The sequence below is a fragment of the Nicotiana tomentosiformis genome, chromosome 3 (assembly GCF_000390325.3).
Source record: "Nicotiana tomentosiformis chromosome 3, ASM39032v3, whole genome shotgun sequence".
Lineage (NCBI taxonomy): Eukaryota > Viridiplantae > Streptophyta > Magnoliopsida > Solanales > Solanaceae > Nicotiana > Nicotiana tomentosiformis.
The window spans coordinates 136,564,600-136,616,832 of record NC_090814.1 but is presented as its reverse complement, the minus strand read 5'-3'; the positions used below and the strand labels follow the sequence as shown (position 1 = coordinate 136,616,832).

Genomic DNA, 52,233 nt, shown 5'->3' with positions numbered 1-52,233 from the left:
TTCGTTAATATGTTGATTTCGTTAATTAGATGAGTCTATTATTGTTGTAATTATGATATGCAACTGTGTTTGGTTAGATTTGGACCATTTGGATTTGAATAATTGAGGGAAAGGCATTCTTACGGACTGTTTGAGCTTGGTTCGAGGTAAGTATCTGGCCTAACCTTGTGTGGGGAAATTTCCCCTTAGGATTTGAGTCTTCTATGTTGATTGTAGTCCACGCACGCGAGGTGACGAGAGCATGCTCGGACTTATTTGTGAAAAGTTGGCCTTTTAGGACTCTTAGGTCCTTATATTCACTGAGTATGATGTTATTCTTGATATGATTAAGTTCCTATTTATTAGTTTTTCCTCTACATACTTTAATTAAAATTAATTGCTTTCAGGATTTACTCTTATTGCCTATTTGACTCTTAATTGACTTAACTGAAGATTTTACCTCCTCTATTGTCATGCTATCTTTTCATAACTGCTTATCTTTATTTGAAATTATTATTGTATCATATTATAATTTGTTCAGTCTTAATTGAGGTTATGATTATCTTTCCGTTGCTTATCCTTAATCTAATTATTGAAAATCCTTAGTAATTTCTCAACCTTAAAAGAAGTTTTAGATATCATATTTCTTAGTCGACTTGTTTTATTTGGAATTATTTGACTCGTATTAGTTTCCCTGTTGTTGAAATGTATATTGTGGGATCGTTGATACACATTAGTTTCCTCTTTGTTGAGTTGTTCTCTTTACGCCTATCATTCTTTACTGTGGTTGTTCCTTGTGATTTGGTCCCATATCTTTCCTGTGATTTAAAAGTTCTTGAGTTGATTTACTTGTCGTACTTTGTATTATTGCCATTGTTGTTATTGTATTTGTTGTAGTGATGCACGAAATTTCTGCCGTGCGGTTGTTATTATTGTGATGCACGAGGTTTCTGTCGTGCGGTTGTTGTTATGGGGTTGCACAAGGTTTCTGTCGTGCTATTGTTACTATTGTTATGTGTGGGTTGCGCATGTGGCGAGACAAGGTGGGAACATTATTATGCATATATGGCGAGACAAGGCGACAATTATGTTACTATTGCACACATGGAGAGATAAGGTGGGCCGTGTCAGGGATTGATTTGTGATGATTTATGGCCTGGGGACATTCTTGTTGTTGATATTTGTGTAGTGGTATACGTATATGTGAGAGCTTTTATCTTGTGAAAGCTGTGAGAAAATATTCTACGTGTTGTCTGTTCTTCTTCTTTCTTATGCTTATTTGCTGGTATGGACTATGTTAGGACACTTGCACAAGCATACACATAGTTAAGCACTCTCATCGGATAAGAGGTGTTCTTGATATTGTTGAGCATAGATTCTCACCCTTGTTTACTTGCTTTCTATGTGAGAATGGCTCTATTGGCACGTGAGTCGTCAGTGTGGTTATGAGGTGTTATGAGGGCACAGGATGCCAAGTGTTAGTGTTCAGGTATTGAGACCCGTGAGTTGTGAATTGTCCGAGGTTCGGTACCTCGTGGAGTTGTTGACTAAAACCTGATATAAAAGCGGTTGTAATTACTGAGTTATTACTTGTCCTTATTGTACTCGTGATTCCGGATTTAGGTTGTGTTCCATTCACTTTGTCTGCATCATTTTCATGATATTCCGTTGATACTTGTTGTTTCTTGCTTTAATGCCATTACTGTATTGTGAGTCATATTGCATAGTCTTTATGTAGACATCATACTTCTGTTATTCATGTACTTATATCTGTTCAGTTTATTAGACCAGTGGGTGTCTTGACTATTCCACATCACTACTCCACCGAGGTTAGTCTTGATACTTACTGGGAACAGCTGTGATGTGCTCATGCTACTCTTCTGCACATTTTTTTTGTGCAGATCCAGGTACTTGTTCGTTAGCTAGCTGTGTGGACTGTTGCTGTGGAGACTCAAGGTAAACTTGTTGCTGCGTTCGCAGGCTTCAGAGTCACCTTCCAGTTTTCGTTTGTACTGTTTATACTTATTTCTGGGCAGTTGTATTTAGAAGTTTTCTAGCAAATACTCTGTAGAGCTTATGACTTGTACTACCGGTTTTGGGAATTTTAAGAGATTCTATTTAATTAATGTTGTTGTTTTAATTATTGTTAAGCTTACCTAGTCCCTAAGACTAGGTTCCATCACGATACCCAACGGAGGGAAAATTGGGTCGTGACGAGGGGCCAACCAGTTGAGAAAGCGACTTGGGAGGCCGAGGAGGACATGCGGAGCAAATATCCACACTTATTTAGCACTCCAGGTATTATTCTAAACACGTTCAAGGACGAACGTTTGTTTAAGAGGTGGAGAATGTAATGACCCAACCGGTCATTTTAACTTTTAGAACCCCGTTTCCTAAAATATAATTTTCCGTATGTGCTTTTAATGATTTTTGACTTTCGGGGATGGTTGGTTCGGGATTTGGAAGCGTTTGGGTTGAAATTGGAACACTTGGTTTCTTAAGTTAGCCTTAAAAGGCCAAGTTTGACTTCGGTCAATATTTTGAGGAAACGACCCCGGAATCGGGATTTGACGGTTCCAGTAGGTTCGTATGATGATTTTGGACTTGTGCGTATGTCCGAAACGGGTTTTGGATAACCCGGAAGCGTTTTGACGCTTAATAGTAAAAATCAACTATTTGAAGGTTTAAAATTCTTAAAATTTGGTTTGGAGTAGGATTTTGAGTAATTGAAGTCCGTTTGGAATTCCGAGTTTGGGAATAGTTCTGTATAGTGATTTAAGACTTGTTCGCAAATTTTTGTATCATTCCGAGTAGTATAAGTATATTTCGGCGCATTGGAAGTAAATTGAAGAACTTGAAATTCTTAAGTTTGAATTAATTTGGTTTGGGGTATGATTCTTAGATTTGATGTTGTTTTACACGTTCCGTGAGTTCGAGCGAGTCCGTTTTATGATTTCAAACCTGTTGGTATGATCGGACGGGGTCCGGGGCCCCCGAGTGTTAATCGGACGGGGCTCGGATCAATTTTGGAATTTTGAAGAAGAGCTGAAGCTTCCAACTTCTGGTATGATCGCACATGCGCATGGTCAGCCGCAGATGCAAAGAGGAGGATCTACCCGGCCATCGCAGATGCGAAGAATTGGGCGCAGAAGCGGACGCGCAGGTGCGGTCCTTTGGGCGCAAGTTCGGAGCCAGTCCAAGAGGAAAAATCTCGCACCAGCGAGGCTTTTCCGCAGGTGCGAAAAATCTGTCTGGGCAGAAGCTTAAAAACAGACGAAGCTCAGTCCATTTTTGTTCGTTTTTCTTCCATGTTTGGGCAATTTCAGAGCTTTTTTAGAGGAGATTTCAACTAGCAATTTGGAGGTAAGTTAATTCTACACTCCTTGAGTTAAATACATAGATTATAAGTAGATTATAACTAGTAAATCTTAGAAATAAAAGGTTTAGGTTAAAAACCTAGATTTTTATAAAAATGAGATTTTAACCACGAAACTAGTTATGGAATTGGGTAGAAATTATATATTTGAGTTCTTGAGACTATGGGTAACGTTTTTATCCGAAAATTTTCAGAATCCGGGCACGTGGGCCCGGGATGAATTTTAGGATTTTACCATTTTGGATAGGGTAATTTATTTAATAGATGAATTTCGAATTATTGAACATATATTAATTATTTTATATAACTTTTGGATAGTTTCGGATTTTTCGGCATCGAATCGAGAATTTTACGCGACGCGATATTCGGAAAGTGGACTTTGAGACGAGGTAAGTCTCTTGTCTAATCTTGTGAGGGAAAAATTACCCCATAGGGATTAAATTGAATAATTATTGCTAATTGCAGGGGCTACGTACGCACTAGGTGACGAGAGTCCGTACGTAGCTACTATTAATACTAAAGTCCAGATAATTTAGGACTCAAAGCATGAATTACTTGTGTAAATTATATTCTTTGTTTAATTAACATTAATTGATATATATGAATATATTGTGAATTATTAGATAAAGATATTAAAGGATGAAAATCTCATATGCTTGATTTTCTGTTTAAATTAATTAATTGTTAAAAAAAATTGTTCTTCCTCCCGAATTTATCTTATAATAAAAATACTCTCCTTCCGGAGGTACATAATAAAATGTCCTCCTTTCTTGTGGAGCGGGCCGAACGCCTCGGCAGGATAGATGCATCTATGGATCGCGTCGCACGTCCCTCGGCAGTGTACACCACACTCTGGATCGGGTCGTACGTCCTTGGCAGAAATCGTGCTTAATAATAATAATTACACGATACTTTAATAATTTATTTCAGCTTGCGAAGCTAATTGATAAATTGAAAAATCTTTAAAATTTAATGAATTATTATTCTTGCTTGTTAAAGAATTAATTGTTATTCCTGTAAATGATATTTAATTGATAAATTGAAAATTATTTGAATTGGCAGGATTTAATTTACATGAGAATTGTTGCATTTGAAGGAATTTGATTATTTCCGCTAATTAAATAAATTATTTTAAATTCTGTAAATCATGTTGATTTAAATATCCTAGTTGTATTTCAATTATTATTATTGACCCATAGTAAGTGTCAAAGTCGGCCATCTCGTCTCTACCACTTCGAGATTAGGCTTGATACTTACTAGGTATACGTTGTTTACGTACTCATACTACACTTGCTGCACTTTTTGTGCATGAACTGAGACAAGTAATAGTGGGGGACCTATCGTCTTACACCCACGTTATCCAGGGGCATAGTGGTGAGATATTTCTCTGATCCGTTCTGCGGCTACTAGTGTCTCTCTTTGTATTGTTTTTTCATTCTGTCTATTTTTATTTCAGACAGTATTTGAGGTTTTGTATAATCTACTAGATGCTCATACACTTATGACACCAGGTCTTGGCACACACATTGGTAGAATTTGAATTTTTTTATTTCTCTTGGTTTTAAATTTTGTCAATGAATGCTTAATTTATTAAGTTGGCTTGCCTAGCCGTAGTGTTGGGCGCCATCACGACCTATAAGTGAAATTGGATCGTGACAATTAGTTATTCCTAAATTATGTAATAAATGATAAATTGTTATTTCAGTAAAGGCACTAATTGTTCCTTATATTCTTTCCGTTTCAGTTTTCGTGGTAGTGTTTCCTTATTATTCCGTTCAAAAATGATACATTTTTGCATTTGAAACTATCATTCTTGCACTTTCCACTTTACCCCTAAACTTTCATATTTACACAAATATTATAACATGTCCAACACCAAAAGTTTCAAACAATTTATAACTCAAACTATTTGAGATATGTACGGAAGGAATATGCTTTTTGCTATTTGCAAAATCACAATATATTGTAATAATAGGTGGTCAATTATTAGCTTCCTATTTTTTGATAAATAAATGTACCTCAAAAGATAAATAAAATGATATTTCTATCTTTACCCATCATATTTTTTTATTTATGTGGTTTCTTGTTAGCATTAGAAAATGTACTACTCTTTCCATTTCAATTTATGTGAACTTATTTTTTTTTTAGTCTGTGCCAAAAAGAATGACCAATTTCCATATTTGGAACAATTTACCTCTATGCAATAATTTATAGTATGTGCCTCATTTTACACCACAAATTCAAAAGTCTTCTTTTTTTCCTTAAACTCCGTATCCAGTTAAATAGGTTCACATCAATTGAAACGGAAGGAGTATTATGGTTGTCAATTTACAAAGTGAATTTCATAAATACAACTTATAAAATTGCATTTTAGACATAAACATCATATATATATATATATATATATATATATATATATATATATAAGTGGGCAATAGGAAAGTGAGGTAGCACCTCTCTTAGGCCAAGAAACACATTTATCTTTTTTCTCCTTTTTTGAGATTTTTAATCATTATTTTATCTTCATAACTCTCCGCTCATTATTTTCGTAACCTATAATTTTAATAATCTCAATAACTCTCATGTCTTTTATATCCATAACTCCAAATATTTAATATGTAAATTTATGATAATTTGTATTTATCTCACGCCTCTTTAACTTCCACTCTTAATAATATCCATAACTCCTATGCTTTTCATAACCCCCAAATATTTAATTTAAAAATTTAAGATACCTTATGGTATTCCTCTACTTTTGTCTATATAAATTCATAACTTTTGTTTCATGAGATCCCTACCCAGGTTAACCATTTTCATTCCATATCTAAATAGTAACAATGTCGTATTTACCGCAGTATTAGATTCATGTTTTAGTTTCGCTCGAGGAAGAAGGCTCTTAAATGATAATCAGTTTGCGAGAGAGGATATCAACAACAACTCGGGAAACTATGTGTTGATTCTAATTTTTCTTTTTCTTTTTTCTTCTTATGATTAAGGTTCCAAACGAGATGTGCGTTGTATTTCTTCTTTTTCTTCTACTTTCTCTTTGACTTTGAGAAATGGTGTATCTATGTAATTTACTTTAAGATCAGTGTAAGATTCATGAATCAATAACATGTTCTAATGTATTTTTGATGTATATTGTCACGACCCAAAATTTCCACTTTTGGGATCATGATGGCGCCTAACATTTTACTTGCTAGGCAAGCCAACGTTAGAATAATATTATCTATTTTAAAATAATTTTAAATTAATTAATAGCAAAGAAACAAATGCGAAAGTAAAGTGTGAAGTGTAATGAATAATCCATAATAATAGCGATGTCTAAATACCATTCCAGAACTGGAGTCACAAGTGCACGAGCTTCTATAATGATACAAATAAGGGTCTGAATAAAATAAAGCTGTCTGAAAGCAAACACACAGCTAAAGTAAAGTAGACGGGGACTTTAGAACTGCGGACGTTGTGCAGTTATACCTCAAATCTCCTATGGGTAGCTGAAATCCGAGTAAGTCTATGGTACGCCGCTGGGACCAACTTCAAAATCTGCACAAGAAGTGCAGAGTGTAGTATCAGTACAACCGACCACATGTACTGGTAAGTGCCGAGCCTAACCTCGACGAAGTAGTGACAAGGCTAAGGCAGGTCGCTTACATTAACCTGTACGCAACAACAACAACAACAACAACAACAACAACAATAATAATAATAATAATAATAATAATAATAATAATAATAATAATAATAATAATAATAATAATAATAATAATAATAATAATAATAATAATAATCGCGAACAGTAGTAAGACCAGTAAATAATTTTAATAATTGAAATCAATTCGGCAGTCACAATCCCTCAACTTGTTTCCATTGCGGCGTGCAACCCGTTCCCCCAAGATAAACTTTAAATAAGTCTGTTGCGGCGTGCATCCCGATCCCCCAATATAGACTTTTAAATAAGTATGTTGCGACGTGCAACCCGATCCCCCAATATATTTACTTTCATTTCTGTTGCGGCGTGCAACCCGATCCCCCAATATATTTGAACAACTCATAAATGTAATAGAAATTACTCCAATAAATATCACGTTCAATGAGAAACTATTAAGCATTAAGGCACACAATAATTATAATTTATTTATGAACAAACAATGATAATTAGCAATTAATTATAGAAATCATGGAGAAAATAAGCAGTTTAGTATTTAGTATGCTACATGTCAAATAGCAATTAAGACACATAAGTCAAATAAGCATGTGACAATTATTGTAGGAATTCAAGAATTAATATTTGACAAGGAAGATGAGTGAAATAATTAATATAATAATTAATTCATGATTTAAAACGATTTATGATTTTTCAAGTAATTATGCAAACAATTAATTTGACGACGTATAGACACTCGTCACCTTGCCTATACGTCATACACATGCATCTCACATAACAAATAATTTAAGGGTTATATTCCCTCAAGTCAAGGTTAACCACGACACTTACCTCGCTTTGTAACCAAATTTCAAGAATTCAATAAACCTTTGCCTCGCGAATTCGTGTCCGAAATTCTCAAATCTAGTCATAAACAATTCAATATACTCAATACCGATCGTAGGAATTAATTCTATATGAATTTACAAATTTTTCGGATAAAAATCCAAAATTCATTTTAAAAATCAACATTGGGACCCACGTATCGAATTCCGAAAAAACTCGCAAAATCCGAACACCCGTTCTGATAAGAGTTCAATCACATAAAAATTATCAAATTCCGACATCGGATTGGCCTTCATATCTACATTTTATATTTTTGGAAGATTTTATAAAAATATGATTTTTCTTCCATAAATTCACGGATTCATGATGTAATTGAGTATGGAATCATGAAATATAATCAATATAGGATAAAGAACACTTACCCCAATGTTTTCCCGTAAAAATCGCCCAAAACTCGTCTTACCCGAGCTCAAAATCAAAAATAGTGGAAAATGGGTCGAAATCCCATTTCCAAAACTTAAGTTCTATTTGCCCAGATGTTTACTCATCGCGATCGCAGAAATTCGTTCGCGATCGCATAGAACAACTTTTTGCCCAGGTCCATTTTACTCTTCGCGATTGCGGGAATGGCTTCGCGATCGCGAAGCACAATTTGCACACGCTGCCAATTTGCACTACGCGAACGCGACATCCCATATGCGAACCCAAAATATAACCCCGTAGACCTACGCGATCGCGGACCGTTTCATGCGAATGCGAAGAACAAATTTGAGTGTCCCAGCTTCTGCCTCATTTCCACTTCGCGAACGCAAGGCTTCGATCGCGAATGCGAAGCTTTGCACTTCAACCCTTCGCGAACGCATGCACTCGGTCGTGAACGCAAAGCACAAAATGTGTCAGTCCAACTTTCCTCTTTGTGATCGCAGGAATGGCTTCGCGATCGTGAAGCACAATGCACCACATGACAACAAAAGCTAAAAACCATATTTTTCTCAAAGTTCAAATGGTTCGTAGGCTATCTGAAACTCACCCGAGCCCTCGGGGCTCCAAATCAAACATGACACAAGTCCAAAAACCTCATACTAACTCGCTCGCTCGCGCGATCAAAACACCAATTTAACACCTAGAATTACGAATCGGATACCAAATCAAATGAAATTTTTAAGAAAACTTTAAAACTTTTATTTTCACAACCGAACGTCCGAATCACGTCAAATCAACTCCGTTTCTTACCAAATTCGACAGACAAGTCATAAATGACATAATGGAGCTATACAAATTTTCAGAACTCGAATCCAACCCCGATATCAATAAAAGTTAATTTGTAGTCAAACTTTGAAATCTTTAAGCCTTTAGGCTTCTAGTTTTCGCCAACTGGCGATAATTCAAGCTAGGGACCTCCAAGTTAAATTTCGGACATACGCCCAAGTCCCAAATCATGATACGGACCTACCGGAACTATCAGAACACTAATATGAGTCTGTTTGCTCAGAATGTTGACCAAAGTCAACTCAGTTGAGTTTTAAGGCTCTATTTCATATTTTAATCAATTTTTCTTATAAAATATTCTGAAAAATTATACGGACTGCGCACGCAAGTCGAGGAATAATAAATAGTGCTTTTCGAGGTCTTAGATCACAGAAATAATTATTAAATTTAAACATGACCTTTTGGGTCATCACATTCTCCACCTCTAAAACAAACGTTCGTTCTCGAACGGAGTTAGAAAAAGTTCCTAAGCTGGTAAAAAGGTGTGGATATTTACTCCGCATGTCCGACTCGGACTGCCAAGTAGATGCTTCTTCCAGCTGACCTCTATATTGCACCCGAACTGAAGGGTAACTCTTAGACCTCAACTGTCGGATCTGCCGAGCTAGAATAGCTACTGGCTCCTCTTCATAAGTCAAATCTTTGTCCAATTGGACTGAGCTGAAATCTAACACATGGGACGAATCACCATGATATTTCCGAAGCATAGACACATGGAACACCAGATGAATCGCTGATAAACTAGGTGGTAATGCAAGCCTGTAGGCTACTTCACCCACCCTTTCAAGAATTTCAAAGGGTCTAATATACCTAGGGCTCAACTTACCCGTCTTTCCGAACCTCATTACACCTTTCATAGGTGAAACCCGGAGCAGTATTCTTTCTCCAACCATGAATGCAATATCACGAACCTTACGGTCAGCATAACTCTTTTGCCTAGACTGATCTGTGCGAAGTCGATCCTGAATAACTTTGACCTTATCCAAGTCATCCTGTACCAAATCGGTACCCAAAAATCGAGCCTCTCCTGGTTCAAACCATCCAACTGGCAAACGACATCGCCTTCCGTATAATGCCTCATATGAAGCCATCTGAATGCTCGACTGGTAGCTATTATTATAAGAAAACTCCCCAAGTGGAAAGAGTTGATCCCAAGAACCTCCAAAGTCTATAACACAAGCGCATAGCATATCTTCTAATATCTGAATAGTGCGCTTTGATTGTCCGTCTGTTTGTGGATGAAATGTTGTACTCAACTCAACCCGCATGCCTAACTCACACTATACAGCTGCGTACCTCAATCTAAAATAATAGATACGGGCATACCGCGAAGGCGGACAATTTCGCGAATGTAAATTTTAGCTAACCGCTCTGAAGAATAGGTAACTGCCACCGAAATGAAATGTGCTGACTTGGTCAACCTATCCACAATGACCCAAACTGCGTCAAATTTTCTCTGAGTCTGTGGGAGCCCAACAACAAAATCCATAGTGATACGCTCCTACTTCCACTCAGGAATTTCTAATTTCTGAAGCAAACCACTAGGTCTCTGATGCTCGTACTTAACTTGCTGACAATTCAGACACCGAGCTACATATGCAACTATATCCTTCTTCATTCTCCTCCACCAATAATGTTGCCGCAAATCTTGATACATTTTGGCGGCACCTGGATGAATAGAATACCTGGAACTGTGGGCCTCTTCCAAAATTAATTCACGAAGCCCATCCACATTAGGGACACAAATACGACCCTGCATTCGCAGAACTCCATCTTCCCCCACAACAACCTGTTTGGCATCATCGTGCCGCACCGTATCCTTGAGGATAAGTAAATGAGGATCATCATGTTGTCGCCCTCTGATGCGCTCATTAAAAGAAGATCGAGCGACTGTGCAAGCTAAAACCCGACCGAGTTCCGAAACATCTAACCTCACGAACTGATTAGCCAAAGTCTGGACATCTACAGCTAACGGTCTCTCACCAACCGGAATATAAGCAAGGCTGCCCATACTCACAGCCTTTCTACCCAAAGCATCGGCCACCATATTAGCCTTTCCAGGGTGATACAAAATGATGATATCATAGTCTTTCAACAACTCCTGCCATCTTTTCTGCCTCAAATTGAGATCATTTTGTTTGAACAGATAATGAAGGCTACGATGATCAGTAAATACCTCATACGAGACACCGTAGAGGTAATGCCTCCAAATCTTCAGCGCATGAACAATGGCTGCCAATTCTAAGTCACGAACAAGATAATTCTTCTCGTGAACTTTTAACTGCCGCGACGCATATGCAATCATCTTGCCATCTTGCATCAATACTGCACCAAGCCCAACGCGAGATGCATCACAATACACCATATAAGATCATGTACCTGTGGGTAATACCAACACTGGCACCGTAGTTAAAGCAGTCTTGAGCTTATGAAAGCTCAACTCACACTCATCTGACCATCTGAATGGGACACCTTTCTGGGTCAGTCTGGTCAATGGGCTTGCTATAGATGAAAACCCTTCCACGAACCGACGATAATAACCTGCCAAATCCAGGAAACTCCGAATCTCTGTAACTAAAGTAGGTCTAGGCCAATTCTGAACAGCCTCAATCTTCTTAGGATCCACCTTTATGCCTTTTTGTCGATATAACATGCCCCAAAAAGGTAATTGAGTTTAACCAAAACTCGCATTTTGAAAATTTAGCATATAACTGATTATTTTTCAAAGTCTGGAGCATACTCCGAAGATGCTGCTCATGCTCCTCTCGACTGCTGGAGTAAATCAAGATATCAACAATGAACACAACCACAAAGGAATCCAAATAAGGCTTGAACACCTGATTTATCAAATCCATAAATGTTGTTGGGGCATTTGTCAACCCAAATGATATCACTAGGAATTCGTAATGCCCATACCGAGTCCGAAAAGCTATCTTAGGGATATCAGATGCCCTAATCTTTAATTGATGGTAACCAAACCTCAAGTCGATCTTTGAAAACACCTTGACACCCTGAAGTTGATCAAATAAGTCATCAATTCTTGGCAGTGGATACTTGTTCTTGATAGTAGCCTTGTTCAACTGCCGATAATCTATACACATTCACATTGAACCATATTTCTTCTTTACAAATAATACTGGTGCATCCCAGGGCAAGACAACAGGTCTAATGAATCCCTGATCGAGCAAGTCTTGTAATTGTTCCTTTAATTCTTTCAACTCTGACGGGGACATACAGTATGGTGGGATAGAAATGGGCTGCGTGCCCGGAACTAAATCAATACAGAAATCAATATCTCTGTCGAGTGGCATCCCCAGCAAATCTGCAGGAAATACTTCTGGAAATTCACGAACAACTAGTACTGAGTTCATAGAAGGAACATCCGCACTGGAATCGCGAATATAAGCCAAATAGGCTAGACACCCTTTCTCGACCATACGCCGAGCCTTCGTATAAGAAATAACCATGCTGGTAGAATGACCAGGAGTTCTTTTACATTCTAACCGAGGTAACCCCGACATGGCTAGGGTCACCGTCTTGGCATTACAATCCAATATAGCATGATAAGGTGACAGCCAATCCATACCCAAGATGACATCAAAATCTACCATATCAAGAAGTAGAAGATCCACAATAGTATCAAGACTACCAATAATAACCACACACAAATGATAGACATGGTCTACTATAACAGAGTCTCCCACCGGTGTAGATACACATACAGAAGCACTCATAGAATCACGAGGCACAACCAAATATGAAGCAAAATAGGAGGACACATAGGAATAAGTAGATCTTGGATCAAATAGAATTGAAGCATCTCTATGACAAACTGGAATAATAACTGTGATCACAGCATCAGATGACTCGCCCTCAGGCCTAGCTGGAAAAGCATAAAATCGGGGCTGGGCCCCATTACTCTGAATTGTGTCTCTGGGACGGCCTCTAAATTGCTTGCCTCCACCTCTAACGGTCTGACCTCCACCTCTAATGGCTTGACCTCCACCTCTAGCTGCCTGACCCCTACCTCTAGCCGGTTGAGCAGGCGGTGAAATAACCGGTGCCGATATGATGGCACGAGAATCCTGCCGAGATCTGTTACTCAACAACCTAGGGCAATATCTCCTGATGTGACCAATGTTCCCATACTCATAACACCCATTCTGATGACGTGGTTGCTGAAGCCAAAGCTGACCCGAACGGGCCAAATAACCGTCGTAGTGACTCTGGAGTGGTGGTTTACTGATAGGAGCTGAATGTACACTAAATGTTGGCTACCCAGAGTAAGGCATAATAGGACCATGACTCCCTGAAGCACCGAGAGATGCCTGAAGTGCTGAATGAAATGGTCTGGGAGGATGACCCCTACCAAAATTACCCCTGCCTCCAGACGAGACACCACTGAAACCACCGAACTGACGAGGCTTCTTGTCAGACCTCTGCCCTCTCTCCTGTGCAAGAACCATCTCGATCTTCCTCGCGACATTAGCAGCCGTATGAAAGGAAATCTCACTTCTGGTCTTCTTGGCCATCTGAAGCCTAATAGGGTGAGTGAGTCCCTCAATAAACCTCCTCACTCTCTCTCTCCCTCAGTAGGTAATCAAAGGAGAGCATGACAGGCTAAATCCATAAAACGGGACTCATACTGAGTAACCATCATACTGACCTGCTATAGAAGCTCAAATTGCTTACGGTAATCCTCTCTTAGTGTGATAGGAAGGAATTTCTCCAGAAATAGCTGCGAGAACTGCTCCCAGGTAAGTGCATGCGATCCAACTGGTCTGGTCAATGTATAATCTCTTAACCACCTCTTGGCGGATCCCTTCATCTGAAATACGGTAAAATCAACCCCATTGGTCTCAACTATACCCATGTATCGCAACACCTCATATGGTCAAGATAATCATGTGGGTCCTCAGAAGGTGTACCACTGAAGTGAACTGGAAAGAGCTTAGTAAACTTATCTAGTCTCAATAAGGCCTCAAAAGACATGGCGGGCCTATCATCGATCTGTACCGCAACAACTGGCTGAACTACCCCAACTGGCGGGGTTACGGGAGGCTGATTTTGGGGAGCCATCTGCTCTGGAGCGGGAGTAGTGGGAGTTTGTGCTCCTCTCCCAGCTTGTGAGACGGTCGGTGCCACTGGAAATATACCATTCTGGGCCACGCCCTCCATAAGACTGACCAAACAGACTAGAGCGTCCTGAAGCACTGGAGTAGCTATGAATCCTTGCGGGACCTGAACTAGTCCAACTGGTACAGTCTATACTAGAACCTCCTCCTGAAGATCCACCTGAGGTTCTACAACATATGTGGTTGCTCAAGCTCTAGACTGAGCCCTACCTCTGCCTCGGCCTCTAGCACGACCTCGGCCTCGACCTCTACCCCTGGCTATAGTTACCATCGGGGGCTCTGGTCCCTGTCCGTCTGTAGATGTATTACGTATTCTCGCCATCTGCAAGAGAATAAGAATAGAATGGTTCAATTATCGATGATAGAATAAAATCGCACGACGGGATAAGAAAGAAGTGATATTGTTTCTAAACTTCATAGCCTCTGAAAGATAAGTACAGACGTCTCCGTACCGATCCTTCAGACTCTACTAAGTTTGCTCGTGACTCGTGAGACCTATGTAAAGTAGTGCTCTGATACCAAATATCACGACCCAAAATTCCCACCTTCGGGACCATGATGACGCCTAACATTTCACTTGCGAGGCAAGCCAACATTAGAATAATATTAGCCATTTTTAAAATAATTTTAAATTAATTAATAACAAAGAAACAAATGCAGAAGTAAAGTTTGAAATGTAGTGAATAATCCATAATAACAGCGATGTCTAAATACCATCCCAGAACTGGAGTCACAAGTGCATGAGCTTCTAGAATGATACAAATAAGGGTCTGAATAAAATAAAGTTTTCTGAAAGCAAACACATAGCTAAAATAAAGTAGATGGGGACTTTAGAACTGTGGACGTTGTGCAGTTATACCTCAAGCCTCCTATGGGTAGCTGAAATCCGAAATCTGCACAAGAAGTGCAGAGTGTAGTATCAGTACAACCGACCCCATGTACTGGTAAGTGCCGAGCCTAACCTCGACGAAGTAGTGGCGAGGCTAAGGCAGGTCGCTTACATTAACATGTACGCAATAATAATAATAATAATAATAATAATAATAATAATAATAATAATAATAATAATAATAATAATAATAATAATAATAATAATAATAATAATAATAATAATAATAATAATAATAATAATAATAATAATAATAATAACGGGAATAGCAGTAAGACCAGTAAATAATTTTAATAATTGAAATCAATTCGGCAGTCACAATCCCTCAACTTGTTTCCATTGCGGCGTGCAACCCGTTCCCCCAAGATAAACTTTAAATAAGTCTGTTGCGGCGTACATCCCGATCCCCCAATATAGACTTTTAAATAAGTTCGTTGCGGCGTGCAACCCGATCCTCCAATATATTTACTTTCATTTTCGTTGTGGCGTGCAACCCGATCCTCCAATATATTTGAACAACTCATAAATGTAATAGAAATTACTCCAATAAATACCACGTTTAATGAGAAACTATTAAGCATTAAGGAACGCAATAATTATAATTTATTTATGAACAAACAATGACAATTAGCAATTAATTATAGAAATCATGGAGAAAATAGGCAGTTTAATATTTAGTATGCTACATGTCAAATATCAATTAAGACACATAAGTCAAATAAGCATGTGGAGGTTAGCATCTGGAGTCTTGTGTGATAAGAGAGTGCAACCGATACTCAAAGGTAAGTTTTATAAAGCGGTAGTTAGACCGTCCATGATGTATGAAGTTGAGTGTTGGCCTGTTAAGAAATCACATATCCAAAAGATGAGAGTAGCAGAAATGAGATTGTTGAGGTGGATATGCGGACACACTTTGATGGATAAGATTAGGAATAAAGATATTCGGGAGAAGGTGGGCGTGGCTCCCATTGATGACAAGATGCGGGAAGCGCGACTCAGATGGTTCGGACACATACAAAGGAGAATCCCAGATGCCCTAGTAAGGAGGTGTGAGCGGCTGGCTTTGGAGGGAACGAGAAGAGGTAGAGGACGGCCTAAGAAGTATTGGGGAGAGGAGATCAGGCAGGACATGGCGAGGCTTCAGATTTTCGAGGACATGGCTCTTGATAGGAAGTTGTGGAGGTCGAGTATTAGAGTTGTATGTTAGGAGGTATATAGTTGAGTCTCCCTTACTTCGTACCTTTGTGAAGCTAGTCTGGTAGGGTTTTTGTCGATGTCAACTAGTGGCAAGGTTGTGTCTTACTACTCTTTTGTTTTCCATAGTGTCGGGTCTATGAATTATCTATCGCGTTTGCTTTGCATCTACTTTCTCATTTTCATGATGTTATTTTTCCTATGGTTACTATTGGTGATACTGATATTGTCTCTTTTCGTCTTCTTGAGCCGAGGGTCTTTCGGAAACAGCCTCTCTACTCCCTCGGGATAGGGGTAAGGTCTGCGTACATACTACCCTCCCCAGACCCCACTAGTGGGATTTCACTGGGTCGTTGTTGTTGTGAAGTCAAATAAGCATATGACAATTATTGCAGGAATTCAAGAATTAATATTTGACAAGGAATATGAGTGAAACAACAAATATAATAATTAATTCATGATTTAAAACGATTTATGAGTTTTCAAGTAATTATGCAAACAATTAATTTGACGACATATAGACACTCATCACCTTGCCTATACATCATACACATGCATCTCACATAACAAATAATTTAAGGGTTCTATTCCCTTCAGTCAAGGTTAACCACGACACTTACCTCGCTTCGCAACCAAATTTCAAGAATCCAATAAACCTTTGCCTCGCGAATTTATGTCCGAAATCCTCAAATCTAGTCATAAACAATTCAATGTACTCAATACAAATTCGTAGGAATTAAATCCATATGAATTTATAAATTTTTCGGATAAAATTCCGAAATTCATTTTAAAAATCAACAGTGGGACCCACGTCTCGAATCCTGAAAAAACTCGTGAAATTCGAACACCCGTTCCGATAAGAGTTCAACCATATAAAAATTATCGAATTCCGACATCGGATTGGCTTTCAAATCTTCATTTTACATTTTTGGAAGATTTTATAAAAATCTGATTTTTCTTCCATAAATTCACGGATTCATGATGTAAATGAGTATGAAATCATGAAATATAATCAATATAGGATAAGGAATACTTACCCTAATATTTTTCCGTGAAAATCACCCAAAAATCGTCTTACCCGAGCTCAAAATCTAAAATAGTGGAAAATGGGTCGAAATCCCATTTCTCGAACTTAAGTTCTGTTTGCCCAGATTTTTACTTATCGCGATTGCGAAAATTCGTTCGCGATCGCGTAGAACAACTTTTGCCCAGGTCCATTTCACCCTTCGCGATCGCGAAGCACAATTTGCGCAGGCTGCCAATTTGTACTACGCGAACGCGACATCCCATACGCGAACGCGAAGCATAACCCAGTAGACCTACGCAATCGCTAACCGTTTCATGCGAACGCGAAGAACAAATTTGAGTGCCCCAGCTTCTGCCTCATTTCCTCTTCGTGAACGCGAGGCGTCGATCGCGAACGCAAAGCTTTGCACTTCGACCCTTCGCGAATGCGTGCCCTCGGTCCCGAGCGCGAAGCACAAAATGTGCCAATCCAACTTTCCTCTTCGCGATCGTAGAAATGGCTTCGCGATCACGAAGCACAATGCCAGATGACAGGAGAAGCTAAAAACCAGATTTTTCTCAACGTTCAAATGGTCCGTAGGCTATCCGAAACTCACCCGAGCCCTCGGGACTCCAAACCAAACATGCACACAAGTCCAAAAACCTCATACGAACTCGCTCGCGCGATCAAAATATCAAATTAATACCTAAAATTACGAATCGGACACCAAATCAAATGAAATTTTAAAGAAAACTTTAAAACTTCTATTTTCACAACCGAACGTCCGAATCACATCAAATCAACTCCGTTTCTCACCAAATTCGACAGACAAGTCATAAATGACATAACAGACCTATAAAAAATTTTAGAACTCAAATCCGACCCCGATATCAATAAAATCCAATTTGTAGTTAAACTTTGAAATCTTTAAGCCTTTAGGCTTCTAGTTTTCGCCAACTGGCGATAATTCAAGCTAGAAACCTCCAAATTAAATTTCGGGCATACGCCCAAGTCCTAAATCATAATACGGACCTACTGGAACTGTCAAAATACTGATCCGAGTCCGTTTGCTCAGAATATTGACCAAAGTCAACTCATTTGAGTTTTAAGGCTCTATTTCATATTTTAATCAATTTTTCATATAAAACTTTCCGAAAAATTATACGGATTGCGCACGCAAGTCGAAGAATGATAAATAGTGCTTTTCGAGGTCTTAGATCACCGAAATAATTATTAAATTTAAAGATGACCTTTTGAGTCATCACATATATGTACTTTGTCAAAACACATATAAATACATATATCGTTGAATAGTTCTAAAAGAGTTTTAAGGAATATGCCAACTTGGAACACTCAACGTATAATATTACTAAAAATAAAACTTGGTAGTTGATTTCCACTAAAGGAAGTGACAAAAGCAAGAACCGTAAAAATATCATGCAGGAATTCATACCAATACGTAAGATCGGATCCTCTTTTTTTTCTGTTTTCTTTTAAATATATTAAGCAAAACCATTTTCAAGCGACTACGAAGGACAAGAATTGAGTTTAAAAGTCTCTTAAAACAGATGATTGATGGTAGGCTAGAAATCCGTATTTTAGCCGTAGTATTACACTTTAATTAATGTATTTTGCGTGTGTTTGAGCTTAAATGATAGTGAATTACACTTATTACGTGTTTTATACCTTGCAGGAAACGATTCTGAGCTATTCGGGTAATTTAGAGCTAAATGCTTTGAAGTTTGAGTAGAAACCTAAGAAATTAAGCCGGAATCACGTTCGGGGATCGAGCACCAAGTCTGGATGTCAAAAATTGAATGAGAGAATTTACTCTGAGAAAAAGGCACAGCCGCGCCGCATGGGGCGACGCCAAGCGCGCCGCGGCAGTGCAAATTTGGTATGATAGATTTTTTTGGCGAGCTCTCTAGATTTCCTCACAAGCGCACCGCATGGCGCGACGCGGGTGTACAAAAATCACAGAGTAGTTTCCTACTTCGGTTCGGCTAGGAAAGGGTAGCTTCGTCCAGGTTTGTTTCTATATAGTATAAATACACCAAAAATACGATTTTGGGTGGACTTTTGACTTACGAAAGATTGGAGAACCAACCAATGCAAGAAGACTCAAGAATTCATCAATATTTCAACCTGCAATTGGTGTAATATGGGAGTTTGTATTGAATCATTAGAATTGATGTTTTCTTTATTTTTGAACCTTATTGAGATATCTTACTCTATTGCTATGGAGTAATTTCCATTAGGGTATTGACAGATACGATATTTCGATAACTTGATTAGGGATTCAATTCTTGATAATTGTTAGAATTAATTGATAGAGTTTTAATTTGTATTGTGGAGTTATTTCTTATTTTGCTTTATCGAAAGAGGAGTTTCATATTGAATTTCTTTACATCTTATGCTCTAGTTTAAATTCATGATTCAAATACGCAATCGAAAGAGCTTCTTGAATTGTTAATCGAACTAGAAAATAGAAAAATATTCGTGAGAAGTTATCCTTTATATCATAACCATCATTTTATTGTTGCAATTGTTTACCGTGCTTCAATTGGAGTAATACTGAAATTAACACTTAATTGATTAAGAAACATTAACTTTAAGTGTAACCTGATTATCGGTTGAATTGAATCAACCGTATTATAGAGTGAATTAACTCAAGAATTGGATCCCCAGTCAATTATCTTGCACCTATCTAGTCAATTACCCTTATTTCCCTCATTGATATTTCTTCGTTGCTCATATGTTGTCTTTTGTGATCAATTGTTATTTGCTAAATTTTTATTAGTTAATCGTAGTAATAGTCATCAAATCAAGTATTAATTTTTCTGGATAGTAATCAACTGGAGATTATTCGAACATTATTTAAATATAATCCCTGTGGAGACGATAATTAATCTATACTATCTTTGACTAGCTAGCAATAATTTTATGTTGTGTTTTGCGCTCGTCAATGATCTATCACGACCCCAAACTGGAGGGTTATGACTGGTAACTGGCCATACTTGTCGAGCACCGACGTACATTTTATCTTACCTTTCTTATTATCTGTAAGGTCCAACAAGGTCAACATAAATGGTAGACATGAATCACAAACAGCCAACTATGATAGATACCGCCATAAACACATATATCATGGGCCGACAAGGATATCGTAAAGCTATATACAACAAAACCGACTGACAAGGCTATCCAAAACTATACATGAGACGACATATGTCTATGAGCCTCTAAAGAAACACAAGTGCTGGACTATTGTCGAAACAAGGACTCGACCTACCCATAACGTCTATAACAAAAATGCATACCAAGACCATGGCAAGTCCAGAGAAGGGGTCTCGCCAATAAGCTGAACTGAGCAGTCTACTGTGGTGGGGGAGCTTCATCTACTTTTCTATCAGGACCTGCAGCATGACATGCAACGTCCACAAATAAAAAAGACATCAGTACGAACACAGTACTGAGTATGTAAGGCAAGATAACATAATTAAGAATAGTAATGTAAAGAGAGATAGAGAAAATACCACCCGTAACATATGAGTGCCTCTGAGGGCGACTGACATGGTACACCTTTGTGGGAATTATCATCATATCGTACCCAGCCGTAATAGGCTCGGTAAAAATATACCGGCTATCATAGGGCTCGGTAAAACCCAACTTATCAGTGGTTGCACAATAGGTACCATACCCGACCGACTAGCGCAGATCAGTATAGTAAAATAGGTACATACATATAATGCATGTTGGACTTATGGAATCACATTATGAACCTTTCGGAGTGACGTAAGGTCGGTAACCTTCGTATACGTTATTAGAGGATCTAACTCCACATCATACATATTATAGGATTTGGGGAATACTAACAACATTTGGTACATAAAAATAAGCGAAGCAACATCAACATGAATCTTTCCATAAGAAGGGAAACAATGTAAGTACTGCTAGCTTCTATGAGTAGAGTATCTTTGGAAGCTCGTCCGTCTATGTTACATATAATCGGAGTCGTGCAAAAGAAAGAAAGGGATATGCAAAGGTCACGACTCCTTAGTCTACAATAAGAGAAACGATACTATCGTTATCTTTTAAGCGTCGTAACTATTATATGTCGACCACGACCTATTTTATAATAAAACGGGCAACACCTCCCCTATTTTTATGACTTACCACAAGTTATTATATCCAACAACAACCAATATACGCTCGTATATAATATCTTTATACACTTTCTTCTTTTGAATTCACAAAGCATAATAATAATAACACAACCCCAACATCAACTAAAAACTACTGATATGACAACACTATCATCAAGAAATCAAAGAGCGACAAGCTCTCGAGGCTCTATACAATGGTGTACTCCACACGCAGCCTTCTTTTAACAATAACCAAGCTCTACACGAGCTACCACACCACCACCAATCTACATACCATACGAAAGGAGCCGATAACCTATTTATACAATTACTATGACTTGAACTCACGGCTTTCGATCACCGTCCCGTGAGTTCTCAATAATTACATGCCTTAAAATAAAACTTACCTTAACTAGATGTATGAAAATATGGAGAAGCTGTACGTAGAAGGAAACTTTGAGCACTTCACTGCTTTTGGAAAAAAGGAATGATCAAGATAGAGTTTCTCCCCACGTAGTTGCTGGAGTGTAAATATATGTATCTAACGATTCCCCCTTTCCCAATGATAAAGTGTCTTAAACACTATGTATATAGAGGATATGTTCGGCTGAAATACATCCCATCACCAAACTATTGCAAAAGTCTATTTCGTAGTATAGAAGAAGTCAAAGTATTTGGAATATATATATATATATTGAAATGATTTGTCCTACCAACTCCAATACTTTCTAATTGAGTAAAATATCATCACATGTCACGTAGCACTAGGAAGTCTCTTAAAGAGATTACTATAACTACTTTGATAAAATACTTTATTCCAAAAAAGTTAATACTTATCTAGTAAAATAAATAACTAATGTTATTTACAAACTTCTCTATTAATTGGTAATTATTATACTTGGTAGCAAAATAAATATGTTAATATTTTATAAAGGTTAGGACATTTATTAAAAAAAAATATATCATATCAAATTCTAATTTTTCCCAACATAATATCAAAATACAAAATTTTCTACTATAAGTTCTTAAAACGATAAAACAATAACTTCCCGATTTATGAGAAAATAATTTCTATTTTTCTAATAAAGAAAAATCTCATTTATAAACTTCCGCATATCATGTACTTAATTTAATGCACATCCGAAAAGTAAAAATAACAATAACTATATAAAACAAACATATTAAATCTTTACTAAAAGGTTGTCAAAATTACGGGGTCTTTGTTAACACAGTCAAAAATCCCCTATAACCACATGAGTAACCTTAATACCTTTAAGTTTATATGGATTTACTACGACGTATCCTAATGCCAGGTGCGGTATGTTACATCCTCCCCCCCCCCCCCCCCAGGAACATTCGTCCTCGAATGTAAGAGTTTATGGGGAGTCTAGCTCATATAAAATAGACGCTAGCCAAACCTGTAAGCAGTTAAACCCGACATGCAGCCTCACAAGGCTATACAGAGCATTATAGATATGTACATTAGTTGTGTATCACCATTTGGTGTTAAGGAAGAGTATTCTCAGGCTATTGTTTACCTCATAGAGTCGTTTCAATTTCCGTTGCATTTTGCGTTCTCCCAGCATCCTCGTTATCTAAGGACAAACAGAAAATGCTTTAGGATACACGTACGATGTGAAGAGTATATGTAAGGGTCAGCTATTAAGAACCTTTCATCTGGAACATGCAAGGGTATCCAGACTTCATCTCTTCTTCTGCTTCCCATGTCATTTCTTCCTTATTCTTGTTCCTCCACAATACTTTGACGGAGGCTATATCCTTTGTTCTCAGCTTGCGGACTTGTCGATCTAATATAGCCACTGGCACTTCTTCATATGATAGATCCTCCTTAACTTGTACATCTTTGATAGGGACGACCCGAGAAAGGTTTCCAATACATTTCCTCAACATAGATACATGGAATACCGGGTGGACAAATTCCAATTCGGATGGCAATTCTAACTCATAAGCAACCTGTCCAATTCGTCGAAGAATTTTATATAGCCTGATATACCGCGGACTCAGCTTACCTTTCTTCCCAAAACGCATAATACCTTTCATCGATAAGATCCTCAGGAAAACCCAATCACTAACCTCAAACTCCAGATCACGACATCGGACATCGGAATAAGACTTTTGCCTACTTTGTGCCGTCCTCAGTTGCTCTTGTATCACTTTCACCTTCTCAATGGCTTGGCGAATCAAATCTGGCCCATATAATTCTGTTTCACCGACTTCGAACCATTCAACTGGTGATCTACATCTCCTCCCGTACAGTTGCTCGTACGGGGCCATTTTAATACTGGAATAGTAGCTATTATTGTAGGCTAATTCTATGAGTGGAAGATGGTAATCCCAATTCCCCTTGAAATCTAGAACACATGCTTGTAGCATATCTTCAAGTGTCTGAATGGTACGTTTATCCTGTCCGTCAGTCTGCGGATGGAATGCAGTGCTGAGATTCACTTGTGTGCCTAAACCCTTCTGAAAAGACCTCCAAAAGTTAGCTATAAATTGAGCTCCTCGGTTTGATATAATAGATACCGGCACACCATGAAGCCTAGCAATCTCCTTGATATACAACTTTGCATAATCTTCAGCCTTGTAAGTTGTCTTAACTGGCAGAAAATGGGCAGATTTTGTAAGTCGATCAACTATCACCCAGATGGAGTCAAACTTATGATAAGAGTGATGTAATCCAATAATGAAGTCCATATTTATCACCTCCCATTTCCAGGTCGGAATCTCTATATTTTGAATCAATCCACCAGGTTTCTGATGCTCGATCTTTACTTGTTGACAATTAGGACACTAGGCTACAAATTCTGCAATAGACTTCTTCATGGTATCCCACTAATACTACTCCTTAACGTTATGATACATCTTTGTCAAGCCGGGATGGATGGAATATCGGGACTGATGAATCTCAATCATAATCTTCTCTCGTAACCCTGCCATATTAGGCACACATAATCGGCCCTGGTATCTCAGTTCCTCGTCTCCTCCAATCTCGAAAGCCGTAATCTTACGATGTTGAATGCCCTCTCTCAATCGTACTAAGGTAGGATCTTCATATTGGTGTGCTTTTACCTCGGCTACCAAAGATGATTCCGATGTATTCTGTACAGTAACACCTCCGTCATCAGAGTCTAATAATCCGATTCTCATATTGTCCAGCTGATGAAGCTCTTTAGTCAACCCATGTCTACCTGCCTCAATGTGTACTAAGCTTCCCATTGACTTACGACTGAGAGTGTCTGCCATAACATTGGCTTTACCGGGGTGATACAATATCTCGACATCATAGTCTTTCAGTAATTCAAGCCACCTACGATGTCTCAAATTCAACTCCTTCTGCTTGAAGATGTATTGTAAACTCTTGTGATCTGTGTAGATTTCAACATGGACATTATATAAGTAGTGTCGCTATATCTTCAAAGCATATATTACTGCATCCAATTCCAAGTCATGAGTCGGGTAATTCTTTTCATGTTTTTTCAGTTGTCTCGATGCATAAGCAATCACCTTCCCACATTGCATCAATACGCACCCCAAACCTATACCTGAGGGATCACAATATACTACATAACTTTCTATTCCTTCTGGGAGAGTGAACACTGGCGCGGATGTCAATCGATTCTTTAGATCCTGAAAACTACGTTCACAAACGTCAGACCACTGGAACTTAGTAGCTTTCTGTGTTAACTTTGTCAATGGTGCTGATATAGAGGAAAACCCTTCTACAAACCGCCTATAATATCCTGCTAGCCCCAGGAAGCTGCAGAATTCTGACGGTGTTGTAGGTCTCGGCCAATTCTTCACTGCATCGATCTTCTGAGTGTCGACACTAATACCCCCGTCAGATATCACATGGCCAAGGAATGCTACTGAGTTCAGTCAGAATTCACATTTGGAGAGCTTAGCATATAAATTACGATCCTGAAGGGTTTGTAATACTATCCGTAAGTGGCCCGCATGTTCCGCCTCCGAACGAGAATACACTAGAATATCATCAATGAATACGATCACGAACACGTCAAGATAGGGTCTGAATACACTATTCATGAGATCCATAAAAGTTGTTGGGGCATTTGTTAGCCTGAATGACATCACCAAGAACTCAAAGTGCCCATATCTTGTTCGAAAGTTCGTCTTCGGAATATCTTTCTCCTTAACCCTCACCTGATGATACCCTGAACGTAAGTCAATCTTGGAGAAATACTTAACACCCTGGAGTTGGTCAAACATGTCGTCAATCCTTGGAAGTATATACTTGTTCTTTATAGTAACCTTATTCAACTGTCGATAATCGATACACATCCTTAACGTCCCATCTTTCTTCCGCACAAACAAGACCGACGCACCCCAAGGTGAAGTGTTAGGCCTAGTGAAGCCCTTATCCAGCAAGTCCTTCAATTGTGTCTTCAACTCTCACAACTCAGCTGGGGCCATCCTGTACGGAGGGATAGAGATCGGCTGAGTGTCAGGTAACACATCAATGTTAAACTCAATCTCCATTTTACAAGGAAGGCCTGGGAGTTCATCTGGGAAAACTTCTAGAAATTCATTAACCACGAGGATTGATTGTAGTGTAGGCGGCTTCTCCTCCACATCTCTAACACGAATGAGATGATAAATGTAACATTTTGAGATCATCCTCCTTGCCTTTAGATATGAAATAAACCTACCTTTCGGTGTAGCAATGTTCCCCTTCCATTTAATAATGGGTTCACCGGGAAACTGAAACCTAGCCATCTTTGTACGACAATCAACGTTTGCATAACATGATGCCAACCAGTCCATTCCCATTATCACATCAAAATCAACCATTTCTAATTCAAATAGGTTCGCCGAGGTTTGACGACTACAAATTATCATTGTGCAACCTCTATATATCCTTCTAGAAATCACAGAATCTCCTATTGGAGTGGATACCGCAAGTGGTTTATTTATTAATTCAGGTTCAATGCCAAACTTATTAGCCACAAATGGTGTAACATATGATAATGTAGATCCCGGATCAATCAGCGCATATACGTCATAAGAAAACACAGACAATATACCTTTGACAACATCAGGAGATGACTCGATATCCTGTCGACCTGCTAGAGCATACATTCGATTTTGTGTATCGCTCGAACTTGGCACTGCACCTCTACCTCTACCACAACATGTCGACTGTTGAAAACCCCGTGTTGGAGGTCGAACTGATGAGGAAGAACCAGAGACAGATCCAGTTGGTTGCACCATACCACCACCTCCTTTGTTAGGACAATCCCACATCATATGGCCAGGCTGTCCGCAAGAATAGCACGCATCGAAACCTCGATGGCACAGTCCAAAGTGGGCCTTGCCGCACTGATCACAACGGGGTATTGGGGGTCTCGTCTGACTATTATCCCTATGATCTTGAGAGCCAGATGCCCGCGAACTTTGACCTGAACCAGAATAGCTAAATCGATCGTACCGAGGCCTTTGAAACTATTTAGGAGTACTAGCTACGGGTGGCGCTGAACGCCTCGAAGATTGGAGCCTAAAGTCACCAGAATACCTTGCGGACCTTGCCCTCTTATGTTGGCCCCTATCTTGCTCCCTATCTGCCATCTGCTCGCGCTTACGATCCTCCAGTGTCTGGGCATAAGCCTGAATAGGGGAAATATCCATGCCCTCCATCAAGGAGGCTGTCGTGCACTCATTTATCAGATGTGGTCCCAACCCGTTCACGAACAGGTGCACCCTATCGCTCATCTCGGCCACCATATGGGGAGCATACCTTGCTAAGGAATCAAACTGCATACTATACTCTCGCACACTCATATTACCTTGCCGAAGGTTCAAGAACTTATCAGCTCTAGCTCGTCGTATCTCAACTGGCAAGTAGTGACGAAGAAAGGCCTCAGAAAAGTCCTTCCACATATCTGGAGGGGCATTCGAACCCCTGGATCTCTCCCAATTATCATACCAGAAAACCGCTAAATCCCGTAATCGATAAGAAGACAACTCTACTGCCTCAGTATCACTAGCGTGCATAACCCATAGTGTACGATGAAATTGATCAATAAAAGTCTGCAGGTCCTCCTTGGGGTCTGATCCGATAAATACTGGAGGGTCTAGATTAATAAAATCACGAACTCTCGCACTAACGGGTCTGTTAGCAACACCGGAATTCTGCATCTGAGCATGAGCAGCTACTAATTTAGTCAATAACTGCATCGCACTCCGCATATCTTGGTCTGTAGTGCCAGACGAAGGAACTGAAGGTGCTGGATCTATCCTAATCTCATCTCGAGGGGGCTAAGTACATGAGGTCTGAGACGACATCTCGCTCTGAGCCTCATTCTGGCCCACTCTAGAAAGAGGAAACTGACTGGTACCCTATCCTGCAGCTGTATCAATCCGTATACGATCCGTCTGCTTTCCAGTCGAAGGCATCGCAGAAAGAAAACAAGGTGAATATTAGAGATGAACACTTATGACTCCGCTCTAACGCACTATCTAGATTCAGAAGGAAGGTAACAACCCTAAATTTCATGTAGCCTCCTGATTATAAATGTGGCGCAGTACACATCCATAATCAAGCATCTACTAGACACGGCTAATAGACAACCCCTAGGACAGACTTGCTCTGATACCAAGTTTGTCACGACCCCAAACTGGAGGGTCATGACTGGTAACACCGGCCATACTTGTCGAGCACCGACGTACATTTTATCTAACCTTTCTTATTATGTGTAAGGTCCAACGAGGTCAACATAAATGATAGACATGAATCACAAACAGCCAACAATGATAGATAACGACATAAACATATATAACATGGGCCGATAAGGCTATCCAAAACTATACATGAGACGACATTTGTCTATGAGCCTCTAAAGAAACATAAGTGCTAGACTATTGTCGGAACAAGGCCCCGACCTACCCATAACGTCTATAACAAAAATGCATATCAAGACCACGGCAAGTCCAGAGAAGGGGTCTCGCCAATAACGTTGAACTGAGCAGTCTACCGTGGTGGGGAAGCTTCATCTACTTTTCTATCAGGACCTGCAACACGACGTGCATCGTCCACAAATAAAAGAGACGTTAGTATGAACAAAGTACTAAGTATGTAAGGCAGGATAACATAATTAAGAACAGTAATGTAAAGAGAGATAGAGAAAATACCACCTGTAACATCTGAGTGCCTCTGAGGGCGACTGACATGAAATGCATGATTTTATATATATATATATATATATATATATATATATATATATATATATATATATATATATGTATATATATGTACCCCTTTGTAGGCATCATCATCATCATATCGTACCCGGCCGTAATAGGCTCGGTAAAAACGTACCCGGCCATCATAAGGCTCGGTAAAACCTAACTGATCAGTGGTTGCACAATAGGTGTCATACCCGACCGACTATAGCGCAAATCGGTAGAGTAAAATAGGTACATACATATAATGTATGCTAGACTTATGGAATCACATTATGATCCTTTCGGAGTGACGTAAGGTCGGCAACCTTCGTATACGTTATTAAAGGATCTAACTTGCCATCATACATATTATAGGATTCAGGGAATACTAACAATATTTGGTACATAAAAATAAGAGAAGCAACATCAATATGAATCTTTCCATAAGAAGGGAAACAGTGTAAGTACTGCTAGCTTCTATGAGTAGAGTATCTTTGGAAGCTCGTCCGTTTATGTTACGCACAATCGGAGCCATGCAAAAGAAAGAAAGGGATAGCCTCACATACCTTGTATATACTGCCCAACCTCAAGCTATGCAAAGGTCACGACTCCTTAGTCTACAATAAGAGAAACGATACTATCGTTATCTTTTAAGCGTCGTAACTATTATATGTCGACCACGACCTATTTTATAATAAAACGGGCAGCACCTCCCCTATTTATATGACTTCCCACAAGTTATTATAGCTAACAACAACCAATATACGCTCGTATATAATAGCTTTATACACTTTCTTCTTTCAAATTCACAAAGTATAATACTAACAACACAACTCCACCATCAACTAAAAACTACCGCTATGCCAACACTATCGCCAAGCAATCAAAGAGCGACAAGCTCCCGAGGCTCTATACAATGGTGTACTCTACACCCGACCTTCTTTTAACAACAACCAAGCTCTACACGAGCTACCACACCACCACCAATTTCCATACCATATGAAAGGAGCCCATAACCTATTTATACAATTATTATGACTTGAACTCACGGCTTTCGATCACCGTCCCGCGGGTTCTCAATAATTATATGCCTTAAAATAAAACTTACCTTAACCAAATGTATGAAAATATAGAGAAGCTGTACGTAGAAGGAAACTTTGAGCACTTCACTGCTTTAGGGAAAAAGGGATGAGCAAGATAGAGTTTCTCTCACGTAGTTGCTGGAGTGTAAATATATGTATCTAACGATTCCCCCTTTTCCAATGATAAAGTGTCTTAAACACTATGTACATAGAGGATATGTTCGGCTGAAATACATCCCATCACCAAACTATTATAAAAGTCTATTTCTTAGTGTAGAAGAAGTCAAAGTATATATATATATATATAGAAGAAGTGTATTTATATATATATATATATTGAAATGATTTGTCCTACCAACTCCACTACTTTCTAATTGAGTAAAATATCATCACCTGTCACGTAGCACTAGGAAGTCTCTTAAACAGATTACTATAACTACTTTGATAAAATACTTTATTCCAAAAAAAGTTAGTACCTATCTAGTAAAATAAGTAGCTAATGTTATTTACAAACTTATCTATTAATTGGTAATTATTATATTTGGTAATAAAATAAATATGTTAATATTTTATAAAGGTTAGGACATTGATTAAAAAAAATATATCATATCAAATTCTAATTTTTCCCAACATAATATCAAAATACAAATTTTTCTACTATAAGTTCTTAAAACGATAAAAAAATAACTTTCTCACTTTATGAGAAAATAATTTCTATTTTTCTAATAAAGAAAAATCTCATTTATAAACTTCCGCATATCATGTACTTAATTTAATGCATATGAGAAAAGTAAAAATAACAATAACTACATAAAAACAAACTTATCAAATCTTTACTAAAATGTTGTCAAAATTACGAGATCTTTATTAATACTGTCATAAATTTTCTATAACCACATTAGAAACCTTAATCCCTTCAAGTTTATATGGATTTACTACGACGTATCCTAACGCCCAAATGCAGTATGTTACATGATCACATCTAAAAAATCATCTTTTCCTCTATGAAATCGTTGTGTTTTTCAAGAGAAACGGCCAACGGCCTAAGTGGGTGCAACTTCCTTTTTTTTTAAATTATTGTTTCATCATGTGCAAATTTCTTTGTTCGTATTTTAATTTTTCTTATCTGTATTATAATTTTACATTCTTTTTTTATATAAGGAGAAACATCCGAACAAGATTTAAATAAAAACATACTTAGATATGCATATATTAAATAAAGACATTTATTATTCTGTTAAAAAGAACACAAATTTCTTAAACTTCTTAAGCTTTTTAGAAAATCAAAGAGATAATTGATTAAGAAATACATATCAACTTTACATATACAAATTAATCACTTTGTAGATGTAGGGACAATTATCCTTCCATGACAAACTTGTAACATACATAGTGTTGAAGGTATGAAAATTAGTGTCATTAAAAATGCTTAATATTTCTGATTTTATTCATTTTTTACAAATATATTTTTAGTGGTCGCGCCAAGCACGGACAAATAAACTAGTTTGATCATAAACGGCACATACCTGATTTAGCAGTTATAAATGCAACATATAAATTGCATTTGTAATGCCACTAATAACACAGAAGGCGAGATTCGTCTAATGCGAGTTATAAGTCGCATTCTGGGATGCAATTTATAATCGCTGACCAAATCGCATTTCTGCAGAGCTCAATAAAAATGCTCCACCGGCCTGGACTCGAACTTGAAATGTGTTCGTTGAGATGAAGGCCTAACATTGTGGCGGGTATTTGCAAACCAACACCGGCGACAACTCCGGTGACAAGTGCCGGGTTTTTTTTGCTCTCAGCAGCTTTGTTCCTCGTCGTCGTTTTTTGTCGTCATGTCAGTAGAAATCAAACTTTCCCGATCCAGTCGCATCTATCGCCCTAATGTACACGAAATTATGCAAATTATAAATAAGAAAAGTAAGTATTTTTCTTGTACTTCAGTTATTGTTAACGAAATAAACTGCAATTTTCAGGAAGCAGTGGAAGGCAAAATCGTAACGAAGCTCTCTTCTTCGATTTCTCACCAAGGCATTCGACTCAATGTCAACCCTTCAGTCAACTTGCAGGTTCTTATTCCTCATATACTTTTTTGATTTCGGTACAATACATATTGAAAGAAATTCAGTCTTATGCTTTAGCTTATTCATATGTTAAAATTAAAAAGTTGACATTCAGGTTAGAGGAGGATCAGCGGGAGTTATTGAATCTATTTATGGCGTTATTAAGCCTATTCCAATACTGTAAGCATGCTTGCTTAATCTGTGCTCTAGAAAGTTTTATTTGGGTTTTTCTAATTGGTTGACCATTTCCTGTTCTTTCGGGGGAATTGTAGGAATAAGACTGTTGAGGTCCTAAAATCTGGTAAGATCAGCTCAGGTACTACAGAGGTATGTTTTTGCTGTCTTATGCTCTCCCCCTCCCCCCCCCCCCCCCCGCGCGCGCAAAAATAGGTGCTTCCTATCTGGTAGCACATGCCAAGGTTTGAGTTTTCCCCTCAAAGAAAATTGCTGATATGAGAACTAGAAGAAGAAGGGAGTTATGCAAAAAAAAATAGAAAACTCAGCATTCGCACATGGTTAAGTGAAAATGCTTGTGTGGTACTTGGTTGTGGTCTAACACTCTATGACGCGTTTTCTATCTCTCAAGTAGTTCACCTTTTTAAGAATAAACTGCTGATATCTGGGTCAACTGGACGATAAAGGTTCCTCTATTCGTCCCTTACCCCCAATATTTTGTCCAAAAAAGAAACAAGAATCCCCTTAATTGTTCCTTATCAAAAAAAGAATCACCTTAAATTGTTCCGGTGGTCGGTGATGTCAGAAAAGAAGTAGTTATAAACAGCAGTAGAGAAACAAAAATCCCCCAGGAATCAGGGGAAATCAAATCAATTCCTCGTCTACCAGCTAAACAAGGCAGTAGTATTACGCGTCATTGCTGATACTTATCAGCAAACGTACAGTCTTAGGGAGATTTGGGCTTTGAAAGTGACATAATGATTCAAGGAAGTCTGTGAAAGCGAAGGAGGAATCTTCAGAATATTACACTTGAGGCACAAATTTAAAAGATTAGGTCCAGTGAAAAAATGCTCGATCAGTGAAATGCAACTCTTTCATTGCTATGTTCTATATGACTCTATATTTAGTTATAAACTATTCTTCTTGAGCCATTCATTGTGGTTGTTTTTTCCTTTTGCTTACTACTTTCGAGTCCCTGATTATTCTTTTTGTTGCCTCCGCAGATTCCATTTTCTTTCATGTTGAAAGATCCAGGAGAAGAACCTTTGGAAAAACTTTATGAAACATATCATGGTGGGGACATTAGCATTCAGGTAAATTTTGACAGGAATTTGCTGTGTCCTATAACAATCTGTTTCAGCTTTCTTGTTTTGATGTTTATTTTATACCAATGTAGTATCTGGCATCTGTAGACATTTCGAGAGGATACTTACACAAGTCTCTATCTGCCACAGTGGAGTTCATAATTGAAAGTGAAAAGGGTCTGGACCTGATCTCTCTTTCTTCCTTGTCTTTTGTATGGTTTGTCTATATGTTCTCATGTACATGAACAGCACTAAATCGACCTTCCTATAATGTCTAATTCAGAGAATCTTCCAGAGAAACCTATTTCTCCTGAAGTGGTCATGTTTTATATCACCCAAGACACACAGAGGCATTCACTACTTCCAGAGCTAAAATCAGGTCACACTTGTTTCTTTTCTTCTTCTATTTTGGATAAGTAATCAGGTTCACTTGGGCAAAATACATAGTTTACCCATCAAACTTCCACCGAAATCCCTGTTACACACATTTTTTTCACGGGTAATCTTTTACACACCCAACCTTTTAAAAATGTGTCGAAAATACACCTCTTCAGTACTTGACCACTTTTTTCTCATCAAGTGTATTCACGCACCAATAGTAACGTGACACGTGTTATTGACTTCAAAAAACTTGAATTTACAATTATATCCATCTTCTTCATCTTCCCCAAGCTGTACCACCATGGCTGCCCCCCCTCCCCCACCACCCAAAGTGAGTAATTTTGTACTAGCAACCATGAACCTTTATTTTTAATTTTAATTTTCAAATTATTAGGATAACATTGAATTTCTGTCAACACTACCAATTAAATATTTTCCCTAAAATTCCTTGTATTTGTATCTTCCCTCTTTCAAATTAACCAACAGATTATATAGTTTGGGTACCAAAATTGCTTACACCAACAACAGTAAAAACAAAAAAGAACCAAGAACCCAAAATTCCCAACCCATCAATGGCTGAAATGGAAGAAACTCCACAGACCCAATTAGAACCCACAAATTCTCACGAAACACATATGAAGAACTTCACGAATTTTCCCTTCAGCATTTGGCCACCCAGGTAGCTCAACCGTGACACCGTTATTCAGCGATTCCTATGTTGAATATGAAACTCTGATTTCTTTTTTATCCTCCTTTAAATCTTGGCAAAAATATTTGGTGGTATGGTGGTAGAAGAAGGCAATGGTGCAGTAATGGAAAAAGATGGAAAAGAATGGTGGACTTTTTATTCTAAAAAATGAAGAAAAAGATTTAGAAACATGAAAATATGAAAAGGCTGGACAAGTGCCGTCAAAATGAGCCTTTAGACACAGAATTTGAATTGTCCACTCGCCTCTTATGTGTGAAAAACACGCGAGTGACACGTAATCAAAAAGGTGTGTTTTCGACACACTTTTAAAAGGTTGGGTGTGTAAAAGATTACCCGTGAAAAAAAAGTGTGTAACAGGAATTTCGGTGCAAGTTTGATGGGTAAACTATGTATTTTGCCGGTTCACTTGTTATAGATCAGCAAATTCATTTCCGAACAGGCAAACAGATTCTTATTAAATTGCACATTTGCATTTATATCTAAACCTGGATACAATTAGGAGAGTAGGTTTGTATAACCTCTTGCTCATCCCAAAAGTTGGCAGAAACATAAAAAAGAAGAAAACATCTTTTAACAAAGTTTGTCGTAATGCCCAAACCTAAGGAAACTTGGTGGATTATGATATGGATAACTACATAGTAAGGTGTTGTTTGATTTCCCATTTAAAATCGTATTTAATGAGTGTTTGTTGGAGGACAAGAAAATGCCTGTTAAGCTCTGAACTGTATTTGGGCATTCGGTTCCAAAATGGGATGGCCGTATTGAACTCCATGTTATACTCACCATTTTCTATCCACTTATATAGGTTCCGTAGGAGGAGGATAACTAGAACCATTGTATGAATCAGATGAATGATGCGCCCAAAAAGTATTTTGCAGTGAATATCCTAGAAATCTGTGTGCTTTTTGGAATTGGGAAATGTGGATTTTCAAGAAAAGAATCATAAGATATGACTTGACATAATGTTCAATAGGACTTTTATCGTTCTTAATCTTAGTTAACCTGTGGAATAGTAAAATCCCATGATAATTTATAAATCAATCCCGGAAGAACACCCTTGTTGATTTTATGCTTCGCGTCCATTATCATGCCTTGATATGTGGCACATTAATAGAAGACAGACTAACAGTTGGATGGTTGCAACTTTTATTGTGAATAGGGGGATTCAGGGTAAGCGGTAAAATATGCACATTATGTTCTTTGTCGGATCCTATTGAAGGTGAGCTAACTGTTGAAGCATCTGCTGTTCCTATCCAATCCATTGACATGCACTTGCTGCGAGTGGAGTCAATTTTGGTCGGGGAAAAGATAGCAACTGAATCTTCTCTGATACAGACAACTCAGGTATGGACTGCTCCTGTGTTTCCAAGAAATTCTTTATACCATGTTATTTTACTGATATTGTACAGGAAACTTGTCTTGTTTATTAGATAGCTGATGGGGATGTATGTCGAGGCTTGGCTCTTCCCATCTACAGTATTCTTCCCCGCCTTTTGACTTGTCCGTCAATCTTTGCTGGGTATGTGTTTGATCGAACTTACATCTTTCTTGTTTACAAATTCCCAAGATTCTTGTCTGCTAGGACCTTTGTGGCCTTTCAAAAGTATCATCTCGTTGGTACATAGTACATAAATGTAATGGAGAGCATGATGGATTCCAAAGACCTTTGTGGCCTTTCAAAAGTATCATCTCGTTGGTACATAGTACATAAATGTAATGGAGAGCATGATGGATTCCAAATCATGCTTGCAAATGAGTCAGTTCCAGATTTAAATTGCTCTTCTAGACCATACCGAGGACGAGTGCGTTCGTTCATTTATGCATAGCTTCCCCTGCTCATATTACCGACTGCAGGCCTCTATCTCATGTTACCCAAAGCAGATTTTACTGGAAACTTTCTGATAATTAGATATTAACAAAAAGAGAGTTGGCCCAATGTATTTCAATCCATAGAAGTTGCTCCTTTTGTGTTTTTATTTGAAGATGGTTCTTGTGAGGAACACATGGAAACTGATATTTTTATGGGGGTATTTGTGAAACTTTCAACAGAAATCTATGACCGAAGGCTAGGAAAGTTTTCTTTTTGGTTTGTTTGACATGCTTGCCTTATCATTACATGTGGGGATTATCTTTCTGCTCTTACCATTATACTAGTTGCCAAATGGCTGATATAATCATCTTTGCAGTCCATTTTCCCTAGAGTTCAAAGTTACCATTGTAATAACATTTCAGTCAGAGCAATCGAAGTTGCATCCAAAATCCAATTTCAAAACTCTTAGATCATGGGTGAGCATCTCTGTATCTGTGTCAATAGTTGCACATATGTACTGTGTCTAAAGTCGTCAACCTCATCTGTAGCACGCAGCAGAAAGTGTTCCCCTTGAACTGATTCGGACAAAGTGAGATGCTGGGTCAGGTAATTATCTGAGAGTTCTGTTGAATTGCGTATTCTGACTTAGGCATCTTGATACAACTTGTATTAGTCCTGCACATATTTGTTATTAGCACCTTGCAATGTTGTTAATAATATATAAATATAGCCTTCTTAAATATGTTCCAGGGATGCTGAAGTTTTTGCGTATGTAAATGGGTGAAAACTCGCTTACTGATATTGGCTTAGGCGCCCAGAGGATAGAATTCTGTGTGCGATCTTTCACCTGGAAGATGACTATCAAGTTCATTTGCTCAATGTTGTGGCCATGAAACTGTGTTCCTGTTCTACAAGTGCAAAATTTCCAGGAGATACTGCAAGGGAGAATTACAGTTTTCGATGGACAAGTGGGGATGTGTAGATATGGGATGTGAAGATGAGTTTGTAGAAAGTACAAGAACTTCCTACTTTTTGTTTCTTTATGTGCACTAGCTGTTACTACTCTACGAGAAAAGATTGCTGTACACTCGGGAGCAAAATTGCCAACTGGTTTCTTGCAAGAGAAAAGAAGCTTCACAGAGTTCTGAACCTCATCTATATGTCTTCCATATTAGGTTATATAAAGTGTAGATACATAATTCTTCTGAGGTATGATACGTACCATCTTTCTCATCGATCTAATTCAATAGAACAAGGTATTGATGAAATGCAGTATAAACATTCTGAAATCACGTGAGCAGTACTGCAGTTGGAAACGTGAAGATGGTCTTCTGTTAATCAATGACCAGAAAATCTAGTGCAAAGACCTAGTTTCTCTAAATTTATTGTTTTTTATGTCCAAAACTCAATTCTAACCCACTCCATTTAAGAGGAAAAGGGGTAGATGAGCGAGTCCATTATCCATCGATGCCATTGACCCTTGGGGATTCCTCGATTGTCCAAAAAAAACAAAAAACAAGATAGAAACTTAAAAATGAAGAATACTGACTCCTTGGCAATTAGCCGCGTGATTAAATTTAAAAATTTGAGAGGTGCTCACCATTCAATTAAATATTTGTAAAAGATGCTAGTTTATGTTGTTTGCCAGATTTATTAATAGAAACACCAGGGAAATACTAAGAACAGAGCTAAAATTTAACAGCCGCAAATATGACGACATGTCATTCACTCATCAAGAAAACCCCTCAAAAGTCTACAGAATTCAGAGCCTTAGTTTTCTCCTGATACTCAGACTTAAAAAACATTTTCATCTTAGTTCTTCTAGCAAATAGGACGCAGACTTCACAAGCTAACGGAGTACCTTTATTTAGTGTATTTTCTCTTCAAAAAATCCTAATAGCAATCTATTCAACTGAAAATTCATACAGCATGTTGTGAATGTACTTGTCACCAGGCTGAACAATAACAGAGGGGAAGTTTGGTGTGTTGACAGCATTTGGAAATCCTTGCGTCTCTAAACAGACTCCTGCATGCTTGTTATACACAGCTCCACCTTTACCAACAACTCCATTCACATAGTTTGCAGTGTAAAACTGCATGCCAGGAGCATTGGTCCATAAATTGAGAACTCTGGAGCTCTTAGGATCCTTGATTTTTGCAGCATGCTTCAAGCCGTCTTTCACGTCTACACAGTCGAGCACGTAATTATGGTCATACCCTAAGCCAACTTGCTGGATATCACGGCCGATCTGCTTTTCAGCAGTGAAATCAAATGGAGTTCCTTTCACAGGCAATATTTCTCCGGTTGGGATTGTGTTCTGATCAACAGGAGTAATATGATTTGCCCATATCTGGGCTGTGTTATCAAGAATATCTCCTGAATTATGGCCACCAAGGTTCCAATAGGTGTGCTGGGCTAAACTAACAGGAGTCGGCTTATTTGCAGGCACAGCTTCCATGTCAAGTCTGAGTGTCGTCTTAGAGGTAAGTGTGTAAGTTGCAGTTACAGAAAGATCTCCTGGGTAACCTATATAACAAGGCAATCAGAGAGTAAGTCTTGTGTGCCTTAGTGATATAGGCAAGAGAGAGAGAGAGACCTTCTTCTCCATCACGACTATGATACTTAAAGGTAATTGATGGATGTTTGCCCTCCTTGTGTTCAGCAACCTCCCACACAACCTTGTCAAAACCCTTGTGCCCACCTTTGACGAAAAAATAGTAGAGCATTAAGAGTACAAGCAAAAGACAATAAAGCTATTGAATTACCAAAGACTTGCTTTGACTGGCTAAATGGAATATATCAATACTTTTTGTTTAGCAGGAAGTTTCAAGTACACAGAAAGTCTCTTTTCTTATAAATATCACTTGCTGAAAATTACCATTACAATATCATTAGTGAGTCATTGTTTATAAACATCTTTCTCAAAGTGAGAAACATTCCTGCTAATCACAATCAGCAGACATATGGAAGGAAGAGAGACAGGAACACATGACCATATATTCGCTAAGAGTAAAACAATTCGTTTTGAGAATTTGTCACCCCATGAAGGCACTTCACTTCCTGAAATTGGTGAAGCTCACAAATGCTTGTACATCTATCCATTCATAAGAGGTCACGATTGTTCTAATTACAGAACACCAAGTAGGCCAAATTGCCAGGTCGACTAGTATTGAAATGTGAAAGATTATAAATTCTGATAGGAAGGAATTTTGTCAACAGAATATCATTTAGCACGAGCAGATTTAACAGCAAACATTGAGTGAAACAAGAAAATTTTAAACAATGGACTACTCAGAAATTTATAACATGTCCACTCCAACACCTTGTACCGGGGCATCATCAATGATCATCTAGCATATAAAGATCAAATTTTGGACACAGCGACATAAAATTATACTAGTAATTTGGACACAATTGACTTAGCCAATAGAGAAAACAAGTATACAGAGTTGAAAATTAAGTCCAACTCTGAGATGGTTACGAAAAAAGTAAGCAGGATCTTACCATGGAGGCTATTTGGTGGCTTATTGATGGGTAAAGTGTAATCAACTCCATTCAGAGAGAACTTGCCCTCCTTAATCCTGTTTGCCACTCGACCCACAATGCAACCAAAGAACGGAGCTAAACCTTTCTGGATTAGACAATTCAACAATTCACAAAAGAAAAAGGAAAGAAAAAACTCAAAGGATCAACGTCATTGTTAACTGAAACAGATGCAAATCGTTCTATAACAAAAACACAAAGATCAAGGCATGAAACAAATGGTTTTTTTTTTTTCTTTGGGGGGGGGGGGGGGCAAAGAAAAAAAATCATATAGAATTCAACTCGCCTGGTATGGCTCGACGGTATCAAATCCAAGAACCACATCACCCAAATTCCCTACAAAAGATCCAATTAAAAAGAGAATCAAGTATCAGTATAAAAGAAAATTGAAAACAAAAAAAGATCTGATTTTTATGTATAATATCAAGAAGAATTGAAATATCAAAGGAGAATTTTTAGAAGAAAAAAAAGGTACCATCTTTATCTGGTACAGACAAGGAGAGAATGGTGCAACCCAAATTGGAGACTTTAACTTGCATGCTCCCATTGTTGAGTTCGAAGATTTTGGGTTCTGCCATTACTGTAAAAGATTAAGGTTTTTTTGGTACTTGAATGAGTAATTTTTGCTGACAACTAAAACTGAAAGAGGTGTATATAAGGGACAAAAGATCCAGAGAAGCAGAGGTTTAAGATTGCTGGAATCTGTCGATGGTCTTATTTTCCCTTTTTTCTCCTTCGTTTTGCCCGTATGTATTAACTTAAAGTAGTGGCGACATGAGGACAAAATAGTAATTTTAAACATTAATTACGTCAGTATCTTTTGCAAGCGTTTTTGGAAGATAAGATCAATTTTTTTGATTCTTATGGTATTTATCCATTTAATCAAGTAGATTTATAACGTTTCATGGATTTTGAGATATAAAGAGATCTTCTATTGAGGGATTACCTCTTTGATTTGCTCTAATAACGTTTTTTCCAAATTTAATGTTATAAAATATAACTCAAAGTAACAATATGAAACAAAGAAAAACAAGCTAAGAGATATATAGAGAAAGAGAGAAGAGATTCTTATTTCTTCTTCAATTGTGTATATTTTCTTATCTATTACAAGGCCTTTATATATGTATGAAAAGTGAAGAAAATATGTCATTGAATATGTCATTAAACATAGAAAATATGTCATTAAATATGTCATTAAGCATTTGAGATGAATATCATGGAGGAAGAGTAGACATCCACCATAATTTGATATTTCTTATAACACTCCCCCTTGGATGTCCATAGACAATGTGCCTCGTTAAAACCTTACTAGAGAAAAAAAAATCCTAATGAAGGAAAAAGAGTACACATGTTTAGAAATACGCTTTTTGGTTGCCTCATTAAAAACCTTGCAAGGAAAACCCAGTGGGACAAAACCTTGTAAGGGAAAAAGAGTACACCGCATATTAACTTCTCCATATCGGGACTGCAATCATTGCCATAAAATAAGCCCATATCGGTAGTCCCTTTTAGATATCGCAATATGTGTTTGATTCCATTCTAGTTTGTCATTGTAGGATCATAGCTATATCTTGCTAAGACATTAACTGAAAAAGTTATGTCAGGCCTTGTAGTGTTAGCAAGATACATTAGTGCACCAATTGCACTAAGATATGGTATTTCAGGACCAAGAAGCTCTTCATTCTTTTCTTGAGGTCGGAACGGGTCCTTATTCACATAAAGTGATTGAACAACCATCAGAGTACTTAATGGATGTGCTCCATCCATGTAAAACCGTTTTAATATATTTTCTATGTAGGCAGATTGATGAACAAAAATTACGTTTGCCAAATGTTCAATTTGCAAACCAAGACATAATTTTGTCTTCCCGAGATCTTTCATCTCGAATTCCTTCTTTAAATAATCAATTGCCTTTTGGAGTTCTGTAGGAGTTCCAATAAATTTTATGTCATCGACATGTACGGTAAGTACAACAAACTCCGATGTTTTCTTTATAAAAACACATGGACAAATGACATCATTTATATAACCTTCCTTTAATAAATATTCACTAAGGCGGTTATACTACATTCTTCCTTATTGCTTTAGACCATACAAAGATCTTTGCAATTTGATTGAAAATATTTTCCTGGACTTTGAATTATGTGCGTCAGGCATTTTAAATCCCTCGAAAATTTTTATGTATATCTCATTATCAAGTGAGTTATAAAGGTAGGTTGTAACCACATCCATTAAATGCATGTCAAGCTTTTCATGGACAGCAAGACTAATGAGATAACGAAACATTATAGCATCCATAACAAGAGAATACGTCTCTTCATAATCGACACCAGGCCTTTGTGAAAATCCTTGTGCAACATGGCGTGCCTTATATCTTTGTACCTCATTTTTCTCATTTCTTTTACGTATAAAGACCCATTTATAGCCAACAGGTTTAACACCATTAGGTGTTTGGACTACAAACCCAAAAATTTCACGTTTCGCAAGTGAATCCAACTCAGATTGGATTGCTTCTTGCCATTTTGGCCAATCACGTCTTTGTCGACATTCTACAACAGATTGAGGTTCAAGATCCTCATTATCTTGTATAATGCTAGATTCAACATTGTATTCAATGACATAATCCACCACTATATTCAATCGATTCAAATTTGTCTCAATATCGATTGGATTTATTGATAATTCCTTATTTTCTTGAGTTTCAGGCTCATCGATATCCTCATGAATCTCATGATTTGTTAAATCATGGGTTTCTGTATGAGACTCTTTCGTAGTGTCATCTTGATCATTTATTTTCCTTTTTCCAGGATTTCGATCCATAAAACCCAATGGTCTGCCACGCTTTAGGTGTGCTTTTGACTCATTAGCTATAACATTAGAAGATTGTCCAACAGGGACATCAATACGGATTGGAACATTCTTCGTAGGGATATATGATTTCGTTATCCTTTTTAGATCCGTAAATGCATCTGGCATTTGATTTGCTATTTTCTGTAAACGGATAATCTTTTGCACACCTTTTTCACAAATAGAGGCATGCAGATCAAGATGAGATAATGATGTTTTTTTTCAAAAACTTTCACGTTTGGTTTCACCAATTTCTCCCCCTAATTTTGGAAAAAATGCCTCATCGAATCGACAATCTGCAAATCAAGCAGTGAACAAATCTCCCGTTAATGTTTTAAGGTAGCGAATAATGGAGGGCGATTCAAACCCGACATATATTCCTAACCATCTTTAGGGACCCATCATGGTACGATATGGAGGTGCTACAGGCACATATACAGCGCATCCAAAAATTCTTAGATGAGACATATTAGGTTCATGACCCAAAACTAATTACATCGGGGAATATTTATGATAATTTGTCGGTCTGAGATGAATTAGCATTGCTGCATGAAAAATGGCATGACCCCAAACTGAAGTGGTTAACTTGGTTTTCAGGAGTAATGGTCTTGCTATCAATTGCAGACGTTTTGTAATGACCCAATTGGTTATTTTAACTTTTAAAACCCCGTTCCCTAAAATAAAACTTCTCATAGGTGCTTGTAATGATTTATGACTTGCGGGGATGGTTGGTTCGGGATTTGGAAGTGTTTGGGGGTGAAAACGGAACACTTGATTTCTTAAGTTGGCCTTAAAGTGTTAAGTTTGACTTCGGTCAACATTTTGAGAAAACGATCCCGAAATAGAATTTTGATAATTCCAACAGCTCCGTATGGTGATTTTGGACTTAAGAGCATATTCGGAATTTTATTTGAAAGTCCGTAGCTAAATTAGACTTGAAATGGCTAAAAACAAGAATTTAAGCTTGGAAGTTTGACCGATGAGTTGACTTTTTGATACCGGAGTCGGAATCCAGTTCCAAAATTTTTTATAGCTCCGTTATATAATTTATGACTTGTGTGTAAAATTTGAGGTCAATCGGAGTTGATTTGTAGGTTCCGACATCGAATGTAGAAGTTAAAAATTCTTAATTTCATTAAGCTTGAATTGGGGTATGATTCATGGTTTTAACGTTGTTTGATGTGATTTAGAGGTTCGACTAAGTTCGTATGATATTTTAGGACTTGTTTCTATATCTGGTTGAGGTCCCGAGGGCCTCGGGTGAGTTTCGGATGGTTAACGGGTCAAAAGTTGGACTTAAAAAGCTGCTGCAATTTTCCCTTCTGCTGTATATTCTGGGCTGTGATCGAGCCCCAGATCGAACCCAGATATCGAGCCCACGATCGAGGCCTGAGTCGAAGCTAGGGACGGCCACGATCGAAGGCAAGGCTCGAGGGCCATGATCGAAGGCAAGGCTCGAGGGCCAGGATCAAGACCCAAGATCGAACTTGATCGAGGCCATGATCATGTCCCAGGCTCGAGGCCTGATCGAGGCCATGACCATCTCCCTTGATCGAGCTCCCAAGATCGAGCTCCCTGAGATCGAGCTCCCCTGATCGAGCTCCTTGATCGAGCTCCCAAGATCGAGCTCCCTGAGATCGAGCTCCCGAGACTGAGCTCCCCTGATCGAGCTCCTTGATCGAACTGGACAGAGCTGTAAGTTATAAAAACAGAGGACATTCGTCCCATTTTCCATTTTTGACGAACTTGAGCTTGAGCAGAGGCGACTTTTGACAGATTTTCAAGGGAAAAATATTGGGGTAAGTGATTCTAACTCAGATTTGGTCTAGATATACAAGTATATCATTGTTTTCACCATAAATTAGTGTTTTGAGATTTAAATTTAGGAAATTTTTAGAAATCTTATAGAAACGAATTTTTGAGATTTCGGTATCGATTCAGAGTCGGATTTGAGTGAAACTGGTATGGTTGGACTCGTAATTGAATGGGTTGTCGGATTTCAAAACCTTTGCCAGATTCCGAGACATGGGCCCCACGGACGAATTTTTAATTAATTTTGGGATTTTTATTAAAAATACACTATTTCCTTATAGAATTGATTCGTATAATTTTTAGTAATTGTATCGAATTATTTTGGCTAGATTCGAGCCAGACAGAGTTGGATAATCGTGAAAAAGGCCTTATAGTAGATTGAATTGGAGCAAGACGAGGTAAGTCTCTTGTCTAATCTTGTGAGAGGGAAATTACCTCATAAGTGATTAAAATTAAATAATTGTTGCTAACTGTGGGGGGCTACGTACGCACGAGGCGACGAGAGTCCGTGCGTAGCTACTATTAATGGTAAAGTCCGGGTAGTTTAGGACTCAAAGCATGCCTTACTTGTGTAAATTATATTCTTTGATTATTTAATATTAATTGATATATATGAATATATTGTGAATTGTTAGATAAAGATATAAAAGGATGGAAATATCATAAGCTTGATTTTCTGTTTAAATTAATTAATTGTTAAAAGAAATTATTCTCATCCCGAATTTATCTTATAATAAATATACTCTCCTACGGAAGCACATAAGAAAATGTCCTCCTTTCTTGTAGAGCGGGCCGAACGCCTCGGCAGGATAGATGCATCTATGGATCACGCCACACGTCCCTCGGCAGTGTACACAACACTCTGGATCGGGTCGTACGTCCTCGGCAGAAATCGTGCTTAATAATAATAATTACACGATACTTTAATAATTTATTTCAGCTTGTGAAACTAATTAATAAATTGGAAAATCTTTGAAATTTAATGAATTATTATTCTTGCTTGTTAAGGAATTAATTATTACTCCTGTAATGAGATTTAATTGTAAATTAGAAATTATTTGAATTGAAGGAATTTAATTAATATATTGAGAATTGTTACATTTGAAGGAATTTGATTATTTTCGCTGATTAAATAAATTATTGTAAATTCTGTAAATCACGCTGATTTAAATATCTTAATTTTATTTCAGTTATTATTATTGACCCATAGTGAGTGTCAAAGTCGGCCATCTCGTCTTTACCACTTCGAGATTAGGCTTGATACTTACTGGGTATACGTTGTATACGTACTCATACTACACTTGCTGCACGTTTTGTGCAGGATCTGAGACAGGTACTAGTGGAGGACCTATCATCACATACCCACGTCATCCCGAGGCATAGTGGTGAGTTACTTTTCTGAGCCGTTCTACAGCTACCAGTATCTCTTCTTATAATTACATTCTGTCTATTTCATTTCAGACAGTATTTGAAGTTTTGTATAATCTACTAGATGCTCATGCACTTGTGACACCAGGTCTTGGCACACACACATTAGTAGAGTTTGGGTTTATATTTTCTTGGTTTTAAATTTTATCAATGTATGCTTAATTTATTAGTTGGCTTGCCTAGCTGTAGTGTTGGGCGCCATCACGACCTACAGGTGAAATTGGGTCGTGGCAACATAGTATCAGAGCTCTAGATTCACGTAGGTCTCACAAGTTATGAGCAGACCTAATAGAGTCTTGCGGATCGGTACGGAGACGTCTGCACTTATCTTCGAGAGGCTATAGGGTGTTAGGAAATTACCTTTCTTCACATTCCATCGTGCAATTAATGTAGCACTAAAAATCCTTCTCTTATTTTCTCACAGATGGTGAGAACACGCTCGAATGAAGTTCCAGACCAGGGAAGATCTACTCCCCCAGTAGAGGTCGAGGGAGGGGTCCAGCCCATGGTAGAGGGCGAGGATGTCCCAGGACTATTCCAGTTATGCCGCCAGTGGATCCAACAAAGAATCCCATTATTGAAGAGCAGGGTGAGGTGCCTGTGGCAGAGCCATCTCCGGTGGACTTCATATCTGCACCGGGATTTCAGGATGTCATGGGTCGTATGCTGCGATTCATGGACAATATGACTCAGGCCAGTTTATTTCTGGCAGACCCAGCCACATCTCAGGCAGGCGGGGGAGCACAGACCCCTACCGCGTAGGCTCATGGACAGGCAACTGCTGTATATCAGACCCAGGGTGCACTACCCGTGGGTGGGTCCCAGCCAGTGGCAGCAGCTACACCAGAGCCCAGGCCAGCTATAGCCACCGATCCTCAGAAACTATTGGACAGATGGACTAGACTACATCCTCCTGTCTTCGGGGGTGAGCGACATGAGGATCCACATGATTTCATTGATCGTTGCAAGGATAGACTGTACAACATGAGGATATTGGAATCCCACGGGGTTGATTTCGCTACTTTTCAGCTAGAGGGTAGAGCCCGTAGATGGTGGCAGTCTTACGCTCTTGGCAGACCAGCAGATTCTCCTCCCATGAATTGGGACAGGTTCACTCGTATCTTCTTGGACAGGTATATTCCACCCTCCCAGAGGGAAGAGTTGCGGTTTCAGTTTGAGCAGCTCCAGCAGGGTCAGATGTCAGTAACTGATTAGGAGGCGAGGTTTTCTGAATTATCTCGCCATGCACTAATGATACTCCTTACTGAGGCAGAGAGAGTGCGAAGGTTTGTAGCCGGTTTACATACTGGTATTCAGGCCACTATGGCTCGAGAGGTTGAGATGGGTACTTCTTATGAGCGAGTTGTGGAGATAGCCTGGAGGATTGAGGCTGTACGTCAGCGGAGTCGAGAGTAGATTATGAGAGATAAGCGGTTCAGGTACTCTAGAGAGTTCAGAGGTGCTCTGTCCAGGGGTAGAGGTCAGTTCGTGAGGGGGCAGTCTATCAGAACCCCATATCCATCACCACCACTTCCTCGAGATGCTCCAGTGCGACCTTATCTCAGTGCTATCCCAGAGAGTTCTTACCGCCCACCAGCTATTCAGGGTCCTCCCAGTGGGTATTCACGTCCCCAGGGCCAGACACTTAGTCAACAGCCCATCGCACCGAAGAGTTGTTACGAGTGCGGGGATCCCAGTCACATGCGGAGGTTTTGCCCCAGGCTTCGGGTAGACCAGAACAACAGGGTCAGCAGCCTATGCTTACCGGACCAGTTGCTCCACCAGTAGTCCGACCACCCAGAGGTGGAGGACAGGTGGGTAGGGTCCGTCCTAGAGGTGGAGGTCAGCCAGGCGGAGGCCAGACAGTTGGCGCTCCAGCTCAGTTCTATGCTTTTCCGGCTAGACCAGATGTAGAGGCCTCAGATGCCGTGATTACAGGTATTATTTCTATTGTGGCAGAGATGCCTCAGTATTATTTGATCCAGGATCTATGTATTCATATGTGTCATCTCTATTTGCTCCATTCCTAGGTGTTTCTCGTGAGTCCTTGAGTACTCTTGTTTATGTGTCCACTCCTGTGCCGATTCTGTTATTGTGAACCGGATCTACCGGTCCTGTATTATTACATTCTGTTGTTATGAAACTAGAGCAGATCTCCTATTGCTTGAGATGACCGATTTTGAAATTATTTTGGTTATGGACTGGTTATCTCCATATCATGCTATTCTAGATTGTCATGCCACGACTGTTACCTTGGCTATTCCAGCATTTCCTAAGCTAGAGTGGAAGGGTTCGCCTGTTAGTTTATTTAATTGAGTTATTTCCTTTATAAAGGCTCAACACATGATTAAGAAGGGTTGTTTGGCTTATCTAGCCTATGTTCGGGATACTACTGCAGAGACTCCGGCTATTGATTCAGTGCTTGTAGTTCGGGAGTTCCCCGATGTATTTCCGTAAGATCTTCCAGGTATGCCACCTGATCGTGATATTGATTTCTGTATTGGCTTGGCTTCAGATACCCAGCCTATATCTATCCCACTGTATCGCATGGCTCCGAAAGAATTGAAAGAATTGAAAGAACAGCTTGAAGAGTTACTAGCCAAAGGGTTTGTCAGACCGAGTGCATTGCCTTGGGGTGCACCAGTATTATTTATGAAAAATAAGGATGGAACAATGCGTATGTGTATTGATTATCACCAATTGAACAAAGTCATTATTAAGAACAAGTACCTGTTGCCGCGTATTGATGATCTATTTGACCAGTTGCAGGGTGATAGGGTATTCTCTAAGATCGACTTGATGTCGGGGTACCATCAATTGAAGATTCGGGATTCAGATGTTCCGAAGATTGCTTTTCGGACTAGATATGGTCATTATGAGTTTTTGTTTATGTCCTTCGGTTTAACTAATGCCACGGCAACGTTTATGGATCTGATGAACAGAGTATTCATGCCATATATTGATTCGTTTGTCGTTGTCTTCATTGATGATATCTTAATCTATTCGCGCAGTAAGGAGGAACATGAGCAGCATATGAGATTAGTGCTTCAGACATTGCAGGAACAAAAGCTATATGCTAAGTTCTCTAAATGTGAGTTTTGGCTAGAGTCTGTAGCATTTTTGGGACATATTATATCGGGCGAAGGTATTAAAGTTGATCCCAAAAAGATTGAGGCAGTTCAGAATTGGCATCGTCCCACTTCGGCGACTGAGATCAGGAGTTTTCTGGGTTTAGCAGGTTATTATCGTCGGTTCGTGGAAGGTTTTTCATCTATAGCAGCACCTTTGACAAAATTAACCTAGAAGGGTGTTCAGTTCCGATGGTCCAACGATTGTGAGTCAAGCTTTCAGAAGCTCAAGACAGCACTGACTACAGCACCCGCGTTAGTGTTACCATATAGTTCGGGAATATATACAGTGTATTGCGACGCATCATGCGTTGGCTTGGGTTGTGTATTGATGGAGGAAAGGCGAGTTATTGCATATGCTTCACGTCAGCTGAAGCCCCACGAGAAGAGTTATCCAGTACATGATTTGGAGTTAGCTGCGATTGTTCACGCTCTAAAGATTTAGAGGCATTATCTTTATGGGGTGTCTTGTGAAGTTTACACTGATCATCGCAATTTGCAGCATTTGTTCAAGTAGAGGGATCTAAATTTGAGGTAGCGTAGATGACTAGAGTTACTAAAAGATTATGATATTACTATCTTGTATCATCCGGGCAAAGCAAATGTGGTTGCAGTTGTCTTGATCAGGAAGGCGAAGAGTATGGGTAGTTTGGCTTTCATTTCAGCAGGGGAGAGGCCATTAGCCTCAGATATTCAGTCCTTGGCTAACAAACTTGTGAGGCTGGATATTTCAGAGCCCAGCCGAGTTCTTGCATGTGTGGTGGCCCAATCTTCACTATTTGAGCAGATCAAGGCTCGCTAGTATGATGACCCATACTTGATGGTTCTTCATGAAACGATACTATGAGGTGGTGCCAAGGAAGTTACTATTAGAGCGGATGGTGTTCTGCGACTCAAGGATCGTCTATGTGTTCTTAATGCGGATGGACTAAGGAAAAAGATCTTGGAAGAGCCACACAGTTCTCGGTATTCTATTCATCCAGGTGCTACTAAGATGTATCGTGACTTGAGGCAACATTATTGGTGGCGACGAATGAAAAAGTACATAGTTGAGTATGTATCTAGGTGTCTAAATTGCCAGCAAGTTAAATATGAGCACCAGAGGCCAGGTGGCCTACATCAGCAGATGACTATACTAGAGTGGAAATGGGAACGAATTACTATGGACTTTGTAGTTGGGTTGTCGCAGACCTTGAGGAAGTTTGATGCAGTTTGGGTGATTGTTGACAAGTTGACTAAGTTGGAACATTTTATTCCTGTTGTGACTACGTATACTACAGAGAGGTTGGCCCAAATTTATATTCAGGAGATAGTTCGGTTGTACGGTGTGCCAATTTCCATCATATCAGATAGAGGTCATCAGTTTACTTCACATTTCTGGAGAGCAGTACAGAGTGAGTTGGGGACCCGTGTAGAGCTTAGCACAGCCTTTCATCCACAGACCGATGGACAGTCAGAGATGATAATTCAGATTTTGAAAGATATGCTCAGGGCATGTGTGATTGACTTCGGAGGTCAGTGGGATCGTTTCCTGCCTTTGGCCGAGTTTGCTTATAATAACAGTTACCAATCCAGCATCGAGATGGCTCTATTTGAGGCTTTATATGGTCGGCGATGACGTTCACCTATCGGATGGTTTGAGCCAAGTGAGGCTAAGTTATATGGTACTGATTTGGTAAGGGATGCTTTGAAAAAGGTAAAGTTGATTCAGGAGCGACTTCGTACAGCACAGTCCAGACAAAAGAGTTACGCGGATCAGAAAGCGCGTGATATATCATTTATGGTAGGTGAAAAAGTTCTCTTGAAGGTTTCGCCGATGAAGGGAATTATGAGATTCGGGAAGAAGGGCAAGTTGAGCCCAAGGTTTATAGGCCCATTTGAGGTGTTGAAACGAGTTGGGGAGGTTGCTTATGAGCTTGCATTGCCTCCCAGTCTATCGGGAGTTCATCCGGTTTTTCACGTATCTATGCTCCGGAAGTATCATGCCGACCTATCACATGTGTTAGACTTCAGCACAGTTCAGCTAGATGATAGCTTGGGTTATGAAGAGGAGCCAATTGCCATTGTTGATAAACAGGTTCACCAGTTGAGGTCCAAGAGGATTTCTGCAGTAAACGTCCAGTGGAGGGGCCAACCAGTCGAGGAAGCGACTTGGGAGGCCGAGGAAGACATGCGGAGAAGATATCCACACTTATTCAGCACTCCAGGTAAAATTCTAAACACGTTCGAGGACGAACGTTTGTTTAAGAGGTGGAGAATGTAATGACCCAACCGGTAATTTTAACTTTTAGAACCACGTTCCCTAAAATAAAACTTCTCGTAGGTGCTTGTAATGATTTATGACTTGCGGGGATGGTTGGTTCGCGATTTGGAAGTGTTTGGGGTGAAACCGAAACACTTGGTTCCTTAAGTTGGCCTTAAAGTGCTAAGTTTGACTTCGGTCAACATTTTGAGAAAACGACTCCGGAATAGAATTTTGATGATTCCAACAGCTCTCTATGGTGATTTTGGACTTAGAAACGTGTTCGAAATTTTATTTGGAACTCCGTAGCTAAATTAGACTTGAAATGACTAAAAATAAGAATTTAAGTTTGGAAGTTTGACCGATGAGTTGACTTTTTGATACCGGAGTCGGAATCCAGTTCTGAAAATTTTTATAGCTCCGTTATATAATTTATGACTTATGTCTAAAATTTGAGGTCTATCGGAGTTGATTTGATAGGTTCCGACATCGAATGTAGAAGTTGAAAACTCTTAGTTTCATTAAGCTTGAATTGGGGTATGATTCATGGTTTTAACGTTGTTTGATGTGATTTAGAGGTTCGACTAAGTTCATATGATATTTTAGGACTTGTTGGTATATTTGGTTGAGGTCCCGAGGGCCTCGGGTGAGTTTCGGATGGTTAACGGATCAAAAGTTGGACTTAAAAAGCTGCTGCAATTTTCCCTTCTGCTGTATATTCTGGGCTGTGATCGAGCCCCAGATTGAACCCAGATATCGAGCCCACGATCGAGGCCTGATTCGAAGCCAGGGACGGGGCTCAGTATCGAAGCCACGATCGAAGTCAAGGCTCGAGGGCCATGATCGAAGGCAAGGATCGAGGGCCAGGATCAAGACCCAAGATCGAACTTGATCGAGGCCATGACCATGTCCCAGGCTCGAGGCCTGATCGAGGCCATGACCAGCTCCTAATATCGAGCTCCTTGATTGAGCTCCCAAGATCGAGCTCCCTGAGATCGAGCTCTCTGAGATCGAGCTCCCGAGACCGGGCTCCCCTGATCGATCTCCTTGATCGAACTGGACAGAGCTGTAAGTTATAAAAATAGAGGACATTCGTCCCATTTGCCATTTTTGACGAACTTGAGCTTGAGCAGAGGTGACTTTTAATAGATTTTCAAGGGAAAAACATTGGAGTAAGTGATTCTAACTTGGATTTGGTCTACATATACAAGTATATCATTGTTTTCATCATAAA

General features: G+C 38.8%; 3 protein-coding genes across 6 annotated transcripts; 1 reads left to right on the top strand and 2 right to left on the bottom strand.

Annotated features, from left to right (window-relative positions):
- Window positions 1-25,916: 25,916 nt before the first annotated feature.
- Window positions 25,917-26,768, bottom strand: LOC138908547 (uncharacterized). Its single transcript, XM_070199225.1, has one exon. The coding sequence runs from the start codon at window positions 26,766-26,768 to the stop codon at window positions 25,917-25,919; it is 852 nt and encodes a 283-aa protein (XP_070055326.1).
- Window positions 26,769-31,472: 4,704 nt separating this feature from the next.
- On the top strand, window positions 31,473-37,233 carry LOC104112519 (uncharacterized). 4 transcript variants are annotated; one of them, XM_070197698.1, is made up of 12 exons: window positions 31,473-31,662; window positions 31,753-31,845; window positions 31,955-32,019; window positions 32,112-32,166; window positions 33,018-33,107; window positions 33,191-33,275; window positions 33,394-33,477; window positions 35,348-35,532; window positions 35,619-35,707; window positions 36,375-36,474; window positions 36,547-36,604; window positions 36,749-37,152. In XM_070197698.1, the coding sequence occupies exons 1-11, from the start codon at window positions 31,612-31,614 to the stop codon at window positions 36,589-36,591; spliced, it is 942 nt and encodes a 313-aa protein (XP_070053799.1). In that variant the 5' UTR covers window positions 31,473-31,611; the 3' UTR covers window positions 36,592-36,604; window positions 36,749-37,152. The 4 variants fall into 4 exon arrangements, with proteins under 4 accessions (XP_070053799.1, XP_070053797.1, XP_070053798.1 ...); XM_070197696.1 differs by having other exon boundaries at window positions 33,382-33,477; XM_070197697.1 differs by having other exon boundaries at window positions 33,382-33,477; window positions 36,547-36,600; window positions 36,746-36,920.
- Window positions 37,234-37,687: 454 nt separating this feature from the next.
- LOC104112518 (uncharacterized) lies at window positions 37,688-40,258 on the bottom strand. The gene is made up of 5 exons (XM_009622460.4): window positions 40,018-40,258; window positions 39,829-39,878; window positions 39,504-39,630; window positions 38,596-38,700; window positions 37,688-38,525 (listed from the first exon to the last, which is right to left on the bottom strand). The coding sequence occupies exons 1-5, from the start codon at window positions 40,118-40,120 to the stop codon at window positions 37,903-37,905; spliced, it is 1,008 nt and encodes a 335-aa protein (XP_009620755.1). The 5' UTR covers window positions 40,121-40,258; the 3' UTR covers window positions 37,688-37,902.
- Window positions 40,259-52,233: the final 11,975 nt, after the last annotated feature.

Coding starts and splice junctions, on each gene's coding strand:
- LOC138908547 (XM_070199225.1), bottom strand. CDS start 26,768: ATGTGGGATTGTCCTAACAAAGGAGGTGGTGGTATGGTGCAACCAACT.
- LOC104112519 (XM_070197696.1), top strand. CDS start 31,612: ATGTCAGTAGAAATCAAACTTTCCCGATCCAGTCGCATCTATCGCCCT. Junction 31,846..31,954: donor ACCCTTCAGTCAACTTGCAG/GTTCTTATTCCT, acceptor GTTGACATTCAG/GTTAGAGGAGGATCAGCGGG. Junction 33,478..35,347: donor ACTTCCAGAGCTAAAATCAG/GTCACACTTGTT, acceptor TATTGTGAATAG/GGGGATTCAGGGTAAGCGGT.
- LOC104112518 (XM_009622460.4), bottom strand. CDS start 40,120: ATGGCAGAACCCAAAATCTTCGAACTCAACAATGGGAGCATGCAAGTT. Junction 39,879..40,017: donor GTCTGTACCAGATAAAGATG/GTACCTTTTTTT, acceptor GATCTTTTGTAG/GGAATTTGGGTGATGTGGTT. Junction 39,631..39,828: donor ATACCGTCGAGCCATACCAG/GCGAGTTGAATT, acceptor TGTCTAATCCAG/AAAGGTTTAGCTCCGTTCTT.